The sequence below is a fragment of the Seriola dumerili genome, unplaced genomic scaffold, assembly GCF_002260705.1.
Source record: "Seriola dumerili isolate Sdu_G_001 unplaced genomic scaffold, Sdu_1.0 BDQW01000003.1, whole genome shotgun sequence".
Lineage (NCBI taxonomy): Eukaryota > Metazoa > Chordata > Actinopteri > Carangiformes > Carangidae > Seriola > Seriola dumerili.
Window position 1 is genome coordinate 15,431,400 of NW_019174258.1, and position 71,830 is coordinate 15,503,229.

The following is a 71,830-nucleotide window of genomic DNA, read 5'->3' on the forward strand; positions in this document are numbered from 1 at the left end:
CTGTTGGATGAAGTTCTTCATCCTCTTCTCATGAATGCCCAGCTGTGCACTTTAAGCCCAGTAATACTCTGAGGCAGGAGCTTGTCCACTCGCAGGACAAAACATCCAGACATAAGCAAAGAAATGTAGTGTACACAGTTCAATGTAGGAAAGCACAGACCTGTACACTGGGGAAACCAAACAACCACTTCACAAACGCATGACACAACACAGGAGAGCCAACTCAGGACTCAGCTGTCCACCTACATCATAAGGAATAGGGGCACTCATTTTAGGACAGTAATGTACGCACCAATGGTTTGAGAGAGTAAAAGAAGTCATCTATGTTAAACAGGAGCGACCATCACTAAATAGAGGGCATGGTCTACCACACCACTTATCAGCCACTCACAATGCAGTCCTGAGATACCTCTCAAGGCATCTTAACACCCAATCACACTGTGACTCATGTGATCCTAATGACTCGCATGATGACCGGATGGGTCAGCGGCTCCCATGTGACCTCAACGACTCTCGAGGTGTTAACACCCCCTTAACAAGTGAAACGCCTGGAGCAGTCAGTTAGAACAGATTAGATGTGAAATGTCTTTAAGAGCCTCAAGCAAGTCCAATTGCCTTCGTATAGCACCTAGATATGACGAGATGTGATAGTATTTGCAGCAGCAGTGGTATGGGCACTGATTGAAAGCACAATTGCTGAAGCAGAGGAAGACAGGACCACACTGGAGAGGTGAAACTCCCAACTCTGCTAGGAGTAGTTGCTCCTGCAACCACCAGGAAGAGGATGGGAAAAGGATGCCTGCTATAGTCAGGTGGCCCCGTAGCGTCCATGACATACAGTGGGTGAAAACAATTGTATTTTTTATGAATATAATTTTGTATAAGTTGTTAATTGAAATATAGTAAATTTATGTTAAATTTAACTCAGTAGTTGCAAACATTTCTCACATCTTGTGCCCACCAAGGGTAAATATCAAGCTTTGAAAGAGCTGAAGAACAAAGAAAATCTCCAGACCAAGAAAACAAACTTTCGCTCTCTGCTGGCCAACACCAGTCTTTGTCTAAATGAAACAGAGAAAAGCAAAACTAGTCACAGCAAACCAATTTAACTGAAATATAGACTGTTTCTGTTAGAATTTCTATCCTCTTCCTGTTGATCGCAACAGAGACTGAACTCATCAATTTATAGCTTCTGCTATTGACAGAAATAAAAGTATAACGTTCATGAAACCACCTCCCTCACTGCAGGCCTGTGTCCACGTGGTGGCAGTAAGCCCGTTTCCCAACAGTCAATAATCATTCACGAAGAAGACTGTTGCGGAAGTGTAACGGAAAACATGGCGGCGCCGTGGTGTGGACATACTTAGGGCAAATTCAGTTCAGTCACAGAAACTTACTTGGTGTCAGTAATGATTATTTAGACACATGGTATTTTGAAGTAAAGTAACAGTCGGTGTCAGTATGTGGACGACCAGAAGAGCAGCAGGAGCTGCTCTGAAAATCCTCCACCACCTCCACCAATGCTGTAAACCCACAGCGCTGAGGAGGGGGACTGACGGGCTCTGCAGGTTTATGTCATCATCAGGACCCCCGTGGAGGCTCCTGTTCTTCGGCACGGATAACTTTGCTGTGGAGTCTCTGAAACTCCTCACATCCAGCAGGTTTGGAACTGACACAAAACGCTACTGCACACCTTCATGTGATGACAATATTATACACACACAACACTGCAGTATATAACGGTATTGTTACCATAATCATATGTTGTGTTGCACACTTTATTAGGACACAAACACACCCACATAAAGCTCTCTGAAATCAAATTGTCAAGTCACATTTTATTTAAATAGAGCCAAATCATAACAGAAGTTATCTCAGGGCGCTTTTCACATAGAGCAGGTCTGAACCACACAGTATAATATTATGTACAAATATCCAACAATTCACACCATGAGCAAACAGACAGCAGACTTGCAAGACAATGGCAAGAAAAAAAAATTCCTTTAAAGGGGAAGAAACCAAGAGAAGAACCAGGTTTGGGCGGCCATCGGCCTCCACCAAGGTTGACAGAGAAAAAGAAAGGACATAGCACAATGCTGGTTCCATATAGATGTGTAAGGTAATAAAAATTGTGGTGGTAATAATAATGATAATAAGCAACAATAAGAACAACAATAACTTGCAATCACCGATCCAGACTCTGCAGCTTGAGGGGAGAAACAATTCCTGCAGTAGAAACTGGAGAGGAGGAGCTGATTCTGTATCTAACCTCTTCTATTTTACTGCAGAAGAATTCTTGAAAATCATGAGCCATAAAGGGTGAGCAGCTAAGGGACAGCTGTGTTTGAGTAAGTTTAGCTACAGTGCCAAAAAGAAATCCTGGATTGTGTTTATTGTTACTGATTAAGTTAGAGAAATATGCTTCTCTAACAGCGGAGGGAGCATGTTTGTATTTACCTTTGTATTTCATTACACACTCGTGCCACTGGAAGTAGAGAGCTTCTGATTTTATTCAGAGCAACTTCCTTCAGTAAACCACCTTCTCCCCAAGATCTGTACATTGATTTGGATGCAAAAAATTAGTGAAGTTCCCCTTTTAAAAAAATTGTAAAAAAAATTTGTATATGACCAAAATGTTGCATAAATAAATGATTACTTTTTATCTATATTATATTATTGAGTCTGGTCACCTCATAATACTCAATAGTAATTTTTTAGAACCATGTGGCCTCTGTATTTACTGACTACAGAGGCCAAATGGGACACTGAATAGATTGTAAACACTGAATATTATATTTTTATTACAACAAACTTCCATTCAAATTGAAACCTTTTACTGATTTGTAAGGATCATGTCATTGTCTTGAACTTGTTCTTTGGTCAAATATTTCCGGTTTTTAATCCTAATTTTTCCAATTCCAGAGTATTTAATTTTGCCAAAACTCTTGCCCACCTGCTTGTGTAAAGACAACATTTAAGATTTTTTTGGTTTCTTTTGTTATCAGTCCCATTTCCGTCAGGGGCATCATTACCCTAATATTTGGCATTAAACCGTAATCTTTGTTAAATGTGAGTTTAAATTGCCATGTCCCAGTCTTTATTTCAATTCTAAATAAACTGATGACAATGGAATTTATTGGGCGTCTTCATCTTGCAGCTCATGCTTCATCATGTTGGATAAGGGAAGTGAGAGCACGATAACTAACCTCGATCTTGTGTTTGTAGGAGCTCCAGTGAAGACATCGTGGAGTCCCTTGAAGTTGTTACTCTCTCTGGCAATGTCCCAGTGAAGACGTTTGCTGAACAGAACCACCTTCCAGTCCACAGATGGCCCCCTGACATTGTGGATGGACAGTTTGATGTCGGGGTGGTGGTGTCTTTTGGCTGTTTACTCCATGAGAGACTCATCAACAAGTTTCCATAGTGAGTATTGTTTGTCTGTCAATGATGTGTTTGGACTGTTTCTGTGATCTGGTCTCGTTGCAAAGACCACATGATCCGGAACAGGTCACTGTAATCATATCTTCCTCTGTACTAAACCTAAAACCAGTCACTGACCAGTCTGACACAAATTTCATCTCATAGAAAAATACAACAATGGTTTAATTTTGGTATTCCTGGCCATCGTTACTATCCGTTATGACAACATTGTACTCAACTAAAATAATGGCTGTGATCTCAAACTGTGTCTACATGAAGCGGATCGATGTCCACATTAGCATTTATTTTCTAGATGTTTTTGTAGAGATCTCTCTCCACACTAAAACGCGTGAACAAAATTTAAAAGGCAAAGTCTCTTCTTCACTGTTGTGGTAATAATTGAGATAAACAGCACCTCTGACCAGATCATTATTTCATTGTTGGACATTGTCAAAATTAACATTAATACAGGTTAATGACAGCAGCTGTGCTGTATCATTGCAGAAAATCATCTTAATTTGTGGGCTAGTGGAGAGAGGACAGTTGCCTCGAATGATGCCTTATTTGGTAACATTATAATCCAGAGACCCTACCATCCGAATGTCGCAGCAGAAATCGCGACTCATCAGACCAGGCAATGTTTTTCCAATTTTCTAATGTCAAATTTTGGTGAGCCCGTCCGAATTGCAGCCTCAGTTTCCTTTTCTTAGCTGACAGGAGTGGCACCCGGTGTGGTCCTCTGCTGCTGTAGCCCATCTGCTTCAACGTTCGACGTGTTGTGCGTTCAGAGATGCTCTTCTGCATACCTTGGTTGTAACGAGTGGTAATTTGAGTTACTGTTGCCTTTCTATCAGCTCGAGCCAGTCTGGCCATTCTCCTCTGACCTCTGGCATCAACAAGGCATTTTTACCCAGAGGACTGCCCCTCACTGGATATTTCCTCTTTTTTGGGCCATTCTCTGTAAAACCCTAGAGATGGTTTTACGTGAAAATCCCAGTATATCAGCAGTTTCTGAAATACTCAGAGCAGCCCGTCTGCCACCAACAACCAAGCCATGTTAAAATTCACTTAAATCACCTTTCTTCCCATTCTGATGCTGCCATGTGATTGTTCTAATAGATAATTGCTTTAACGAGCAGTTGAACAGGTGTACCTAATAAAGTGGCCGGTGAGTGTATATACATTATCCCCGGAACAACAACAACATGGTGTTTGCCTGGACCTCTGGGGACACTACATATACTAGTCTACACAGAAAGCATTAAATTGTAAACTGTATGTGTGTATGTTGTCGTGGAAATCTCTAAGATCACCAGAGAATGTATCAATAAAAATATGACAGTAAAAAGTCAGACTACTTCTTACCTTTTTAAAAGGAGCTATTTCTAAGTTTTGCTATTGCTACATAGCTAACATTAGCATTAACAGCTGTTTACTTACCAGTCTAGAAGAAAAGTTGTGAGTTCAGCATCAAACTTCATTCTTTTACTCACCAAGAGCTGTCTCCAGACGTGGAAAGCAACAGCAGTGTTAACTGTTGTCTCTATCACTTCCTTTCTTCTACTAAAACTAGCATTTTAATCAGGTAGCCCTAGCTCATCTCGTCATTTTCCGTTAGCGACTCTCTGTAGCCTCCAGTCTGCCCCTGAAGACGTACTATAACCTCTTTTCTTGTAAACACAACGATGGCTTAAGCGCTTGTGAAGCGACAATCACCAAAAACCTGCTCCTGGCAAGAAATCACGTTTGGCAGCAGAGAACACTTAGGATAGTTATAAATAATAGCAAATAGTTATAAATTAATTACTAAGTTTAAAAATGCTTTAAACAAGGAGATGTTTTAATGTCTGTCACACTGTCCATGTGCTCTTTCTTTGCAGCGGTATTTTGAATGTTCACCCCAGCCTGCTGCCGAGGTGGCGAGGTCCAGCACCCATCTTCCACACTGTTCTGCATGGTGACACTGTGACAGGAGTCACCATCATCCAGATCCGCCCTCACAGGTAAACAGAGGGAAAACCTCTTAGTGTCTGTTTTTCCTTACTGCAAACAAACTGATGAAAAATGTCTTCACATCCCAGGTTTGATGTGGGCCCTATTCTCAACCAGGAGCTCCATCAGGTCCCTGATAACTGTACTGCTGATGAGCTTGGAGCTGTCCTAGCAACTAAGGGAGGACATCTGGTGAGTTGTTGGAACATGTGGATTTGAAGATGATTACCTCATCCTCTAACAGGATGGTAACGTAGCTGCTGTATTTGTATTCTTGATTGCAGCTGATTGATACGTTAAGGACACTGTCTGAAAGATTGCCGCATAAAAGGGAGCAAGGAGAGACCGGTGCGATATTTGGTACGTCGGTCTGAACTACATAAACACAGTTATACAAACATAAATTAAGAGAAATCCTTCACGCTTACATCTTCATTTCCTCCAACAGCCCCAAAAATCAATACCTCCATGAGTTGGGTGGTGTGGGAGGAGCAAACCTGTGACCAAATTGATCGTCTATATCGTGCCATCGCATGCCGGGTAATGAGGACTGATCTGGAGCAATATTCACTACATACCTACCTACCTATCTACCTACCTACTTACTATCTACATTTCTAAATGTGTTCTTCACGTTCCTGTGTACTGATGAATATTCTACTTGATATTCACAGACACAGACTGGTCACCTGTTACAAACTAATCTCTGTGGAAACAGATCGTAGGTTGTTTTATAAAACATGATGTCCCCTCTCTTATCTCTGCCATCAGATACCTTTGAGGACGACATGGATGGGCAAGACAGTAAAACTTCTGGATTTTGTAGGAAAATGTCACATTTCATTATCAGGTAAGTTTATTAAAATCAGATCTATTTAATCCATGAATATATTTACAGTAGGTGGTACGGTGGTGTAGTGGTCAGCATTGTTGCCTCACAGCAAGATGTTTCTGGATTTGAATCTGCCGGCCAGCCGGGGCCTTTTTGTGAGGAGCTTGCTGGTTATCCCTGTGCGTGCGTGCGTTCCTGCGGGTACTCCGGCGTCCTCCCACAATCCAGGGCAGTTTTTCCTTGAGTAGCAGATGTATTTATTCTCCCAGGATCAGGTTACTGACTTGTTGAGCATTTCAAACACTTACATTCTCCTGTTTGTTGATCTAAAAGCCAAACTTCACTTCCAAAAGTAGACTGTGTTCATAACAACTTTAGGAGAGCAATCAGCTTGAGATCCATTGAGCACTGCAGTAAGAAACATCCAATAAGGAAGCCAATTTTGAGGAATGTATTTGACACGCCAGTCTGTGGGAAAGTTGAAACATACCTGGCACAACAAATCATATGGGGTTATTAAATGGTCTAGAGGACTGTGTCTGTATGTGTATTTGCTGTTGCCCTGTGCTATACCAGTAATGTGCCATATATATATATATATTATATATGTGTGTGTGTGTCACTCACATGTTCTTTGCAGATGAAACGAGGAAACCTGTCCCTGGCTCGGTGACCTATCAGAAGGAGTCCAATACTCTGGCTGTCTGCTGTAAGGTCTGTCCAACTCAGTTTAATGACAACATACTTCAACTTCAACTCTAAAAACAACTGTAAAAAACAAATAACTTTGCCATTGTGTCTGGAATCTCCTGCATTCGCTGTCCACTTCTTGCTTTCTTAGTACTGCTGCCATGTCTTGTAACAGGTGAAGCCTCCTTGGCACAGAAAAAGCAGCAAGCAAGGTGCCCATATGGTGATAGCAACACCTAGTGTTCACAACAGGAATTGTTGGAGAGTCTGAGAGTCTTCACACATAAATGGAACTGTGTTTTAATTTAGTCAGGATAAATAACATTTTCATTTTAAAATAACTTGTGGGCCATATTAAAGTGTCGAGCAGCAGTTTGGGCACCCTTATATTAAAGGGAAAATGTTACTTCTTAACCCAGTTGGCGATTTTGTCTCTTTGACTCTGTGTCATGATTCTGTTTAAGAACACAGTGCCGGAGGTTGCCATTATTACTATTAAATTACTGCGTGGTTATGAAACATTATTTGATCAAAGGATACAAAAAACATAAAGTTAATATCTAACCATAGTTCTTGAACTGTAAACAATTTGATCATTTGATGATGTCTAGAATATCCTGATGTTTAATTACATTTTGAAAAAGTATGCACAGTAATCTTGCTGGCACTGTCCTTTTAATATTTACTTTTTATTTCACATGAAATATGTTATGAAATCATGTTCAATCATTATGAATAGTTTGAAAGGAGAAAAGAAGATTTTATCTTTACTTCCAAGACATACATGTAACATATGTATAGTTTCCATTGTCTGCTTGCTTGACTCATTAAATTCACTTCATCATACTCACTACTTAATTATAAAGCACTGAGTATGCCTACAATAAAGGCATAAATTATCCCAAAATATAATAAAATAAAATCATCATAATATACATTTCCACTGTATTAATTTTATTAGCACAACAAGTCATTTTTACTAAAAATTAAAAAAAATCAAAGTAGATTGCAGTTGTTGAGCTCAAACAACTAAAACAGAATTTGTATTAACAAGAGAAAGTGTTCTCAGCAGAGTAGTGAGTATTGACATGGCTCTGTTGATGTACTGATGGAATCAGTGCTGTGGGAATATAAATTATACAAAACCTTTGAAGACAACAGGTAAACATGGAGATCATGCAGAGATTGTATGAACAGTAAGCAGCAAATTAAAACGGGAGAAAATATAAAAATGGGGATGCTTAAGAAAATAAAAGAATAAATCCCTGATCTCTTTAAAAGCCTGTTTCAAATAAAGGTACTGTATGTCAACTTGATATTTTGTGTTGATCTTTGTTCCCTGTTCCAGGATGGCTGGGTGGGATTCAAGGCAGTGCTTCTGAAAAAAAGACTGTCAGCACTTGACTTCTATAATGGCTACCTGCATCAGACAGTGAAGAAGACACCCCATGAGACAGCTGGAGGACTGTTTGTCAGTAGACAAGGAGGAACTGAAGCACATCAGAAGAGAGAAAAATTAGTGTTGTGATGTTTCAACAATAATTCTATTCCCTGATGTGAACACTGCAGACATGACATCACCCAATGGAAATGACTTTAGTTAAGTTGTTACTCTTACTACTTACTGTCTGTTTTAGGACATCTGCATCTACAGTACACTTACTATATTAATGTATTTATACTGTATACTATAAATGCTGTTGGCTGGCATGCCAGGAACAGTCATTAAAGCTTTATCTTTCCCTATTTACCCAAAAGGACTTTTCTCTATAACTTGTGAGATTTGATTATTAAGTGAGATTTGATTAACCAGTCTTCTTGAATGTAATGTCATAGGAATGTTTGATTTTACTCTTTGTCGTAAGAGTGTGTCGACCCATGGGAACATACTGCATAACAAGCTAGCTGGAGTGGAGAAAATGCACATGAGGGAGCCTGCGGAAACATGGCATATGTTTTTTGGCGTATGGGCAAACTGAGCAGTTTTCATGGGAATGAATGGGGCGCCATCTTTAAAATAAGTATCCAGTTCTCCTTAATACATCTATGATAACTTCTGGATTTAGCTCAAAGAACTGCTTAACACATCCTAGCATGGCTGCTGACTTGTAGTCTGGCTTTAAGTCTGTTTGAACTGACTGCAGAAGCTGAACTCCAGAATGCATTTTTACACAGAATAAAAACTGTAGATCTCGTCCCCAATCTCCAACAGTGAAGTTATGTTACAAAGGAATCACCACTATGGAGAGGAGGAATGATTAGTGACCAGTTAACTTCTTCAACATGTGTACAGTCTTAAAAAAAATAATAATTAAATGTTCGAACAGGTTGTTCACTGCAGGGATTGAACAAAGTGGGGCAGGTTTAATGAACTGATATGGATGTTCTATTAGTTGACTTGTATGGCACAATGTCCCTCTTAAGAGGAGGCCAAAAGTATTGATATAAAACGTGATGATATGTTTTCCTAATTCCCAAATGCCCAGTCTGCTCATGAGAACATTCAATGCCTCATTGTGATACCCAGTTGGGACGACTATTTGGATCAGCAAAGAGAGCTGCTGTTTTAATATTTGTATGACCTGTGTGATTTACTTTTCTCTTCAGTACAGGACATTCTGCTTTCTAGTGTTGCTGGGTCACCAATAGCTTTAGCAGTAGCTTTATCATCTAAAGCACAATGGTCGCCAAATTTCCCTTTATGTGATAACACATACTCATCTGCCAAACCATGAGTGACAACCTCAGATGGATGAGAATTTTTAACTTGCTCCAGCACCATCAGATCACATAGACCTGAAGGCATGTAAAGCAGAGCATCACCTGCTGAAACGTTCAGTCATCCAGGAACAAAATGATGCCAACAGGCCTCTGATACCAACTTTCACAACTGTGTCTTTAACAGTAGAATATTTTTGGCTGGCAACTGACAGACTGCAACTTCGCTACAGTCAGCCTCAGGCCAACTCTTTTGAATTGGTGACATGTTCAAGAAGGGAGGAAAATGGTGTCTGGTTTTCATTCAGTTTTGGTACCAGATGAAAGTTACTAACCACATCAAACATCTGTAAACCACGTGAAACTAATTCTACAGACTCACCTCAATACTCATCAGCATGTATCAGCATTAGCTGACATCCTAAGAGGTACAAGTTTTTGCCCCAAACCGGTCGTCCCTGACTCATTTTAGAATCAGGCAGAAATTTTTTCAGACCAGTTGTGCTTTCACATATAGTTTTGGATACCCTGTGTGTGTGTGTGTGTGTGTGTGTGTGTGTGTGTGTGTGTGTATATATAAAGTCCGGTTAGGTTTAATGCTGCATTGTTATGTATGTATGTATATATATATATATATATATGTCTTATTTTCCTATTTCTTTCTCTAAAATTCAATAGATGTAAAGTCATATTCTATTTTGTTAAAATTTGTACATATATGATGTATAATTTTGAGATATTTCCAAATCAACATTGGTATCAACCTAAAGAAATCCAGTTGGACTTTAAAGGTATTATTTTCCTCACCTTACATTTTGTGTTTTTTGGTCAAAACATTTATTATTAAAGTTATCTCGTTGCTCTGAAGGTATTAGATTTTATATTGTATTTATCAAATTGGTACATCTTTTGTTATTGTTTTGTTTTTTTCTTGTTAAATTGCGTCCATGCATAATAAGGATTAAAACAAAAACCACTTTAAGAGCTTGTAGGAAATTAGGAAATGATTGTCCATGCTAGGGTTCCTTTCTATGGACCATACCACGTTATACTTTAACCAAGGGAACTGTCACTTGCACTTTCACTACCGTCTCAAAGAGCACGAAATACGAATGGCCGCTAATGAAGACAAGATGTTCCATTTAAAAATTGCAATTCCACATACAGCCATTTAAATTTATACTGAAGCAAATATCACATATAATGTTAGCTCTTACCGCCCCCCCCCTTAGTCCCACCCCTCTTGCAGCTGTCGAGTGGTAACGGTTCAGCAGAAGAGACTGCCATTTTACACAGGGACAGCTAGCTAAACCTACAAAGTGATTGACCACAACTTATTGGCCTATAGTAGTAAACTTGTTTTTCCAGAAGTACAGCGTGAACAGCGGTAAACTGTAACCAATCATCCAACACGGCTTTTTGTTTTCAAGCACGAGTCAAATAAACAGTGGCGTAAAAAACACGGGTAAGTTGGTCAATCCCAAGTTATCAAACGCTATTCTAGCAAGCTAACGTTACCATAACATACCCACGGTGTTTTAGCTTTCTAGGCACTTGTTGGCTTGATCATTTAGCTAGTGCTACTGGTTGTGATATAGAAGATACTTTTATGGTCTGAATGGTGGTTTGATAATGTGACAGTAATATGTTGACGAAATTACGTCATGACAGAGTTGGTTTGGTTTGCATAAATGAGCTATGGTGTGTGTTTCGGGTGCTGTTAACCAATAACAGTCCCACTATGGGGTTTTGCTTAAAAGCTTTTGAAAGGTTTATAGTTAACGTATATATGTGTATGAAAGAGGATGGTCTGGGCGTGATGTCACCTAACGCGGAAGTCGCCACTGTCACTCCTCCCACAGTCAAGACCTGTCATGGATTCACATGCAGAACCATTGCTAAAATGTTCAAAGACTGTTCTGTAACTGACCACACTAAGTGATGCAAAAGACTAAACGGTAGAAGTCATTACACACTGCTCAAGTCTAAAGAGAAGTAGGCCTATAGTTAGGTGCTATTTGTACAGGATCTGTGTATGAAATGTTAACCAAGCACACATTAAAAATAATTAATGTGTGTTTTAAAAAGAAGTATTTAAACAAACCTTACAACCAGGATGCTATCTGTATGTGGCGGACAAATCCCACTATGAAATATGACCATATGGCCATACAGTAAGGACTCAACATTAAAACTTTGTCTACATTGAGTTGTATACATTTTAAAATGCTGTTTTTGTGCTATCGTTTTAGCAGAGTAAAAATAAATAACAACAAATTAGAACAACAAATAAGAACATCATAAAAATGGCCAAACCTGCCCTCTTTTGTTGGGAAACAACAAAACTGTCAACATCTGGTATGGAGTGGAACAGACAACCTAGCTGACCAAGTCTTTATTTTATGATTGCAACATTGACTGATAAAATCAGTGTAAATTAATGACAGCTGTGCTGTATAATAAGCTATTAATGTTGTAAAAAATCATGATCACAGAACTGGGTACACAACAGAAAGTTGTCTTCTTAACTTTGCTGCCACACAGACTTCGTCTCTGACTATAGGCTACAGACTCAGCTGGTTATTCTGCTGAGTGCCAGCCCATTGTTACACCTCTGTTCAGCCTCCTGCTCTCTGTGCTCACATGTGCTGTTTAATACAGCTAAATTTATGTCATGTCATGTCATTCAAAAAGCTGTTCTTGAAAGGTGGTTAAGATTAGGATTGGGTTTAGAGATAATTGCTATAAATCATATTGTTGTCAATACCATTTTATGCCACTGATATAATGATAATAGCATAATAATGCAAGTACACCCTTTCAGATAGAGCTTGTTGATTCCATGCAATGTCTGACCAGTCACTTAAACACCAAGAAGAAACACCACAGATAATCTGTGTACCAAGTCAGTAGCACTAACCTGAGTCGTTTTTCAATGCATAGTTGTGTAAATAGGAAACCGTGTGTGCTGTTATTTTACAGGGACTGCTACTGGTAGTATGGCTCTTACTATACCTTATAACCACCAGGGCTGTCAACAAATATTCTAAATTTGAATATAATCGAATTGTAAAAAAACATTCAACATTTGATTGTGAATATTAATATCTAATTGTGGAGAAAAAAAGCAGCAGGACCATGGCTGTCTGCCTCATGATTTTTGGCATGGGCCTTGGCTACTGGACTGAATGCAGTTCATGATGGACAAGAGTCACACAATGTCACTTTCCTTGATAGAAAGTGAAATGTAGCTCAACCTGAAAAGAATTGGTAAAGAGAGCAGAGAGTTCACAACCAACTGCACTGCAGAGAGAGTGAGTTGCAAATACTTAGGATTTTGTTCAGTACACAGCAAAATTGTGGAACCATGAGATAATATTGCATCATGTTAGATTAGATATTTAAATGGTTTGAACCTTTGTTGTTTCTTTAAAAGGAAGGATTGAATGCCCCTTTCGCCTTTTTTTTGACAGTGCTGCTAACCACTGCTACACCTATGTTTCAGCTTATGTTCAGTAGACTGTTGATGCTTGTACCCTCTTCCATCTTTATGAAATCTCACAAGGCAGTTCCTCACCATGTGGAACCATGTTGCATTAGAGAAAACCCAGGCCAAAACTGAGAAAGCCTTGGTGTTCGCAGGTTATTTTATAAACTTGTTTGTGCAATTAGCTTTAACTTGAAATCGGATGTGTATTCACTTTTGTTGCATTTAGGTTGTACATAGGAGCCCTTTATTTCAATATAGTCTCAGTTTTGTTGTATACTGTATTTTGGTGAAGTCACATTCTTGGATGTGGACGGTTAACTTGGTTAAATGACACGATGAATGTAATGTTAATCAGTGAAATCCACTGACACTTGATTTTGTGTAATTAATTCATGGAGAGGTCTGTGCAAAGTAATCTGATATAAACACACTCTTCTTCCTCCTGAGAAAAACATTACTCTGTGCACTGTGACAGAAATGTTACAGATGTGCTCCAGGTCTGAAGTTACAATGTTGAATATCAAAATAAACTGATGCAGAAACTGCATTGCCTGTCCAGGCTCTTAAATTAAGCCTGATGTTAGTGGAGGCACAATTTATGTTGGGACACCCTCGCTGTAATGCATTGCTTCAAACCCTGAACAGGAGAGTAGGTACAATTATTAGGATACATAGGTACAAATTACTGCACACCTGATATACTAAGAAAACTGTTTCAGGTCTGCAGCATAATCGGACATGTTGACATGTTTAGTATCGCATCATTTTTGCTCAAGACATGACTTGGTTAAGGGACATCATCATGATCTGACTTTGCTGCTCCCAAACAGACCAATAATATGTTGGGTCAGTACAGTTGACTGCTGCTTTAAGCCTGCAGTTGAAACATAGATGGTTACTGCTGGGCCCCCCTCAGTGTGGATAAAGTGTGCTCTGCTAGGCCAATGGGGAAAACCCTTAAGTGCCAACTGGAAACCCACTGAACTGTACCACTGAGAGCATGTCACATGTTCTGGGTTATTTCATGAAATAACCTAGTCCACCCCGGGTGGGCTAGAACCTGATGTTGCAGTTATGTGGCATGTGACTGACAGTGACTGGTTTGTTGAGGAAACTAGCAGGGGATGATGAAAAGCTTCATGTAGAATGATGAGAAGATAAGAGGAGATAAGAGGATATGTGTTAAGTGTTAAGAGTGAGGACAAAACAAATCAGTTTTTGTGGCAGTGACCAGAGAGCTGACCATTGCTTTACGTTGCACCTCTGTTAACAAATGTTCCTAAAATTAAATTTGGGCATGTTTTGTGTGTTTTGTCAGATGTTGTTTATGCTTTTTAAAGTATTTTTGGGGGGGGGGCTTTTTATGCCTTTATTTGATAGTACAGTAGAGAGAGACAGAAAATGGGGAGGCAGAGAGAGGGGGGAACGACATGCAGTAAAGGGCCGTCCGATGCGGGATTCGAACCGGGGCCGACTGCAGCGAGGACTGTAGCCTCTACATATGGGGCGCCTGCTCAACCTACTGCGCCACTTGATGCCCCTTGTTTATGCTTTTAAATGACATCAAACATGACATGTCTATCACAGTGGATATGAAGGTCAGACTGACCGTAGTTATTACAGCTGTAATAAATGTCAGAGATATTAAAATACAGAATCTTAGTAACATGAACATGCACAAACCATTCCAACATATAAAATTACACTATTAATATCACAGATAGGTTTTCTGATACTTCAGGTAGATTTTGTTCAATCTTTGAGGGAAACGGTCTCTGAGTCTCTGTTTTTATAGAGCTGGGGAACTCTTTTGAAGCCGGACTCTCAATGGAAGAGAGATCATCCAAAAAAATGTCAATGTGTGCTATATAAAGTATCTATCTATCTATCTATCTATCTATCTATCTATCTATCTATCTATCTATCTATCTATCTATCTATCTATCTATCTATCTATCTATCTGTCTGTCTGTCTGTCTGTCTATCTGTCTGTCTATCTGTCTATCTGTGTAACCACCTACCTACCTATCTGTATGATGTTGTCCTAACTCTTTCACTCAGTCTCATCCTGAGGATCACTCTAAATGCTCATGGAGAGTGGGAGAGGTGAAAAGTTCAGAGGTCTGGTTTAGCGGGAGCAGGGAGAAGCAAGCTGTATGTGCTGTACCTTTCCAGATGTTACTTTTTGCTGCCAAAATAACTTAATTTCCCCATGTTTATCAAACTTTCACCTTATTAAATCGTCCACTCTTGATTTGACAACACATGCACACGATGGGTTTATAATTAAGAACTTCACCTCCCATGCAGTGGTGAAACCCTTTGGAATCACCTGGTTTAGTCATTGGTCATAAGATGTGATCCAAGTCTAAGTTACAAGTACAGACAATCACAATGTGCTTAAGTGAATAACACACAATTATGAATACACCTATTAAACACTCTCAGTGCTGGTGGAACTAGTCAAACTTAACTAGTCGATTCTTCTTGAATCTTGTTCTTGTACAGTTGCATGGACGTCATGCTCCATGCACCGTCATTTGCACATTGTAGACTCATGAACATGAACTCATGAACTCTTGCTATATTGTGCTTTTGGAGTCACCTTAGCTAAGCATCATCATCATCTCCATTTGTAGACAGTTTGTCTGACTGGACTGATGAAGATCTAAAGTCTTTCAGCTTTATGCAAATCAGTTAATTAAAGGACTTCTCAGATGTTTCTTGCAGATGTTTCTTGTGAATAGCAATAGTTTGTGTGTGTGTTCTTTGTGAGAGTAGCTCTAACCCACACCTCTGATCTTGTTTCATAAACTCCAGGTCTGATAACTCCTGACTCCAGTTAGCTTTTGTTGATGTCATTAGACAAGGCGTTCATACACTTTTATCCAACCTCCACTGTGAATGTTTAAATGAGGTATTCATGGATGAGAACAATATAATGATTTGTGTGTTAGTTAAAATAGATTGTGTTTGTTCATTTTTGTAACTTAGATGAATATCGGTTCAAATTTTAGGACAAATTTATACGTAAATCCAGATAATACGTTTTCTTTCTACTTTATATGTACCTGCCCATAGCTGGATGTGACCACCTGTAGTTAACTAAGCCATTGATGAGTGGCTTTGTGACAGGGTTTATCAAGGATCATTTAAGATAGCTTAAAGGGAGTAAGACTAATAGGATGTTTCTGTGTTGGGGGGCTAGTCTGTGGTCAATCTGTGCTGGAATAGTGTGTGTCACTACACAACACTGCATGGTAGAATAAGTTGCTTATTTCATGATGTGGTTTGCAGAAAACGCATTGAGAACATTCCTCCCTGCAATATTTAAAACCTTACCTGTACTGTAGAATATGTCCATATGTTGTGTAGACCTGTTTATTGAAGAATATCACTGCTAACAAAACTCTGCAAACTCTGTGATTCTAACTCTGTAACTCTACATTTCCTATAACTTCTCCACAATTCAAGCCCACTAGTTTGCCAGTGGAAAGCCTTTAATGTGAAGCCACAACAGCAGGAAATGTTGTCTGTGTCAGAAGTAACTTTTAACAGTTCTGAGTTTTAAAAGTGATCCATAAACAGTAAAACAAGGCTTATATCTGAAAGTACAAACAACAACGTTGTAGTGAAGTGAAACTAAACCACAGACTTTGTTTGAAGCTACTGAAGAAGTGAGAGCTGAACACAGATAGACTTCAAACAGAGCTTTCTCTGTAGTCTCCAGCACAGACACACAAGTGTTGTGCAGCACAAGAGAGTTGATGGAAGGGGAGACCATCATGGCTCCTGCTACCAAGCAGGACCACAGCAAAGCATGGCTATTCCCTGCTGTGAGACAGTAGTAGAAACACATATGATCCTGGCTTTGCTAAAGAGGACCAACCTAGGCCCATGGAAAACCTCTGTCACTTGAACTTATGGTTAATGTTTATCAGACTTGGATGTCACTGCATGTTCCTGTTTTTGAAGAAAACATTACCACCCTGTCTGTGTTCCACTTTTACCTTGGTTTACTGATTCATGTCTCTGTTGAATGTGTAAATATTTGTTAAGTGTACTTTTGTGATGTATTTATTTGTAATTGTTTTTTGTGTTTGTGGTGTTTGTGTGTTGTGTGTTTGTGGGTCCTGTCCTGTGTTTGTGTTTGTTAGAGGTAGTAGTGTAAGGCCCTGGATGGATAGCCTGGACCCCGAAACCCTGTATGTGTCTCCAGAACAGACTGGACAGCCCACACTCCCCCTCCCTACCTTGGAAGTCTCCAACGTGGCACTAGTGGGGTAAGGATCCGTCAGTCTACTCCGCTCTGTTCTCTGATAGTAGTTTGGGGGACAACAGAGGGCTGTAGAAAATCTGCCAGCACCCAGTAACCCACTGCCTGCACCATGCAGCCATATAAACTCTGTCTCTCACACAGTCAGTCAGTCAGTCCATACATACAAAGCTGTAAACAAAAAAATGCAACAGTAAGTGAAATGTATATAGATTCATGGTATGCTTTATCAGACAGATGTAATGAATTTAAGGCTTTTTATACTTAATGAGACATACTCACTGCCTGTTGTTAGCATGGTCCAAGAACTGGCTTCATGTTTTAAAAACAAAGTAAAACCTGAGATTCTGAAGACGTAATTCTCTACATTGGAAATGAGAAAGCTGTTGTGTCGTCATCTGATTGCCAATATTAACAAAAACCACAGTAACAGGATTTCGCGTAGGACTGCCTAACAGCCACCATAGTTTGAAGGTGTATACATGTAAGTGTATCTGTCTCAGGTACAGTACTCAGCATACACAGGGCTCTTAGTCCTTGGGTTCTTAGTTTAGTTTAAACTCACGATCCCATATTGAAGCATGACTTGGAAGTAGATGGGAAACAGGACTGGTTGAAGTAAAGGACCTCCGTGAAAGTGTATACGAAACAAGATTTCTTATTTTTAATCATAGACACTCTGAACCACTTCGCATTATATGCACAAACTTTTTCGAGGACCTTGGTTAAGTCTCTACAAGCGTTGCACACTTGGATTTGGGCAGTTTATCCCATTCTTATTGACAGATCGTCCCAAGCTCTGCCAGATTGGGTGAGAAGTGTCTGTGAACTGCTGTCGTATCTCCACAGATGTTTTCTAGGTTTTAAGTCTGGGCCACTCAAGGGAACTCATGGACTTGTTCTGAACATTTTCTTGGCTGTGTGCTCCGGATCACTGTCGTGCCAGTCTCCGGTCACATGCACTCTGGAGCAGTTTTTCTTTAAGGACCTCTCTATTGCTCTGTTGGCTGCATTCATCCTTCCCCTAACTAGTTTCTCCTTTTTAATGTAATGTAAAAAAAAAATTTTTTAAGTTTTCACTTTGTCATTATGGGATATTGAGTGTAGATTGATGAGGAAAAAAATGGATTCAAACGTTTTTAAGGTAACACTTGCTTTTACTAACTGCAGTGTCTATATTCCTCACAATGTCTGTTATTTAAGAATTCTGCAACATTATGTCCAGAATGTGATTAAAACACTGTTTGTTTGCAAGATTTTGTCAGCCATCTCCCAGTTCTGTCACATAATGCCCACTGTAATGGTGATATACCTGTGATCAGCACCTCTAGGAAGATGCTTGTGTTTTTTTACAGACTCATGTGTGATACTGAAAATATACAGACAGGTGACAAATTAAAGGAAAAATAGGTTGACAATGCCCCCATCTATAGCGCACAAGGTGTCACTGAGTGGTTTGATGAGTATGAAAATTAGGGCTGCATGATATGCAAAAAATATCATATTGCGATTATTATGGCAGATATTGCGATTTCAGTTGGAATAATCACTTTTTCATTTAATTTTCACTGAAAAAATATAAAAATGATGTGATTTTTGTTGGTCTTGTACCTTGTAACAAACACATCTGGAGAATATGATTTGTAATTGCAGGTCCTGGGATTTGGATATTGCACTTGGCCACATTGCGACTTTGATTGTATTTCGATTTAATTGTGCAGCTCTAATGAAAACGATGTGAATCTAGACAGTCACCAGATCTCAGCCCAGCTGAACACAATTATGAGAGATTTCAAAACACAAAATAAGGGAATATCTTTCAGAAGAACGGTGTTCATCCTCCAGTAGAGTTTAGAAATTTGAAGAATCAACACCAAGGAGCACTGAAGCTCTTCTGGCGGCACATGGTGGCCCAACACCTTACTACAACACTTAGTTGGTTTTCTGTTGGTTACCCGTCTTGCACATTATTGAGAGGATCTAAATGCATGTTGCACAATAAAGAACTACCAATCCGTAGAACAAAAAAAGAGGTTGTGTTGAGTCCAGGAAACGACTACCTGAAGGCAGGTTGGCAGATACAATAGTCCAGTGTTGTATTACATACATTCCTCGAGTTTATCTCATTTGATAGGTGTTGATGTGTATGTGCGTGTGAGTTTGTGTGTGCACTGTGTGGTGCACAAAGAGCAAAGCCAGTGTCATTTGACATTGTTTTTACACACACAAGTCACACACCAACCAGTGCAGCCTGCAGGACAACAGGGCAAACACAGCCCCCCTCAGGCCGGAACCTAATTGTTAGCCCCTGTTGTGCCTAGTCCAGGGATTAGCTACTGGCTGGGGAGTACTATTCACTCCCTCTTTCATTCCCTCTGCCCACTGGGCCTTATCACCATCAATCTGACACCCTGTTTATCTGATGCTGCAGCCAGATCTGCTGGCCTTGGAGAAATGTTCACAAAGGCCGTGGATCATCAGCACTTTGATTGTGGGACCCCAAATGGCCATTACTCTCTCTGGCCCCAGTGATCCCACCAGCACTCTGTCTCTATGATCCCCATGCAGTGGTTAGTCCCAGCCGCAGAACCTGGAAAGCCAACCTGAAGGCCTGTCACTTTGTGTCTGTCATTTGTACTCCTCTTCTTCCATATCAGACAAAGGTGTTTCCTCAGGCACATTTTGTTTGTTGTATTTGTTGCTCCAGTGGACGGGTTCTCCACGTGGATTGGTTTGTCGCGGCACACTGTTTCTCTCTGCCCTCTCTGCACTGCCGGCTGCCTTACAACACCAGTCACCAGGGACTTACCAGCAAGTGTATGCTCTGGAGTTTACCACCACCGTCTGATCACTCTATCAATTTAGCTTCATTGTGTTAAAGAAGAAGAAAACAAACACATTTTCCATCATGGCTTCTTTTAAGCTGGATTTCCTCCCTGAGATGATGGTGGACCACTGCTCTTTGAATTCTAGTCCTGTGTAAGTAACTTCCTCTGGCCATCTTTGTAAGTATTATATGTTTCATAGAGTTTCTGGAAATCAGCTGGAAAGGATGGATCTGTTTTAAGGTCTTTATTGTGATTTAGTGTATAATTAGTAATAATCATGAGCAGCTGTGTTGTAGTGTGTGAGGGTGGTAACAGGCCTACGAATGAGACATGCACTTTTCTTGATCATTTGTTTTTGCTCTGATTTGCTTTGTGGTTTTGTCATGCTCAGATATTCCCGATGTATATCTAAGCTGTACATATTTAATGCTGATTTGATTCTGAGAGTTGTCGTGAAAGACTTTAGTAAATAGTTGTAACCTTCTATTAGACCGTTAAAGTCTTTAAGCCAAATCATCATGCTTTGCGTCCATGGTTGGATCCAACTTTTCAATTGAATATTGAATGTGTTGACATCAAAATAGTTTTTCTGTACAATCAGCACTGCTCACTCTTTCCAGCAATATGGGTTCCTTCTGTGTCCACGGATGTGTTAGAAAGAAATCCCTCGAAAACTAGTGAGATCCTGTAGTTGCATTTTTATCTACATAGCACTCCACTCTGCTATGAGCTGCCGTGGCTCCTTCCTGTACGCCTCTGGTTCTGTTAATCAGTTCCTTTTCTTTTGGAAGCCCATGTCTGATTCTTGGCATATTATTTGTGCACGAAACAACAAAGTGATGTGGAGATTTAGTTTCAATAGGCTGCTCTGACAAACTAAAAATAACAATGAATGCATCTCCCACTTTAGTCTTCATAACCACATTATTAATATTTTTCTTCCCCAAAATAGTCCTTTGAGCAGATTTGCTTTTGCCCTGAAGTCATGTCACAGTGTATAAGTGTATATTGATTTAGATATCAAGGTCTTTGATTACAGTTGGTGTGATATTTGATCAATTATACTTGTCCCCTGGTACAGCTAACTCTCAGGTTGTGATATACTAATACCAATATATCAGCTAATACTCATTTTTTAACAGAAACACCAGCATTTCTGGAAGTATTCCTAAATGAGAAGAACATGATGCTGTTGTAAAATAAACTAGTTTTATTGTCAAAAGCAAAACTCTAACAACTACAACCATAAACCTCACTGGCAACAGCAAGACTACACATACACAAACATTAATAATGTCACAAAAAGTTTTTTGTTAGATTGTCAGTGACTGAAGACCAAGTGTTCACTCGCTCTTTAAATCTTTTTCTTACATATGCAAACGTACGGACACACACACACACACACACACACACACACACACACACACACACACCGGACACACACACACACACACACACACACACACACACACACACAAATAGAATGACTCTACAAACACTTAGATCATTCATTATGCCTTTTCTTTATGTAACATGACTAAAATAAGACTTGTATCATGTTTTTAACAGATTTTATATTTTATTAATAAATAATGTGAGACTAAAATAAAATTTAGATATGATAGTTTTTTACTATACACTATAAATGTTAAATTTATCTTTGAATCAGCTTATGAAGTTACATCCAGACATTTCACTGTGACATCAGAGCTCACCTGAGATTCCTCAGCTCACCTGTCTGTGCTGGTCAAGCAGCTGCTGACAGGATTCACCTGACAAGAGGATTCATGTTAGACAAGCTGTGGGAAATTTACCACATGTATATGTCCATAATATACTGACCCATACAAATGTAACTCAACTTCTGATCTACTTATGAAAGAGTGGAGGGGTAGGGTTAGCATTAGTTCATTACATATTAATCCTACATTTTACTAATGTCAAAGATGATACATTTGGGTCAGCTAAGCTCTTACTTAACCACACTTTGGTTCTTCATAAAAAAGACCTAATGTCCTACACTAAAGCCCCTTTTAAACTGGTAAAAAAAACAAACAGCTAACACCCACTTACATCGGTCTTTAGTCAGCAGTGAGAAAGGGTACAGTTGGTACTCATTCCCAGGTCAAATGACTCTCAGAAGTTGTGGGTGTTCATCAGCTCCGGCTCTGATCGGCAGTGATGTAAACACAACACCCAGGTGAACATGCTAATTTTCACCCCTTTTCTGAGCTGTGACATTGCTCCCTGTAGCTGTGTATCTGTAAAAGAAATCAATCACCTATTTCAGCAAGTTTACCCGTGTTTCAAAAACTGTTTGTACCTGCTAAATTTTTTGTGGTAAGGGTATAATTCGCCATCAGTAGGTTATTAAAATTGTTTGATTAAAAATATTTTTGAGCAATGATCACAAATTAACAAAAATCTTACACTTAGAATTTAAATATGATAACTGATGGTTAACTGATGTTAGTTTTATCCAGCAAAGATTTCAATTCAGCGATGCTTGAAACATTCAGACTATACTGTAATACTAACCACTTCAAAATGGCATTCTTACATCATTGTTCCGACTCTACCACTATTGCGTGTGCTGCAGCAGCTAGTCGACAATACAAACTCATAAAAAACACAAAACAATTAAACAGTAATTGTGGCTTGTACAAAGGTTTGGAGACCATGAACAATAACAGCAGCCATGGTAGCAGCGCAAATTAATCATAATAATGATGATGATGATTAGTGCTGAGTTGTGGTGGCAGATTCAGATCCTGCAGCTCTGGAGTCAGAGAAACCTGCAGAATGAGGACACAGAGAGAAGCACACACCACAGCAGAGAGAAGACACAAAGTTAAGGACATGCAGTGTGATATTAATGCATGAGAACAGAGAGAGAGGGAGAGAAAATAAGTGCTCAGTGCATCATGGGAGTTCCAGTAACAGTTTAGGCCTATAGCAGCATAACTAAGGGATGGTTCAGGGCTTACCTTTTAACTATAAGCTTTATCAAAGAGGACAGTTTGAAGCCTAATCTTAAATGTAGAGGGAGTCTGCCTCCTGGACCCAGACTGGGAGCTGGCTCTGCAGGAGAGGAACCTGATAGCTGAAGGCTCTGCCTCCCATTCTACTCTTTGAAAACTCTAGGAACCACATGTAGACCTGCATATAGAGACCAGAGTGTTCTGTTGGGATAATAGGGAACTATGAGCTCTTTAAGATGTGATGGAGCTTGGTCATTAAGAATTACAGTCGTTTTGGAGTCAAGTACTGAGGACAGATGAAGTAAAATTGAGCAATTTAGAATCAGCAGTTAATCTAACCTGAATGTCTCTGTGGGGAGAACCCACGTGCAAACGAGCACCTTATCATGATGATGTTTAACAGACCCACAAACGTAGACTCCGGCCTGCTCTGCCAGTGCCCAAGTCAGCTGTCATATTTTCAGGCAAGTGTGGAATAGGAGCTGTGATTACATGACATTTATTTTCTGTTACTCATGAGCCACCCTACGCACCAATACAGAAATATGTGCAATAAGCTAAAGTCAGCTCATAAATGTATCAGTCAGACTCGTTTGATTAGAACTTTAGAGTTCATGTCATAATCAAGCTCCATAATTAGCACCAAAAAAATACTGTGGGAGCAGATCTGACCACTCCAGAAAAAATGTGCTTTTGTGGCTTTCTTTTCTCTGCTCTGCCCTCTGTGTCAGTGCTTGTTTGTATGAGGGCAGGGCTGAGCTCTACACACACACACACACACACACACACACACACAGAATGTGCAGCAGGTCAGAGCAGAGGCCATTGTGTGGAAAATGAAATGGACTTTAGGTGTTAGGTGTGGATAAAGACGACACTCGTCATCCACAAGCTCAACAAAAGCTGAATCAGACACCTGTTGAACAAGCACAACACTAACTAGAAATGAGATGTCTTCAACCGCTGTCAACTCTCTGTCCCTTTAATCCACAGCAGGTATATTTTAGACATAAAGTCATATGGAGCAGCTTGTGTGAAATTGCTAAGCTGAGTTCGCCACCTGTTTTTAAAGGAAGCTGAGTTCTTATAGACTCTGAGGCTGAAATCTACCAGCCCCTCCTCTCTGCCAGGACCTGCTCAGTGGTGTCTCTTCACATCAGCAGCAGAGGACAGAGGAGAGGATAAATAATGACGCAGTGTTGGCCAGTATTTTGTTAAAAGCGTACAGCCTTTCCGTACAGTGTAGTCCACAGGCTTTTGTTAAACATGAATCAGTCCAACAATATGTAAAGTTATTCTAATGTGTGTTTTGTATCCTATATATACTTGTCAAAAAGCAGATAGATGGAGTCGTTTAATCTACATATTATGAAAAAAAAAAGTTTACAATAATTAATTGTATTCTGTATTGTAGGGATGGTGAAGACTCAAAGCATTGGTGTTAAATTAAAAAAGTAAACTTGTATTGTTCTCAGCACTATTAATAATGTTGGTTATCATGTGGGTATCCACAACAGTAGATTGTAGATCATCAGTAGATCATCCCATATACTCCATATTTTACTTTAGAATAAAGGTGCAGTATCCAGTGCAAGTAGCAGTTTGGTAATTTCCTGACCTTGAAATTGGCTTTGCCCAGCTTTGTAGTATTTTTGTGCCAAGGCTCCAGGTGAGAGGTTCATCTGAACGAGGCAGCACAGAGACAGTTGTTTGTATTTTGGTGTTAAATGATTCTTAGATGTTGCACTAAAAATAGACATCTGAGAAGAACCATGTCTATTTGTGGCACGACATCATTCTGCTGCAACTTTGGCGATTTTGTAAACAAGAGCAAACTGAATGCTATTGTCAAATGCACAATAATGATGGAGTGACACTTAAAATGTCAATAAAAATTTTCCAACCAGTATATGCAGTTAAGTTTGCATCAAACATTAACATTTAAATCAGGAAAGTCTTAATGTTTCCATAAATAACATTAATCTCCTTTAGTTCATTGAATCCCTGCAAACAGATGACACAGGACCAACATGTTGATGAATCTCCAGCCTCTGATTTTATAATTGCAGCAGCTGAGTGCAGTGCAATCACATATGACTGCTCAGGCACTGACAGACACAGTAGGCTGATACAGAGTAGCACCATACAGCTGCACACACATCAGACTGGTTGGCTTTAAGTCTGCCATTAACAGGCAGACCTGTTTGTGCAGGAGATGTTGATTAACGGGCTCATTTATCCTGTGTCATGATCTTTTTTCCAGCTTTCTTTGTGTTTCATGTTTAATTTTTGAATTGCATTATGGTATCATAAAGATGTTGTATCACATTTTATGATATGATGTTACAGTTTACATAAGGCTAAAAAAAAGAACTGATACAATCAGAACAGCTTCACCACACATTCTACCATTTGGTGTGCTGACAAAGCACAAGTATTATAATCCTGCACTCTTCCTGTGCTGCCACCAAAGGTGCAGAGCTCAACTACTGTTATTCCTCATTCTTATTGTTATCTTTTTTCATATTTTCTTTGGACCATGAAACTTCTGCAGGCTACTAGTCCCACAGTTTTGTAGGTAACATACTCAAAAACTAAATCAAATCAAAGGCAGCTAACACATCACATGTGCTACTTGTCTTTGGAGTTGTGTAACTTTCCCAATATTTAACCTAGAAACATCATTCAAACCTTAAATGACACATGAGTCTTTGGACTACACACTTTGTGATATCTTGTTTTGTTTTCAAGCAACAGTGGTTTTAGTGTGGTATTCTGTGTCAGACCCTAAAAGACTTTGCAATAGGAAGCTGTAGAATAAGAGCTCAAACCGTAGTCTTTCTTCCAGCTCCAAACAGTCTGTCCTTTCTCCTCTGACCTCTCTCGCCAACACAGAGCTGCTGCTCACTGGATGCTTTTTGTCTTTGGCTCCATCCTGAGTAAAAACTCTAGAGACTGTTGTGTGTGAAAATCCAGGAGATCAGCAGTTTGACAAATACTCAAACCAGCCATCTGACACCAACAATCAGTCAACAATCAAACAATGAGTCACATTTTTCCTCATTCTGATGTTTGATGCGAACATTAACTGAAACTCCTCATCTGTATCTGTGTGATTTTATGTAATGACATGCTGCCACATGATTGGCTGATTGGATAATTGTGTGAATAAGCAAGTGTACAGGTGTTTCTAATGCAGTGCTTAGCGAGTGTGCGGTTTTGGAGAAAATGGCCTCAGTCAGCATGTTGTCTATAGTCCAGTTAGTGGTGGTGCTGGGATCACATCCCTGTGGAATGGCTACTCTGTGCCATTAATTTCAGTTCATTATAATATGTTTTTTGTGTATGTGTGTGTGTATATGTGTGCTATGATTCCATATTTTAATTCATAGTTGATTTTCATACTAAATGATCTCATCATCGGCATGTGATCGGCAAACCAGCAAACGTGAGGAGTCGTGAACCAAAAATGACATAATAAGGACAAAGGCTAGAACAGTAAGGCAGGATGGACGATTTGGCAGATGACTAGGGGGCAAAAAAGGCAGGTATATACAGTTTATTAGGAAGCTGATGAGTGAATGAGAAGTGTATAGAGTCAGAGATGGAGATGATGGTTAGAACTGAGGACAGTGAATCAGAGGCAGTGATGGAGCGACAGTGTGTTTATTATGAATTATTAGGGAATACCTTCTGTAGTTTATTTCTATCATCATTGTGCTAATTAACTGTTAAAAAAAAACATGTATGATACTGTGTCTTCATACCTTGCTGTAATATGCAAAACTTTTTCAGCTATCTTAAAAAGAAAAGTCTTTCTTTCTTTCAAGATCTCGTATTCCTTCGTCCGTCCATTGACTTTTCTGACCATTTATGACTAAAAGTAGATGGACACTTTGGACAGACAGTTAAATGATAATTGATGTTGCAGTCCTGACAGGGTGATTTTGAAGTTTTCCCTTATGGTCATGAGGTGGCTACTGGAAAAGCTGAACCTGTCTGTGAATTTGCTCCATGTAATAAACAGTAGTAGAAGTCAGATAGCTCTGCTCTGGTCTGTCTCCTCTCCCTTTGGCTCTCTGTGTCTGCTGTTGCTGTTTACTTGTGTTGCTACCACCTGACACTCAGCTTCTAACCAGACTACAAAGTCCAGAGGATTGTAAGGAGAACCAGGACGGGTGGAGCATGCATACTGAGCATGATTGGCAACTTGGTCCGAAGATGACTTGGCTTAAATGTTGTGAACATGAGAAGCTCAGGCAAACTCGGCTTTTCCCGGTGCACTGACTGAGGACTGCAACGTGTCCACTTGGGATCTGACTGTGTTGGTGAACTCCCTGAGGCCTTGTAAATCTCCTGCATGAAGAGATGGAAGATCTCACTGAGGAGTAATGCTACGTCCACACCACTACATTTTCATTTTAAAGTGGCACTTTCAAATGAAAACGGTCTCTGTCCAGACGAGCGTTTGAAGTCCCAATCGGAAATGATCTCTGTCCAGACAACCACATCTGAAAAAACATACATACCTGAGCAATCACTTACACTGGCATGCAGTTGATTAGTTGCAAAAAATATTACAAACGAGGAACATCAAAGACAGCTGCAGTGTTAAAATGCAGGATTTAACTGAACAACACCTGCTAGCAAAGACAACAAAGTCAATAACGCGTGTATTTTATTATCCATGTTGCTTTCACCACTTGTAGTTGAGGCTGATAAGACCCAATCATGGAGCGACCGTGGATGTCTATGTCATTGTTTCCAAAAGTCTCTGTTTTCACCCGTCCAGATACAACGCAACCCCAGACCAAAACGGGGTCAGCAGTGTTTCCAAAAGTCTCCGTGTTCATGGCTTGAAAACTCTGGAGTAGTGTGGACGGGAGGTGCAATCGTAGCAAAAGAGAAAAGTTTTAAAATGAAAACATAGTAGTGTGGATGTAGCCTATGTGATGTGCCTGTCCACAGCGTTGTTAAAGGGATTTAGTACATAGGTGTAAACATATTTGATATGCGCATATGAAAGAGCAAGTTGACGAGCATTTAATCTCTTTAGATGGTCAAGTAAGATGTGATACTTTGTTGGCTGAAATTCAGGAATAAAAGAGCCTTCAACAGGTGCTGCTGAAGGAGGCACAACAACTGGCTGCTGCAAATGAGGATAAGAAGTTTGAGGAGGGAGCAGGACACTAGCAGTAGCTCGTGGTTGGTTGGGGAGGGAGGACACCAACCTGGACCTGAGAGTAGAAACTCATCAGGTAAAGAATCTGGTAATTGAAGTGGTCTAAGGAAGGGGGCTGTGCTGCTAAGTTACAGTGTGTCTGGGCAGAACAGCAGCAGCAGCAGCAGTAGCAACTCCGGTGCTCTGTGTGTTGAGTTGTAGGTCATCCAGTACACAAAGCCCAGACTTGAAGTGTAAAAATGTGCTTCGGGTCAAATGTACATAACTACATATACGTAGTGCAGGTAAAATGCTAACTGTTATTTGGGCTGCGGACCTAAGAAAAGGTATTCCAGGGGGGAGGGAATACATTTTGCTGTGGTAAAGGATTTACAATAATCTCTGAGATGCATTCAGACTAACACTGTAAAATGTAGCGCTTGCTAGTACTGGACGCATATTAGGCTCACCAGGAGATGGAGGTTGGCCTGAGGCTCAGGAGTCTGTGAGGCAGAACTGGACTGGGGAAGTTGGCTCGAAAGGTCTTGTGGTTGAGGCTGAGGAGAAGGAAGCAGAAGATGAGGAAGTGTGCACAGCTCAGAAGGTGGAGACTGGAGGCTGTGCTAGAGCTGAGTCGACTCATGCGGATTTAAACATTTACAGAGTTACTACTCCAGAGCTGGGCCAAGTTTGGCAGGAATGGACAGCTTCATGGGGAGGAGGGTTATTGGCAGGTTTAGCATGGGCAGTAGACTGAGTAGAAGTAGATTAGTTATTAGTGGAGGCTGTGGCACCAGGACTATGTTCTAAAATCCACATAGTAAGTTGAATCATCATTTGTCTCGGTTCACTAATGTCACTGTTAATCATCAAACTTCATTCCTTTATTCACCAACAGCTGTCTCCAGAGGCGGCAACACCAGTGTTAATTCTTGTCTCTATCACGTCTTTTCTTCTACTGAAGTTAGCACGCTAACCAGCTAGCCCTGGCTCGTCTTGTCACTTTCTAGCGACTCACTGTAGCGTCCAATCTGCCATGATGACGTAGCGCTGCTCAGAGGACGTATTATAACCTCTATAACCTCAAACTTATCTCAGCATCTGTACACAGAATTAAGGCTGAGTGAGTTTTAGTTGTTAACTTTATATTAACAACATGTTCATGTCCTGAAATGTTACTGTATTGTTTGTGAACTATGACAGCTGACGTCTGTGTTAGGTTCACACACAATGTTCACAAAGCTGGGTGCTCACAACATTAGTAAGCTACTGTCATTACTGTTCAGTCTGTTAAAATATAACGCTGATTTTTAAACGAATATTTTCACCTGTCAGTTTAAACTACTGTTCACACAATAACTCTATGGAAGTGTGTGCATGTGGGTGTGTGTAAGCACACTGTGCATGCAGCTAGGGATGGGTATGGTTAAGATTTTAACAGTACTACTACTCTTACCGATACTGCTTATCGATCCAGTACTTGAACACTATTCTTATCGATACTTTTTTAGGGAAAAAAAAAAAACTTGAACAAACAAAACATTTGTCATACATGTGAGTAGAGCGTAGAGAGAGAGTAGAGAGTACAGTAGAACCACACTTTGGACCGTTTGGTTCTCTCCGCCATCGTTATCTATCTAACGATCTGTTTGACGGAGTCGGTGAAATAAATGTGCAAGATAACGTTTATCTAGCGGAGAGAATAAAAAAACGACTGCTCCAGTACCGATAGCAGAACCGCTAAGCTTATTGATACTGCGGTCTTTAATAATGTAGCCCCCAGGGGCCTGTTCAATACCAGGGCTCGGTACCCATCCCTACATGAAGCAGCCTCTGTTGTTTTCTGTTTTTGCTGGGGTATCAAGTTTGGTATTGAGAATCGTGGAATTTCATTGGTATTGACCGACTACCAAATTTCAGCTCAGAAGCGGTATCTGAGGGACAGGGATGATGGTGGAGGATTTGAAGCAGCACACGGCATGTCTCCAGTCAGGTGTTCAAGATGTCTGTGAACGGTGGAGTCAGCTGATCAGCACAGTGCTTCAGGGTAGATGGAGAGACAGAGTCAGGTCCAGCTGCTTTCCAGCTTTTTTGCCTCTTGAAAAGTTAATATCTCTAATAGCTAATATCTCTCCAGGATGGAGAGTCATCACTGTGGTGGAGGAGGAGGGTTGTTCCAGAGTCTGTACAGCTGAATCAGTACAATATGTGATTATTACTATATGACGTTGATAATCAGCATCATAAATAAAGAAAATAAAAGACAACCAGAGCATCTCTACTTTCCTCCATATCTACATCCGCTTCCCATGATTTTTCTCACAGAGAAATCAGGCAATTGAAGGATTTACTCAGCACGCTTTTGTTGAATTTTTGTACTTGTTTTCAACCTCCATCTAATGCACTGATATTTGTGTATCTGTAGCGGGAAGAAAATGAATGGGTCTCTGGACCATCCCGACCAACCAGACGTCGATGCCATTAAGATGTTTGTGGGACAGATTCCACGGTCCTGGTCTGAAGAGCAGCTCCGTGAGCTATTTGAGCCTTATGGAGCAGTCTATGAGATTAATGTTCTCCGAGACCGCAGCCAGAATCCACCACAGAGCAAAGGTCAGCCACACACACACACACACACACACACACACACACACACAGAAAGAGAGAAAGTGCAAGTACAGTGTAGAATTAACAAATAACAAAATAACAGATAGCAGTAACAGATTAGAGACATAAAGCCACAATAGAATTAATCTGAGCCTGCTGTAATCTATATGGGACCCTTAAATTTAGCAGTATAATATACAGTTTGATTGGGTCGTGCTTTTTGTCTTTTTTTTTTTAGTATTAAAAAATCATTGTGTGCATCATTTTGAATGCTAAAGGCCACTGTTCATCACTGTAGAGGGTTAATCATTTTCTTGAAGATCAATGATTTAAACTGGTCTACTGCCAAACTACTATGGGCCCACGCATATGTTCCATACAGTAGATGTATGGTCTTACATACCAAATGTAATAACTCAGTCAGGTGTGTAACACGGGTGTCTTTTTTCATTTTTTCATTCCCCTGCAGGCTGCTGTTTTATAACGTATTATACTCGCAAGTCAGCCTTGGAAGCACAGAACGCTCTGCACAACATGAAGATTCTGCCAGGGGTAAGTGACACCCCCTTCTTCTGACCTTTCCATGGACGTTGGTATTATTGTTATTAATTAATGTAATGTTTGTAAAAGAATAGTTTCTCAGCAACTTAAAACTCATCAAGCACATTTTTGATTTTTTACCAGCCACCGGACTTTTTTGGAAAATGTTGTATCTCATCAAAAGAAGCTCCAAATTGAGATACAGAGAGAAGGCACATCCATTATGAGCTCCACATTGTGCATGTTTAATGTTTAATTTCAAATATCCAGACGGTGGTGCTGTGGCACTTGTTTACAAACACTTGCTCCAAATGACATAATGTATCTGGACTGTGGTCTCATCATGGCGTCACACTGTTCCCCAGTGGTCCTGGAGGTAACGTAGAAATCTTGAGAGGTTTTTTCTTTGCCTCTGTGAAGGGGCTAAGAGTTTAGGACTCTCATGGTCTTCTGTGTGAAAAGAACTGGAACCATCTGGACAGACTAAAGTTGGTGTTCATTTTAAGTCGTGCAGTGCGACCTAACTAAGAGCTAGGACGTTTATACAGATATGGACGGAGCTGTCTTTCTGTATCGTGTGTTCAGTTCGTCTGTATTTGCGCATGTTTCCTGAAAGCTTACAGATACAGATGAAACGTAGTGGTACCTCCAGAAATGATAGGGGCAGTGTGGCCAGTAGTTCAAGTGAGACACAATCATAATAATATATCTCAATAATATATCTCAAAATATCTAATTTGTGATTAAACTGTAGAAGACTGAACTGAATCATCACGTGTGGATGCTTTACCACAATGTAGCCCTTCAATAGCCCCGAGTACTTTGTCCTTCTTTATCAGAATTGGAGAAGGAGCTTTGCTCCTGTAGAATTGTGGGAAGTTATATGGAGGTTTCCATTGATTTGGATTTGTCAGTACATGATTTAGATTAATATAAATTTTCATAAAAGTGTCATTGGTAGTGTTGCGGTTGGGTCGGTTTCCTTCATGATCTACAATTGACAATTGGTTTTTGAATCAGCTTTGTTTAAGTTGGACTGAAATGCAGAGATATCCTTCAGTTTGGAGGAGGAGGGGGATTTATATATTCTTTTTCAGCTATGTTCAGTTTAGCCTCTTTAGTCTCTGTCAGTTGTTTGGTCTGTTTGGTCAGATACAGAGTGGAGGCACCAGGGTGGGTTAGTCATCATTTTGCTGATCTGTACAGATGAAAGTCAGTTTGTTAATAATAATTTTGTAATTATTTTTGAAAGATTGAATGGAGTTGAGTTAATTATGATATTGGTAATTCCCTTACCAATATCGAAGTATTTCCTCTCTGACAGCCTAGATGGGTCAAAGCCTTTCCTCATTTGCTTGTTTGGGGGCTTCACTGTCCTGAGCAGCAGAGCTGCTAGCATCCTCACCACTGTCACCAGATTGTTTGCATATAAAAAACCTTGATTTTTTGGCCTGACTGTCAGACATTTGGGTTCAAAAGCTTTTATTGCACTTAATGCAAGTTGTCAACCTGCCTCTCCTCTGCTCTGCTTGGCTCCGCTCTGTGTGTGTGGGGAGGGGCTAAGACACACTGAAACTCAGTCTCTGAGACTCTCACACTGCTGGGTCTGCCCCCCAAGACAATGGTAGGGGAAACACTGATTTATATAGGGATAAAACCAGTCATTTGTCAATCCTCTAAACCATCAGCAGCGTTTGTTTTCCTGTTTTCCTCAGTGGCTGTCAGCAGCTCTAACCTTCTGTCTGTATGTATTGTTCTGTTGACATCCCAGGAAGTGGTGCCAATATTTGTTCTCGTAATACATCCATGGGCTGGCCCCATTGTTATTGGAGTCCAGAAAATAATTGAGAAGAAATTAATACCAATGTGTTTCTGATAATTCACAAACTCCACTTTGGACAGTTTTCACAGAGAGTGCTTCAGTGTAAGAAGTTAGATTGAAAAACCATCATGTCAGGGATCTTATGGTTTAAATGACAAACTTAACTCAATCGTGTAAAATCTAACAACTGATGACAAAAAAACTTTAAAGTGGAATTTACGATTGCCTGTTTCTGGTAGTGCAATTATAGCATCATGCTTTTACAATTAAATGTCAGCTTTTACGCATGTTTAGGTTTTCTAGTTTAATGTTGCCTTTACCTGACTTGCTTGAATGTATTAAAAGCACCAACATAATCATAATCAGTAATGGGTAAAAGACCAAGCAAGTGTGAGCCAACTCTCTAAACCATCTTTTAAACAGTGTCACAACCTGCCATCTTCTACCATAACTCCCCCTGCTATTCTTTTTCTAACTTCTGGAACTAGTAACATGGATATGATATCTCTGTCAACACTATTGAAATGCATCGCACAACACAGAGCTGCATATTCCAGCACTGTTAGTACTAATGTGTTATTTGTTGCCTTGTTCAGATGCACCACCCGATCCAGATGAAGCCAGCTGACAGTGAGAAAAACAATGGTAAGAATTCTTTTGCATTTCATGCGAGCAACTCTGTGTTAATTCCTTTACTAATGATAATGATAACCCTAACAAAGCTTATTGATTTAAAAAGCAATATAATAGGTAATTATATCATTTAATAAATCTATTCACCATGCTGTCTGCCATGAGGAAAAAGGAGCACTACTACCTGTAACACTGTTACCCACAGAGATGCTTCAGTCTATATATATATGTTTAATTAAAACAACTAGAAAACTTAAACTAGCACAAAGCCTGAGATGTGGATAAAACAGAAACCATCTGTCAAGTTGAGTCTTATCCACTTACTAACCAACACAACAAAGAAAAGGTTTAACTTTCTTCTTTCAGTTTTCTAAATTTCAGACATTCAGTTTTTCTCATCCATAATGTTTAAATACTTTTATTCTGCTGAGTATAGGTTCATAATTTTTCAAGTCTGTCTAAAAACTATATTCAGGTGCTTATATGAACATTGAAACTTTTTTTTAATTGTGGTAATAATTCCTCTTATTCATACCTCAAGTGCATTCATTGTTTTATGCAAAGATGTATTTGAAGCTAATGTGAGGCTTCAGCAGTCTGAGTTGATCAAATCGAGTAGATATCTTCCTGCAGAGAAGGAGACCGTGGATTTTCTCCCCCATCACTCGCACTGGAATCACATTACTGTAGGAAGGGATCTGTTAATGGCCAGTATGAACAGAAGGAATTATTACAGTAAGCAAAACCTGTTTCAATGGTTATATTTGCACCTGAGTACTGTTTGAAGATTGGCTTGAAAAATTGTGAACTTCTTTTACCTTGAAGGTTTTTTCAGGCCGTTTTTAGTCCTCGCCTTGTTTTACTCCAACAAGCTTGAAAAGAATTGTGAAACTGTTGTTAATGCGTCACAGAGCTCAGCTGTTAGAAGAGACTGTCCTAAACTTAACTCATGTCTGTTTGATGATAAGTTGCAGAAGAGCCACAAACAAATGTTTGTGTGTGTTGAATGTTGTAATTGAACCATTATCATAGAGTCTGTTTGACCTGGTCTTTTTGATGTTGTGTTGAATACAGCAGTGGAGGACAGGAAGCTGTTTATTGGAATGATCTCCAAGAAGTGTAATGAGAATGACATCAGACTGATGTTCTCCCCGTACGGACAAATAGAGGAGTGTCGGATACTTCGAGGCCCTGATGGACTCAGCCGTGGTATGGCTTATTCTGTTGATAATGTGACAGTGGTAAAAAAACAATGTGACCATTTGAATCACCTGAATCTGCAGCTCAGTCTGCAGCTTTACAGAGCTTTTTAACAAGTTTCAGCTCATTGTTTATCTGTCTGGCCTGAAACACTCTGACTGCTCCCAAAGCTTTGTTTTCAGTCACAGCACGTGACTGTTCAGTGAAAATATCTAAAAACCCAGTGAACAACACCTACTCAGCACCAAGACAGACCCACACAGTTAGCAACTAGCTGGTGAGCATAGTGGAGCCTGATATTTCCCTCAGGAGCCAAAAGAAAGTAAATATTGGACTTAAAGTCACCAGGTGGCCAGAAACACGACTTCCAGTGAATGATAATGTTGCCCCGTCACTGCTTGACATGTGTCTGAATTGAAATGGGCAGATACCACGGGGAGGGGGGGATAACATGTTTGGTTCACCAAGGCAACACAGCTTAGTAAATACTCATAAAATGTAGGTAACTCAGACGTTAACTTTTGAAAACCATGGAGCAAAACAATTTGACTGAATGTCAAATGGCCATTTGATGATGTCTGATAACTGATACCAGCTGATTGTTAATATTGGTTGGGTGTAGAAATTGCCTCAAATATTTCTCTTTGTAGTCTAGACTCTAGACTCTAGAGAATTACTCATCAAGACCCATATGCTTTTATGTTTATTGGGAGATTTAAAAGTGTGAGATGATGATATGATATTGAAGACCGTGCTCAGCTCCGACCCAATTTAACCTACATAATCACACACACACACACACACACACACACACACACACACACACACACACACACATATATACACACATATGTAGATGTATGGTGGTGGAAAGTTTATGTGAATCATGACGCACTGTGTTTCTGTCTTTCAGGTTGTGCATTCGTGACATTCACAGCCAGACAAATGGCCCAGTCAGCCATCAAGTCCATGCACCAGTCTCAGACCATGGAGGTGAACTTCAGCTCCACACTAAAAACAATATGTGATGTTGTAAAATTATGACCTTAATCTCAAAAGTGGTAGATTAAATTGTTTCCACTGTTGAAATATTACCAAAAAAAACATTTAATCATCATTCAAGGTAGAACAACTTTTAAAAAATAATATCAATTATTTTACTTGCACTTCAGTTGTAAGTTAATGCAGGTTTAATCAGTATTTATATCAGTACATGAAGCTGTCACAGTACTGAAGATTTCCTGTGTCTGTGTTCAGGGCTGTTCATCGCCCATAGTTGTGAAGTTTGCAGACACTCAGAAGGACAAGGAGCAGAAGCGCATGGCCCAACAGTTGCAGCAGCAGATGCAGCAACTTAGTGCTGCCTCCATGTGGGGAAATCTCACTGGGCTCAACAGCCTGGGGCCACAGTACCTAGCAGTGAGTGTGTGTTTATAGGGTCAACATACACTGATCGACCCCATGACGAAGCAATTTCACCAGTTAAACTTTGCTGTCACTTATCTCTAATATGTTGTTTCTCATATCTCCTCCTGGCAATAGCTCTACTTACAGTTGCTGCAGCAGTCAGCCTCCACAGGGAATGCACTCAACAACCTGCACCCTGTTTCAGGTACACACACAAACACACACACACATTGTAAGATGAAGGATTAGAGATGAGAAGTAAGATCAGGATTTGAAAATAGGAGGATGTATTGTTAAGTGAATAGTAATCTCATACAGTCAGCAAACTCATCTGTATATACTGTCTTTATATACAGTACTGGTCAGAAAACGGCGTGGGTGGAGTTTTCAACTTGAACTGAGTGTGTGTGTGTGTGTGTGTGTGTCTGTCAGGTCTTAATGCCATACAGAACCTGGCTGCTTTAGCAGCAGCAGCAACTGCCACACAGGCCACGCCCACAGGCTCCAGCGCCATGACAACATCTAGTAGCCCTCTAAGTGCACTAACAAGCTCAGGTAACAAAAATTACAACTGTAGTACTGTATTATAGTCAAGGCTTAGCGGTTTGTTGTCATCCATGTGAGTCCACATAAACACATACAGTGGCAAGAAGGAGCCAGAGATGCTGTGGAATGAGATCAAATCCAAGGGTTCGCTTACTTTTTCCACCAGAACTGTGAATGTTTATTGAAAGTGAAAATTGTTTGTGTTTGTCTACACTTGTGACTTAGATGAAGATCAGACACATTTTATGACCAGTTAATGTTAAACCAGGTATTTCTAAAGGGGTCACACACTTTTTCTTGCCACTTTATTCTCAGAAATTATACTCTCATTTTTAAACATCTGTACAGCTATTTATAATTATATATAAATACATATTAACTGTATATGAGTAAACTATATAAAAGGCTTCAGGAAACAGCAGCAACTGCTTATCAAACACTAATTCTCCTTAAGGCTTTTTTTGTCAGAATATAATAACTTGTAGTTTTTTGTGTAGTAAAAATGTTGCTCTATCTAACACACAGACTGTAGCACTGTGACTGTACCGGTTTGTCTAATATTTTCCAGTTGATCATAGCACTAACAGTACATGTTCCCCGAGCAGGCTCCTCTCCCACCTCCAGCAGCAACTCCTCAGTGAACCCTATATCTTCTTTGGGGGCTCTGCAGTCTCTAGCTGCTGGAGCTGGAGCCAGCCTCAACATGGGCTCCTTGGCAGGTACTGACCCTAAACTGGACCTGTATTTGTCATCTGCATGGGATTGAAAATTTCCACAGATAATATTACTGTGAGGCAGTGTGGTTGATGTGGATTTACAGAGCAGGGAATGTGATGGTGTATTGATTTTAGCTTCATGTATTTGCCATCGGGCACATATGTGGTTTCTCATATTTCAATGTTGCCAGTGCAACAGTTAGACTTCACACTGGAGACCACTAGTATGAAGACACATTCCCTCCAGGTGTTTATTATTTAGCTGTAAGAGATATTTATGTGGCCCCTGCTGATTTCAATTTCAATTCAATTTGGATCCCAAGGTAGCAACTACTCTTCCTGGGTACCATGCAAGTAAACATTACATCATGATGCAAAACAATAATGTAAATTAAAATCAAAGACAAAGGGGAAAAAGAAAATAATGACAAGAACAAACAACAGTAAAACTACTAAGTATCCACGCTGTATCTAAGTCAGTAAAAGATTTGATACAGCTCAAAAACAATGATAAATCCTGTGTAATCTAGCATGCAGGAACAGCAGTGTTTCCTTCAGAAGTTATACCTTGAGCCTGTATTGTTTTTTTAGTTTTCTAGGTTCTGTCATTTAATTTGTTATGTAAAGTGTCTTAGAGTATCTTCACAGGTTTATAAATAATTCATTATTATTATTCACTCTCACGACTAGTTTTCCAGACAGAAGCTTTAATTGATCTCTATAAATGAATAAACACTCTTGTTACTGCTCTACTTCTGACTGTTATCATGTTGAGGTCAACATTTCTTTGAATGATGAGACCTGATCTTTTCACTCATGTCATTTCTGTTTTTCTGTATCTCTGACGCAGGCATGGCAGCACTGAACGGCAGCCTTAGCTCTGGAGGCCTGTCTAACGGCTCAGGAAACACCATGGAGGCCCTGAGCCAGGCCTACTCAGGCATCCAGCAGTATGCTGCTGCTGCCGCCATCCCCAGTCTGTACAACCAGAGTCTGCTGCCCCAGCAGAGCGTGTCAGCTGCAGGCAGCCAAAAAGAAGGTGGGTCCCGAGGGAGTGGAAAAAGGGAGCAAGTGTAAAGGGAGCAGAGAGAGCTGCGGGGTATTTATCATAACCAGTGTCAGAAATGGACACGTTTCTTGAGAAAAACTTAACTGTATGAGTGTGGAAAACCAGAATCCCAAACTACTGTACAAAAACAACAACAAAAAAGAGCTATAGATTAAAAAACATATGAGCTAAAGTGTAGATTACTTCTCTTAATGTGCATATTTTCTTAAAAACTGACCTGTTAAATGGGCTGCCACCTCCTCTGCAGGTAAATGAAAGACGGCTAAGAGGGGCAGACTGACCTCTAATGGTTTTTGAATGAGGGGAAATTCCACAGTTGTTTGATACCAGGTTTAAGATAGTGTTGCAGGCAGGTTGGAAGAAATGTGTGTGTGCCGTGTGTTGCTCTCACCTTCTGCTAAGGATTCTGTCTTGTTTTAAATATGCTGCGTCAGCCAGCAACAGTCACAGCACCGGTAAGACGTCCCCACTTTCTCTCTGACATGGCCTCAGATCATTATGTCAACAGCTCCGCTTTAAAACAAGTTCAAGTCCATAACAGAAGGCTTGTCCTTGTGTTTATGTTACTCCCACTTCTCACACATTCTCACTCAACTTGTTTTATTTTATATTTATTTCTTTTTAGTCAGTGTCTTATATGACATCACAGCCGCTACAGGGTCATGTGGTAGAAGAAAAAATTAATGTGGAAATCTGGATTGGTAAACTTTGTGACCTATATTTTAATGGAGCAGACATCACAATCTAGATTTTCTCACTTAGATATTTTTGTAAATATTCATGTTGTGTTCTCAGACAACAAATAAAGAATGAAATTTGATGGCTCATAAATACCGTGATGACCAGCTTTTATAGCCAGGCTCATTTTTATGTGCTTTATAGATTGGCTGTAGAGATATTTAAGAGGAGTGATCAGAGAAAGTTAGAAGAAACAAATGGTTGCCATCTTCAGGTAAAGCTATCACATCAGCCACCACATCTAAATGAGTGTGTGTCTGCAAAACAAGTCTAAAATATATTTACTGTCAATGTGGCTGTAGACAGAGACTCCTCTTCTGAAACGGTTTAGCAGCACATGCTCTCAGTTTACCAGTCTGCTTACATGGGTTAAACAGTTTGTTTAGTCTCCTGGGTATTGATTTTCCACATCAGTTGTTTTTTCTATCACATGGGCTCTGGGGAGTTCCACATGATACAGCTGTTACAGCATTTGTTTGAAACATAATTTGATCAGGACCATAACTGGAAGAATTAGATGAATTTATTGAGTCAAAAATTGTTATAGTTGTTAAAATATCCCTGTGTTTAATGTTTGTATGACTGGTAAAACAGACTTGTTGATTGACAGGTCCAGAAGGTGCCAACTTGTTCATTTACCACCTGCCCCAGGAGTTCGGGGACCAGGATTTGCTCCAGATGTTTATGCCCTTTGGAAATGTCATCTCTGCTAAAGTCTTCATTGACAAACAGACAAACCTCAGCAAGTGCTTTGGTGAGTTGACATCGACTACTGTTAATAATCCCTCTTATGATCAATAAATGATATGAATCAGTCGCTACAGGATCTTGTAACAACCAGCACAAGCAGTACGCCCATAGTTGTTTTCCTGACCTTTAAATTGGTCTGTGTGGTATTTTGGTGCAGCGTGCATGGTGCACAGGTGGGCAGAGAGGTGCAAACAGGAGGCAGGTTTATTCGGGTTCATTCAGAGTGCCAAGTGAGTTGTTAGTATTTTGGTGGAAATGACCTTGCACTGAAAATAGACGCCTCAGAACTGCGTCTGTTTCAGGAGCAAAATCACTGCTGCCATTTCTATGATTTTAACAACAACTATACTTTTGCAGTCAACGGACCATTTAAGGTGTCATACATGTTCTTATTTCTTCTGTGGTGTTATTGTTCAAAAATCACTTTTAAAAGATCATAATGGTGATGACTTTTAGAACAGTTAAATTGAGCTCTTACAAGCCACTACCCCTGCCTGCACCTCTACACACCTCGTCACTGTTGCACAGCTGCCTGTTTTTCTGCTGTTGTTATTCTACTCCCAGCCCACTTTGGTGGTTTTGGTGTGGCTGTGTCTGTTAAATCGGTAAACCGTTAACACCCTCAGCAAAATAAAAGCGCTCCACCGAAGGGGCGGAGTTGTTTTCATGAAGACCTTTGAAAAATATTGAAATAATGGTAATGAGGACAATAGAAATTATTGACAGCGTTGTGACATCAGTAAGCACACTTTTCCAGTAGTGTGCTCTACCAACAAGCATATTTCAAATGGTTAGCAAGTTGTGTACAAAGGGTTGTTCACGTTTGATTTGTTGAAGCTTGTTGGAGCAAAACAAGTCTGGGAGTAGAAACTGCCTAAAACCTGGTTTAGTATTTGTAGTTTGATTATTCATGGAGACATTTTCAGAAACAATCTTCAAAAAGCAGTCACGTATGTACACTGAAACAATTTTCGTTTGAGGTTATTTCTCCCGTTCTAACTAGACATTAAAAAACCCTTGCCTAATGCACTTTCAATATAAATGATGGGGACAAAATCCTCATTCTATGCAATGGTATATTCCAAAATTGAGTATCATTTATATGGATATCAGCCTCACATTGCAGCTTAAGCTTAAGTTCAGAATGTATTTTTCCACAAAATAAGGACTCTGAAACCCCATCATTTACACTGATACTGCTGTAAAGAAACAATTTGTAAGTGTTGTTATTGCTACATAGCTAACGTTAGCATTAACAGCTTTTTACTGACCAGTCTAGAAGAAACATTGTGAGTACAGCAACAAACTTCATTCCTTTACTCACCAACAGCTGTCTCCAGAGGTGGAAAGCAACACCAATGTTAACTCTTGTCTTTATCACTTCATTGCTTCTGCTGAAGTTAGCATGCTAACCAGCTAGCCTTGGCCCGTCCATCATCGCTTTCAGATAGCAACTCACTGTAGGTTCCTATCTGCCCTGAAGATGTAGCGCTGTTGAAAGGGCATATTATAACTTCTTGTCTTGTAAACGCAATAATGGCTGAAGCTCTTGTGAAATGACAATCACCACCACCTGCTCCTGATAAGAAACTATGTTTAGCAGCAGAGAAATACAAATAGCTCCTGTAAGACAAGAACTCTTTAGGGCCTGTGTGGACGAGAGAAATGAGTAAAGCAATCAAAACATGTTTCATGTACATATAGACACCTGACTGATTGTTTAAAGACAGGCAGAAAAAATGTGAATCTGTCCTTAAATGCGGGAGCTAGTGGCGTTTGGTTACTTTCATCTTTTTTTGCTTTGACCATTTTCATAGTTCAAACTCTGGTGGATAAAGATTTGTTTCATTTGCAATAATCTTCCCTGAGGCACTATTTGAATCCATCTCAAAATATTGTGAATGTTTGTATTTCTCCCTCAGGCTTTGTGAGCTATGACAACCCCGTGTCATCACAAGCAGCCATCCAGTCAATGAATGGTTTCCAGATCGGTATGAAGAGGTTGAAGGTGCAGCTGAAGCGCTCAAAGAATGACAGCAAGCCCTACTGAAGGTGCTGAGGCACTGCAGACTTAGCTAGGCAGGGTGGTGTTATGGTAAGTGGAGTATGAATAACCAAGACTGGTCCACAGAAACTTGTCTGTGCATTACAGGGTGATGTCTGCTGCGCTGCCTCTCCTGGTCACTGTAACATGTCCAGGCAAAGAGACACATGAAGCTACATGCAAGAGTTTTTGGGCTAGACTGGATTCTTCCTGTGTTCTGTTGTGGTTTATGCACTTTGTTTTCATTTTAACAAATAAGACAAACAGGTGTATTTTAATTTAAGTTGAAATGTTATCAGTTTGCTGTGGTACATAATAAACATATGAGTTAATTGTTAGGATATGTTGCACTTTGACAGTCAGGTGCCAAATCCATCAGTTTTTACTTCCTGTTCCCCACCACCGCCCAGACTCAGCTAAAGCTCCTGGCAGCAGGAAGCAGCTGCAAAAGACAGCTGCATTTGATTAGAAAACAGAAATCGTCACTTTTCTTTTTACATTTTCACAAACCAAATGTGTGGTTTCCCCGACTTTTGTATCAGTTATCTGTATTATCTCTTGAAATGGAAACCGTGTATGTCAGATACACCAAAATTAGTTGTTAAAGTAACGTTCAGAAGCTCAGATTGTTTTAAGGAGGAGCTCCACCAAAACATGCAACTATATTGACATAACTGTCCTCATACTGAGTGTGTGCGTGGCTGTGTTTGTAAGTGTTAGTGTTGTGAGGGCACAGTGTTAATCAGTGACTGCTTGTTCCTGTTCTCTGCTGTTTCAACTCTGAGCTAAAGTCACTGAAGTCAGATTTAACCTCCAACCCACAAACTCCCATAACCCTCCTGCTGATAGAACCTGGTGTCCTCTGAGCTCTGTGGTCTGACAGGACCCCCACCTGTGTGTGAGTTACACCTAAACACAATGACACATTAATGCTTGTTTATATCCAACTGGTCATCATTAAATGGATGGATACACATCTGCACATTGGTTGGGTTGTACATAAACATCGGCTGGAACTGATTTTTGTCTGTTAAGCAGTTTCCTCATTGCATTTATTGTATTTTTTTATCTGGAGGTTAGTAAAACAAATTTCTAATACTGTTAAAATTGCATGTAAGTATAGACTAAACTGAATACAGCATGTTTTGGTGGTGCTCCTCCTGTGCTGCTGCACTCTGAGCGACAGGTTAAAGGTCAGCCTGATGTGGCTGTGAAGCCTAAATGCCAGTTGTAACTAGCAACGCAGTGAAGTTTGGCATAAAAAAGCCCAGACATCATAGATTTGATTTTAGAGTCTGTCTAACGGAGATTTAATGCCTCACTGAAATACACATTTTATGGTTTTAGTTAGTTTCGACTTTGAATCCAGGTGATTTGTAAAAATTTATCACAACCCTCAGCTACTGTCCTGCTAGTTAGCGGCTAGCTAATCTACAGAGGGCTACACCACTATGTCTCTCACTGAATATCTTCTGTGATTGGAGAATTCATATAAATGTCAAATTTGCTCAAGACAAACGCGTTAGTTGCTTAGACTACCAGAAAATCGTGTGTATGTGTGTGTGTGCGTGTGTGTGTGCGTGTTTTTTAATAGAACTAGGAAGCAAGACAATTGTTGAGATGTATATTTAAACTTATGCCTTTTCTATTTTTATATAGGTTTTATACTTCCCCTGTGTGTTGGGGAACTATTTATTGCCTAAATTATTTATCTGAAATTATTGAAATTATTTTGAAAGACAAATGTGAAGTCCAACAACTCCATTTGATCTCCTGGTGTGTGTCCTCTCTTTGCCTGTTAAGCGTTGTTTCCTTTTTGGTGATGTGTACTATGTGTCAGTGTGGCATGGACTGTGTGTGTAGGATCCATCAGTGCTGCTACAGAACCCCTCTCTGTCATACATGCCTCCATCTGAATAAATCATTTTCCAAAAACACAGGGAGCATAGTTTATTCTATAAGTCCATTTTAACGTGTGCCTGTGGGTCCTGTCTCTCTGTATGAATAAATAGCCATCCTATATGTGCTGTCAGCAGCTTTGCACCAGGTGAAGTCCTGGGTGTATTTCTGGTAGTATTAAAAGGGATTCCAGATCCTAGTCCATAGACTGAGTCGTCTGTAGTGGGACGGTCAGACAGATTCTCTCCCTGTTGCTGGGTCACCCATGTCACAGCAGCTGACAGTCACTGTGTCTTGTGTGATGTTGTCCCACTTACTTAATGTTATGTTGTTGCTGGAAGTTTCTTGGTATGTTGTATACTGTACAAAAATCATTCTCACTATTGCACAAAAACCATGATCATGTATCAGGGACTTTGTCGTCATAGCTGATCCAGCTGTGTTGTGCTTTAACACCGCTGTTCCATTCTGTCTCTATATATCTATAAGACAAAATACAAGCTTTATGGTTTGCACAGTGAAAATTAAACAAGTCTTTAATGATGAGTAATAGTGGTGAGGTCATGAACTGGGTGACTGAAAAAATGCTGCAGGATGGAAGCAAAGCATAAACTCCACTGTCAGGATACAGTTTACCACGTTACACAGTGTTACAGATAAACAGGTGTTATACTGATACAGTTACCACTAAGCTCATACGTGTTTGTTATGAAGTGAAACATTACAGCAGCTTTTGCTTTTTCAAGTTCACCACTGCTATTAACACATCAGCCATTTAAGGGCAACTTCCTGGTGATATGTTTTATAAGTTAACAAGGATCCCCTCAGTTCACCTCCACTTTTTGTCTCTATAGTTCTTTTGTCGCATACAGCCACTGAACTGGGACATTTCTGCCTTAATGTTTTCTGCACGAGAGGTGCCCAGAAAATACCTTGTTTAAGTTTTACTGTGGAACACTGGCTAAAAGTCTTGAACTGAAAGAGACATAAAGTAAAAAAAAAAAATATCTGTTAAAAGACCAAAACCCTTAATGTGTGTCAGTCCATCTCTCAATACTTTGTGACTTCCCTACTGTCTGTGGTTCTCAGCCCCAAGCCCATTGATTCCTACTGAAGATGTAAATCTTATACAAACCTCACAAATGTTTAAAACAGGCTCAGCAATTTCGTGACTAGATTTTGGCAGATGTTACTCAAACAGGAGGAAATAGTTTTTGTTCAGGACTATTTTCAGCTGTGGATTAATCCACATTTGTTGCTGTAGTGAGTGTTTTAGGCAGCAGCGCAGTGTGTATGTGGGAATTAGTCATAATAAACTACAGGGTGTGTGTTCATGGTGATGAACAAATCTCTCACCCAGTGCAACAGTGTGTCTCACTGATGAGTTCACTGTTGGTTCAGGTCTGTGTGGGATTTGTTAATTATATAAAGAACGTCACCAGAATTCTGCTTTGGATTGTGGGTAAAATTAAGCTTTCAGATATAAATCAGGAGACATACCAAATGCCAGTTGGAATATGATAAGAACAGCTATGTGTAAATTAAAAGAGAAAGTTAACATCTCTTAAGTACAAATCATGTATACTTCCAATTGCATGCTGGGTAGTTTCAGATGTATTTTTGCTTCAGTTCTAGACGGACTTTGGTTTTCATTCATTTATTTATAGCAATCAAATCACAAACTATAGAAATTGCCCATATGGTTTAATCCAACAGAATGACCATCAAGTCCGCTTTAAAGGAGCTATTTCTAAGTTTTGCTATTGCTACATAGCTAATGTTAGCATTAGCAGCTGTTTATTTACCAGTCTAGAAAAAAAACATTGTGAGTTCAGAATCAAACTTCATACCTTTGCTCACCAACAGCTGTCTCCAGAGGTGGAAACAAACACCAATGTTAATTCTTGTTTTTATCACGTCTTTTCTTCTACTGAAGTTAGCATGCTAACCAGCTAGCCCGGGCCCATCTCGTCACTTTCCAAGAGCGACTCACTGTAGCCTCCAATCTGGCCTGAAGAGAAATCTCCCATCAAGAGACAACTTACAAGTAGCCCCTATAATCTTTGTCAAAGTTGCATTTTTTTGAGTCAATCAATGTAGACTATCGATATTAATCTGTGATAAAACTGTGTTACTAAGCAACAAAAATGTAACTGTGACAAAAATCAATCAGTTGATGCTCACAGGGATTCGACTGCACAATTCACAGATTTCAAGAGCCTACTAATATATTTTCGTATCTTCAAAGAAATGAATGGTAACTAGTGACTAAGTGCTTTATTGATAGATGAATTACATCCAGAAACCTAAGATGAATTAATGTCATTTGCACAATAGTTAAATTAAAACTTGTTGTATGGGACTCAAAATACATTTTTGAAAATCAAATTTGAAAACGGATGAAGTCGCATGTTGAATGAAACATTTTACTCTTTTATAGCTTTTTTAATTGCATCATTTACATGCCGTAAACAGTTAATGATAACTGATTATGACAGATTAGTTTTGGTCCTCTGGAGCCTCTGTATGTGATGAGCTGTTTTTTGTGCTAGACTGTAGCTGCTGATCCAGATCTCTGTGACCTGCATGTTGTCACTGACTCTGCGCTGCCATTTTATTTAGGCTGTCTTATGTGTGTGTGTTTTGCCTTTGTTGTCATCCACCTTCAGTTTGTGGTAACACTCGTCCTCACTCTGTCCCTGTTGACACTGTTGACTGTTGAGTGTTTAGACTGTAATTCAACCCCACACAAAGATAATCATTCTTGGTTTCTTTTCTCTTCTCCTGTCTGTGTTCCATTGCTGTTTAACCTAGGTTTGTCTCCCTGTTGTGTTTTTCTTTTTGTTTTTTCTAGATCTCTTCCTGTTTGCCCTAGCATGTTGATGTGGCGTCACAGTTCATCGTCCAGTCCTTGTGTTTCCTGCGCTTCTCTGATGCTTCCAATTTCACCTTTGACCTTGTGTTTGACATTGATGAAGTTTTGTTTTGTTGTTTCCTGTATGTCCTCTGTGTTGTCAGCAGGGGCACTAGAAAGACTGCCACTGAATATGTTTGAAAGTCACATTAGACTTATTACAAGCAAATAAGAGAATCTATTTTTCTAGAACTGACTCACATAACCACTAGATTTTTTGCGAAATCAGTTTGAGTCTGAGCTTTAACTTTGTTTTTATCTCCTGTGTTGTGGAGCAGTCCTCCCAGTGCCCCCCATCCTCTGGTTTTGTTGTGGTTTTTTTGTGTGTGACAGCAGCTAATCTGTCTCCAGACGATGTTGTGCGTGAGTTCATCTTTGGGAGTTCACATTTTGAGTGATGTTATGAGGAGGAAGCATTTAATGTCAGTGTAAAAAAAAAAAAAATTCAGTTTCTAATTTCAGCCTGTCAACTCACCACCACAATCTGCTCTATCTCCTGTGTGGAAAATTAGACATAAAATCCACAGGGGAAAGACTTTTGTCACGGTATATTTAGCCTCTATGTTTTTTTTTTTCTTTTAATATATCCACAGTGAAATTCTTGGTAAACTGTGATCTAGTTTGTGTTAACTTAAAAACAAATAAACTGGTGCCAAATGTTTTGCACAATCAGTATTTTCCCCTTTTCTTGGACTTGCTTCATTTGTAAGAGCAGGTGTAGGCGTGGCAGGTGGCGTTGTGTACAGCAGCTTTAATATGTCGAGTCGACTGGCTGCAACATTACATTAGTTTTGTGTGGACCCAGAGTGCTCACACACCAATATGAAACTCAACACAAGTGACCTGTTAAATCAGTAGTGTGTATACTGTCTGTTTGTGAGTATAATCCCTAGAGACCCACACTCATGTAGGCTGCAGTCGGCCTGTTTTCCTGAGCAGTGGACCAACGTTGTGGCTTGTACCGAGTGTAATCGATCATTCACCCACGTTCTCATCCTGCTTGAATATTTGAAAAATCTTTATTTTACAAGTCCCACAGTTTCCTACACTGTCAGAGACTGAAACTGAAACGTAACTCTAAATCCATAGCAGGGCTCCTCGTCAGAACCTTGTAACTTGGTACAAGTTAGGGGGAAAATGGGAAGACAAGTTCAGTTGGTACAATTTAAATCAGTTATTTCCTTCCTTTTCAGGGCAGCTTAGCTAAAATGTAAAATTTGTTTATAGGGAACAAAACAATTCAACATGGAGAATAAAATCCCCAATAATAATTTGTGACCATAGAATTACATGGTGCTATTCACATGCAGTGTATAAGTTATTAACATTTTGTGTAGGTTTATTTTGACTTTGGTGCATTTATGGCCCTGAAATCTGAAAAAAAAAGAAAAAGGTCTGTCGCAGAAATCAATCTTTAACTTAACCTGTGAAGCACCAATCAGTATCCCAAATCAAGTATAAGCTGATTTTTGGGGCAGAAAAGAAAGCAGCAGAGGGACAGTAGCAAACAGAACAACAAGAGAAAATATCAGAAATAGAAGAGGAGGAATAGAGGATTTACATATTTTATATTGTTCTAAATTATACTGTTAGTACAACTTTATGAATTATATTACTGGTCCATATCTGTGAGTGAAAATATATGATGTGAACAAATGTTCTCATGTTTACTTCTAAATTGTTCTGTGCCTAAATATCTATTATAACAAACTTCAGGAAGTAATATTTTGATTTAGTGCAGTAAAACAAAGTAACACAAACTGTCAGCATTGTTTAACACAATTGTAGCTTTCTGTAGCAGATAAAGTCTCCTAATTCCAAAAGGAAAATTTAATTCATCTGATCTTAAAAAACACATTTAAAAAAGATGATTTTCTCAGATGTGAAAACTTTGAGCCACTCAGATCCTCTCAGATCACAGACAGAACCTTATAATCCAAAGGTCATGAAATTAATACTGCATAAATATTTACTAACTAAACTTGAACTCAAATAACAGTCTAAGATCTACTGTAAATCTCCCCAGAAATCTTATTAGGAAATGTAGTTTTATTTTTAAGAAAAAAAGTGTTGCAGAATAATCTCCAAACAAATATATCATAACAGTGTTTCTAGTAATTAATAAAATGACTATATACTCTCACCAGTTCCTCACTTAGAAGAACATAAACATGTTTTCCTACTAATCATTTCTTAAATACAAAAATTGTCAGCAGTCTGTGTTATGATCAAAATAAATATATAAAAATGAATAAATATAATAAACAAGCAGACTGATGCAACTAGTAGTACCAGCCTCAGTTTTTGCCAGTTTACTCTAAATCATGTGTTCAATCACTATGGATTTTGTAAAGTGTATCATCAGCTCATCCATCACATCTGTTTTAATGGTTGTGTGAGTTCTGATGTTCAGTAATGTAGAGAAACCATGTTTCTCTCACAACACAGTGTTAAAACCATGTCAGCGACAATAGATGAAGCTAGAACGTCCAGTCATTGATCGCATAACTCAAGAGTGTCAGATGTCTCAATACATTAACTTTACCTGTTACCTGAAACATGGAAAAACTACAGAGGCCTGGAAGGGCCACACAGGTAAATATTACAGATGAGAAAGGAAAAAGAAACTTTTGTGCTCTGGTGAGCGTTTGTTTCTCAAGACATATATTACTCTTGTTCTACCAGCAGCAAGAAAAAACATGAAAACTAAAAAAAACAATTCAGGAAAAGAAGTGCACTAATTATATATCAAAATTATATTCATGCACTTTATCCTCACAACCATTAGACCTATGATACACTGTCCACTGCAAAACTCCTCTTTCCAAATAATACATACTAACGCACGATACTTTTGACTTGCACGATGTCCTGACATTGACATTTCATCTGTACCTGTTTTAGATGGACAGGTCCTTCATATCAGCTGTACACTGTAAGGAGTACTTCCAGTATTTGTTACTGCAAATATTAAGATGCAAACTCGAGTCCAACCAATATATGTGCTAGTTTTAGTTTTTAGTTGTATTTTTAACACTGTGAATGTTCCACTCGGTACATGATTTGGTCACAATTGTTTCATGACCAAATTTAAAGGATCTTTTTTTATCAAAAATGTTTGTTTATTTTATGGAATTATATTAAAAAATGCAGTTTAGTTATATATAAACATAGTTAGGAGTTAGATTTGACTGATGTGGCCCTTTGATTCAGTCATTAAAGATAAATAGTTTACACCTTAAATGAGTCAAGTTGGCGAGGTAAATGAATGATGGGTTTTTGTGAGTGAGTGAAGTCTGTGTTGTGCGCTGTGCTCCCACTGCTTCTGCTTCATTTCAGTGGGTCTTCCTCTCATGTAACAGGGTTGGATTCAGTATTATACAGTGTTCACTTTTGGATAATCAACAGCGAGCGTGTTCCTGCACACTGAGACTGAAACTGTTTTAAGGTAAAACCTCTGACCAAACTCCTGATGAAGCCTTTTGAAGTATTTCTGTGAAGTTGCCTTTTGCTCCATTGCACTGAAGTAAATGCAGTTTGTTTTTGTTCTTGTTTAGTTTTTTTGTTTTTTTGAGTTTCCCATTGTTGCGATTGTAATATGAGACACTGCTGAAACTAACCCCCTGTTAGTTTTTTTTTCTTTAGGTTGGATCTATGTCTCCACTGTGTGGGTTGTTTTTAAGGTTTGGATCTTTGCTTTCTGTGCCACATGAAGCTGCAGTGAATCCAGCTGTCATGTCTGTGAGCCAGCTATGTGACCCCTGTTGATTGGTTGGTTTGGTTTCTGTCCAAATAAAACGTTTGAGAAACATTCATATTTGCTGTGTTTTCTGTTTGCATTGTATTTCTGTATGATAGGCACTGTCGGTGTCTTCACTATACAGTAATCCACAACACTCATACTTTGTTTTATAGCCAATAAAATACAAGAGGACTGGATCTTAGATATATGATGTACATAATTATATATCGAGTGATGTTGCCGTATATGTCACCTATAAAGGGTTTTTTATATATATGTACATATATATATATATATATATATATATATATATTATCACATACAAACATACTCTGTATATATGACATATGAAATCCCCATAACTAAAATTTATATATATACATATATTAAAACTATCTATATAATGAATTTCTATATAGTATAACATTTTTTATGACCATATATGTTAACAATATATATTTAATGTATATATGCAAGTTTATTTAACAATATACATATATACATTATTAATATGTTTCTTGTTCATTTTAAACATGTCTATTTTCTCATTCTGGGAAAGTGGTCTAAGACTTTTGGACCTATATTTATATCCTAATATTTATGTAACATATTTCTACAATATAAGCATACATACACAAACATACCTCTTTGTATGGGCTAGATCTATATGTCAAAATATGAAATTGTTCCAATTTCTAATAGGTTTTATATATAATTTTTACATTCTTATTTTATATGTACATATAATTCATAAATAGAAATTCAATACATGCAGATATATTGAATATATTGAATATATTGAAGATTATTTAAATCTGTTCTTCATAAATTTGATATTTCACATTAAGATTCAGTTATTGGAATATTTTTTATTTTTTAGATTCCTCTTGTTGGATTAGGCTCAGAAACTCTCCAAGGGAATTTAAGGAGAAGTGACATTGTGAAACTTGCTGAGGAAGGAGGTCTAAATGCTATTGACTTTGATCCAATGAATGGTACCATTAAATTAAAATGGTTACAAAATTACATGGGACAAGGTGAGAGTTTCTGGTTTGATTTCCCTTCAAAAATCTTCAGGAAATTTGGTGGTATAGATTTCTTATTAAGATGCGACTTTGATATTCCTAAACTACCTGTCAAACTATCAGCTTTTCATCAACAGGTTCTCCAATACTGGAAACTTATTTTCAAGCACAACTTTACCCCACACCCAGTCCCAGTTTGGAATAGTAGAAATGTATGAATCAAAAGAAAATCTTTTTTATTCAAAGAATGGATGGAGAGGGGTATTTGGTCGATTATACATTTATTGGATAGTTGCTGTAATTTCTTAACATATGATAATTTTATCTGTAAATATAATCTGATATGTACTAACAGGCAATATAATACAGTAATTAAAGCAATCCCTCATGATTTTATTCTTTTAATTAAAGGCATGTTGATGTATTCTGCGGTTATTACACAAGAGCCTTTGTAAGTCATAATTTTTTTAAATTGTAATTTAACCAGGACATTTTGGGAAGCTTTCCAGTATTGGATAACATGTAATAATCACATTATTTTAACTCTAACATAAAAATATAAAATTTGGTCTTAATTGGAAAACAAAAAAATTGAGTTTGGAAATGAAAATTTAATACTTTTAGCAAAATATTTTATACATAAATGCCGTTTCTTAAAAACAACACCAATATTTGATGCCTATTTAAATGAAATAATATTATATAAAAAATATGTACACTTTAATACCTGACTGATCTCTATTTTGTCCCTTTTATAATTTTATATTTTTATAATTTTATAATATATATATTTTTTCTCTTAAATATATAATTGTTTATTACGTTTATTATTTATTATTTATTTTTTAGTTATTCCTCAAAAAAAAAAAAAAAAAAAAAAAACTCTCCAAGGGAACTTCCGTTTGCATTTGTTCTGAAAATAAAGATAAAAAAAAAAAAAAAAAATTGAAACTTCCGGGTCAACACTAATCCGAGCACTTGTGTGTTGTTATTTAATTTGCTAGAGGTACATTTGTGATTAAAGAAGACTCGAGAATCCAGCCCCGCAGACGTTGAAGGGACAACATGGCGACCACCATCAGCACTCAGCGGGGACAGGTACGTGACGGGCTTTGTGTCAGTTCGGTTTGTTGACAGACAGCTAAAGGCGGAACTAGCTGAATGTAGTTTAACAACATCTCTGATAGTTAACTAACTTCAGTCATTAAACAGCAACGTAGAGTTATCACAGCGGCCTACATCAATGACATTACTACCTTCCGTTAGCGAGGACATTTACAGTAATGACATTTAAATATAACAAGCTAATGTTAGATGGTGTTAGCTAGTAGTCTGCGGATTTAACATCTATAAACCGTTACAGCTGCTCGTGCTCGGATTAAGCTGCTGTAGCGGTTTATTGACATTAGATAACGGCTCTGATTCAGAGTAATGGTTGTAAATTCAACAACCACCACGTTATCTTGTTATAAAAATTAAATATACGGCCTGTCAGTTTAGGAGTAGGTAGGCAGTCTTCAGAGGTGGGTGGAGTACTTTAATTGAGCATTACCAAATACTTTAGAAGAAACCGTAGTCATTGAGTTAGAGCAGTGGTTCAAAATATCTCACATCAACGACCCCTAAACTGACACAAATTAGACGATGGATCTCATCCCTCATCTGATAAGATTTTTGCTTTTAGATGTTTTATTACGGAAAGTATTTGAAACCCAAAACCAAAATAGTCATACATTCTGTCATGTGTGTTACTTATGGATGGAATTATAAGTCCCTTTGAGACCTGGTATTAACATCCGTCTCAGGTGATCAGATCACAAACAGTCATCGGTAGAGGCCTGAACGTACCCAAGACTGAGGACGTGTTTGAGATCCGAGTAGATTAGAGTACAGGGGTACATACTGAGTAAATGGCTTGATGAGTGATTAACCGAATAAGTACAAGACACCACTGTCTTTTCCCTTCTGCTTTTACTGTCATTTCAAATACAGATCAGAACATACACCTGAATTTGTGATCCCTGTGTGATAACATGTCATGTTATCATTGATTAATGCTACTACATTACACCAAGAAAATATTCCCAATCTGGATCTATGAAATATAATTCCAAAATTCCCATGTGACTGTTAATGTGACTTTAATATTATACCTTATCATGTAAACCAAGACATTTTGAATATTACATTCTTAGTTTTTTGCTTCCTATAATATTTTATCATTTGGCAAATACATCAGCCAATCAGATACATGGACCATGTCTTTATATATCAAAAAGTAAACAGAGGGGCTCTCACCTGGTAGAGCACGTTCCATTAAAGCTTAGTCCTAACCGCAGCGGCCAGGGTTAGAGTCCGGCCTGCGGCCCTTTGTCATTCCCTCTCCCTCCCCCCAACTTTCCTGTCTCTCTCAATAAATACAATAAAGGCATAAAAAAGCCCGAAAATGTAACTTTTAGAAAAAGCCCCAAAAAAGAACTTATTCGTTATAGTGTCCTAAGCTTCATCACAGACACCAACAGATCAGGTGTGAACCCACCACATCCATGTCTCTTAAATCAAGTGAAGACTGAATTCAGTGGCCAAATAGATAATGATGTGTTTCATCATGAATTACCTATTAAATACAAGTTGCATGTTCACTTTGTACTTTTCCCTGCAGTTTCAACACATTTGAAAAAAAGTAAATGAAAACTCTGTCTATAAAATGTGTCCAAATAATGTTTATATTTATACATTTAAGCCTCTTCGCTAGTATCTGTATCTTTTTCTTTTCTGTACAGAATGATCATGCAGCCTTGCATAAATTTGTGCTTGGTGCTTGGTGGTATTGCCACTGAAAAAATATGCAACAACTTAGAGCTAATAAGAATAATAAGAAATGCATATAACTTGACATCAGCTATCTGTCACCATCTGCCTCTGACCCTGTGTTTGCAGGCCTTACTCTGAGCTGAGGTTTGCATCTTTATATCCCAACCACATCCTGACATTGGACATTTATTCATTTGATGAAATAATCCTAACTCAAATAATCTAGAGTTTCTGATCACATCACATGTATTATGTTTATGATCAATTCTGTGTCACTGTGTTTTGTGTTCCACTTGGCTGCAAGACATTTTTTTCCTTGGGAACAATGACATTTCAGTTGATGTCACAGTTGTCATCAGTGGATGGAGTTTACTCAGTTAGTTGTAAACTGATTTGGCTTCAGTCATGTGATTACAGGTTATTGTATGTGGGGGGAGATTGTAACTCCTGTCTCTGTTCAAAAATGGTCTTTGTTGGCTCGATTATTCTCCAGCTTTCCACTAACTCCTGGTCGATGACCTTTGACCTCATGCCATTGCTCTGTGAGCAGTGTTGGTTTGGTGTTCACAGACAGTGGATTCTGGTGTTCATTCAGTCTCTTGTTCAGGGTCCTTACTGATGTGGTGTTTACCACAGCTGTCACATGTCCTGTCTTTAGAAGAAGAGATCTTCATGTGTTGAGTGGTTTGAATTAACTGTTGACCCCTTGTGGATACTCAGGCTAGATGTTCTGACAGTGCAGCCATGTAACAGCTGAGCTATACCTGAAAAGAACTAGCTTATATGACGTGTCATCTGACCATGTCATTTTCGACAACCAAATTTGATGTGGAGTGAAAAGCAGCTGTCATAGAGAGGAGCAAGGAGCTATAATTGTTTTAATATGGGGCTGTTGATTTACATTTCTGGACCATGACATTCATAGTGATGAATTGTTTGTACACATGTGACAGAAATAGTTGTGAAATGAATGAAACGAGAGCTTGACAGAGAATTTCAAACCTTGCTGACTCTCTTCTCTCCACACACCTGGCCAGTCACTGTGTGAAGTGGGTGTGCATGTTGGATTGTTGCTTTACGAAAATTGTTGAATGCAGACCCTAATTTGAACTTCAGAAACATGAGTGGAGCGGCTTTCTGAGGCTGTTTGTTGAACAGTTCATTGAGGGGCCTCGGGTGGTCCACAGTGAGTTAAAGTGTCTGTGCTGGTCTTCAGTCAGGGTAGTACAGTCATCATCTGCTCTCATTGGATCTGAGTGTTCCTGAGTGCAGCACCTCCCTGTCCTGGTCCTCCTCCTCACTGATACTGACTGTGTGAGTGGATTTCCTGTGCAGTGTGGACTTTATGCTCCTGTTAGCCTTCACATGATCACTAGTGTCTTCAAATGGCACTTAACCATACACATATGTTTTGCACTAGTCAACAGTTTCTGACAGTTTCTGAATATTAGCCTGTTTATTCAATCTGTTCTAGACCAAATTAGTTTACAGTCTTGAGTTTCATATGAGGAGGTTGTGAACAGATTTATTAGAGCATCTAGTGATTCTGTAAAAGTCTATGATACTAAAATCAGTCTACAATCTACATACTGTTGATCACATGCTGAGGACTTGGTCTTATCATTAGGATAATGATAAAGGATTTTAGACTCACATGATTCATGTGAGGGTTGTTTTTGACAGCCAATTGTCCTATGGCCATTTTATGTTTAATTTTATTTTTTTTCGTATACTTACACAAAGACATAAACATACACATAAAAAACCGAATAATAACCATAATAGTAAAATAATGTACTCATCATTCCTCCGTTCAGCTAGTTTATACATCTCGACAATTAAGGTATTGAAGACATTTGATCAAATTCTTTATCAAATTCTTTCTTAAAACCATCAAAATGTTTACTTTTAGTTGAAACTGTCAGTTTCAGTGTGATATATCAAGGTGTATTAACTTTGTTCTACTGTCTCATCTGTCTCAGGTGTGCTTCCTCTTTATATTGTCAGTCTGAATCCCTGTATGTACTGTGTGTATGTATGTGTGTGTTCAGGTGTATATTGGGGAGCTTCCCCAGGACTTCCTGCGGATCACTCCCACCCAGCAGCAGCAGCAGGTGCAGCTGGACGCCCAGGCAGCCAGGCAACTGCAGTATGGAGGCTCAATAGGCACTGTGGGGCGGCTCAGCATCACGGTGGTCCAGGTAAACAGCTCAGTTTTGCTACTAGAAATCCAACTGGATCTCATCTGAATATTTGAATCAATATGGATGATATGATTTTTGTACTTCTTTTAAGGTATATTATGAATGACAGTACTTTATATTTTTTTAGATGTTCTGCTAGTTACCAGCATTCATCCATTTTTTGTCTCATCAATCTACAGTCAATATCCCATAACGACAAAGCAAAACTGAATTTTAGGAATTTTTGAAAATTTATTAAAAAGGAAAAACTGAAATATCAGATTGACATAAGTATTCAGACACTTTGCGTTGACACTTGAAATTTAGGTCAGGCTCCTCCCATTTCTCTTGATCATCTCTGACATGTTTCTACACGTTGACTGGAATCCACCTGTGGTAAACTCAGCTGACTGGACATGATTTGGAAAGACACATACACCTGTCTATGTGAGGCTGCAACATAACAAAATGTCAAAAAAGTAAAGTCTGAATACTGAGCAGTAACTGTGATAGGGCTGCTCATGTTTTCCCCTACAAGACTCACTACTCTACTCCTTTTCGGTAACAAACATCTAACAAAGCGATTATACTGCTAAACCTCTGTGCACTGTGATTCCATGGCAGTAGTCTCTGCCATGGAATGAGAAGCTATTGGTGACAGAGGTTACACGAATAACACTAGTTCCATGATCTTTAGTTGAGTCTCAATGTTTTCAGTCTTACAGGTAGTCTAATACTGGTACATTTATGTTTATACTTGCAAACAAACACCTATCTTGCATAACCATGACCTGGATGAGAATCTTCAGACATGTGTCCAGTCAATAAAAGTTGATCCACTGTTTTCATCCAATCAGAATGAGGAATTTTCAGTGGAAATGGTTTAAGCCTATTTAAAAAAAAAAGAAAAAGAAAAAAGAAAGAATCCCCATTAAAATGTTTTTATTGTCTACATGTGACCATGTACCACCATTCACTGAAAACATGAGAATACACAGATTAATTGACAGCGGCCAACACGAATGCATCACCTCACTGAAGTCACCTTGCGTGTTTTGCTGTACAGGCCAAGCTGGCTAAAAACTATGGCATGACACGGATGGATCCGTACTGTAGGATCCGACTGGGCTACGCAGTCTACGAGACGCCGACCGCTCACAACGGAGCCAAGAACCCACGGTGGAACAAGGTGATCCAGTGCACAGTGCCTCCTGGGGTGGACTCCTTCTATCTGGAGATCTTCGATGAGGTGAGGAGGTGGAGGAGGAGATAAAAACAGCACACAGCAACACTGAGTACAGTTTTGTTTCTTCCTTTTTACATGTGTATGTACAGTGATCTGATGAGCGTGTAGTTACTTGTCTGTTTAACTGTGTCGTTGCTGATGTGTCGTCTAGAGAGCGTTTTCCATGGACGACAGGATAGCATGGACACATGTGACCATCCCTGAAGGCCTGAGGGAGGGCAGCGTGGTGGATGAGTGGTTCAGCCTCAGTGGCAGGCAGGGCGATGACAAGGAGGGCATGATCAACCTGGTCATGTCTTTTGCTGTGAGTACACTGACACACACCTGATCAAACAGACTGAAAAGGGTTTGATATGATAATGATTTAGGTTTGTTTCTGTTTACTGCACGTTCACTGGTAAAAATAAAACTATTCATGGCATTATTTTAAAGAATCCTCACTTTACTTTTAGTGCATAAAACTTTTGCACAGCACTGTACACAGTTACTCCTGGGGTTAAAGATGTTAATGAGGAAGTCCACTCTGGATCTGGTTTGAGACCAGAGCTGGTTGTGGTGAGGTTAATAAGAGGTCAGATTCAACTTTTTGTTAAACAAAACTGTTTATCTTCTGCTGCCTTCCTGTTTGTTCCATTTCTGGTTTTGTGTCCTACCTTCTGACCACAGTAAACACAGACTGGAGTAAACACAAGTGAAAAGACACATTTATGAAGAAGTCATGAGACGTGACCACATCACAGTCTTTGCAGATGTTAGATTAATAAAACATAATTGCTTAAAGTTATGTACAATATTAACCAGCAGATAGTTTACTTGCTGTTGTAGCAGTAGGCAGCTGTGGTTCAGAGGCAGAGTGGGTCGTCCAACCAGCTCCTCCAGTCCACATGTTGAAATGTCCTTAAACAGACACTGAACCCCGAATGCTTTCCAACTGACCAGCCAGCACCTGTCATGGCTGCTCTGCCATTAGTGTGTTAGTGTTTGTGTGAAATGATTGGGAGGCAAATTGTAAAGCACTTTGTTAAGGTAGAGAAGTAACATATAAGTGCAGTCCATTTTAATTTGCAGTGCAGGCTGATGCAAGTTAATTTTATTTGTAGTCGGGTGCACTGGTATCTCATCTGATTAAGTCTATACCATTTATTATAACATTTATCAAGGCTGATGTCTTACTGCAGTGCTCCCAGTTTGAATCAGGCCCCTTGCTGTATATCATCCTCTCTCTCCCCTGTCTTTCCTTTCGCTGTCAAAAATAAAATAAAGGTAGAAATGCCTACAATATATGTGTGTGTGTGTGTATATATACACACACACATGATTAATTTTTTTAATTAATCTTATCTTGAACGAATTCTTCATGTTGAAAATCTTTACTGATGTACATTGTATAATTTGTTGAGAACAAAATGACGTAACAACGGTCAGTGGAAACCAAATTCATCAACCCACTGAGGGCTGGATTCCCAATCACAGCGAAAATTAAAGTGAAAATTTTAAATCACAGGTTGATCCAACTTGTGTGAACTTTATCCCGGCATCTCATAATGTGACTCAGTAGTGTGTATGGTGCTCAATTGGATTTAGGTCAGAGGGCCAGTTAATGGCATTAATGCCTTCGTCATCCAGGAACTGCCTACACACTCTGGCCGGGCGTTGTCCTCCACCAGGACCCAGTCAGGGTACCGTTGGCTATGACGAAGGTCTGTGAGACCCTCCAAGGAAACCCCAAACCGCTCATGCTGGATGATGTTACAGGCAGCATAACGTTCACCACGGTGTCTCCAGACTCTTTCACACCTGTCACATGTGCTCAGTGTGAATAGGGCTGCTCAATTATGGCGATCATGAGATCATGATTAATCATCACAATTTCTTATTGACTTTGGAAAATATCAAAGAAAAAAAGAAAAATTGTTTGAAGCCAGGACCCATTGAGGGCTTTAAAAACAAACAATAGAACCTTCAAATCTATTCGACAGTGAATTGGGAGCTAATGGAGAGCGGCCAGGACAGGGATCATGTGAAGTTCACCTGATGTTGAACTAAAAGCTGATTTATAAACATGAATTAAAATGCAACAGCTCACCCAACTAATGAAAACACAGATTTTATTGCTGATATAAGTTTTGATAATCAACTTGTTACACAATAAGTTGATAGAAAACTGGACTATTGTTGTTTGTACAGGATATATCGAACCTCATTCAGATGTATGAGATGGTACATCCCTAAAATGATATTTCACCATGTTCCTCACACAACTATCAACTGTCCTGTGGAACAGCCCAGAATCAATCACACTGTGTGTAGCAGGGTCATGACCCCTTCAGTGCACACTTTTTCCTTTGCTGCCCTCTGCTGGTGGGTGGATGTTACCTCCAAAGACTTCAGGTTGTAGAGTGCAAAGGCTGCAGGGATTGTTAGAAATCAAATGGTAAAACTCATTGAGTAGAAGGAGCGAAGCTCTTAATCTCATCTCTGTGTCTTTGTGCCAGTCGTTACCAGCAGGGATGATGACTCAGCCTGTCGTCCTAATGCCCTCTGTGTATCAGCAAGGAGTCGGATATGTGCCCATTGCAGGTTAGACACATACATACACACACACACGCATATACAACAAACCTTTCATCTGCTACATTAAAACTGACTCTGCAGTTTGTGTCCTGTGCCGTTAGGAGTGCCTACAGTCTACAACCAGGGCATGGTGCCCATGGCAATGCCAGCAGCCATGCCAGCTGTTGGGGTCCAGGGGCCGGTGTGCAGCGAGGAGGACCTGAAGGCTCTGCAGGAAATGTTCCCCAACGTGGACAAGGAAGTGGTTCGCACTGTGCTGGATGCACAGCAGGGCAACAAGGACGCTGCCATCAATTCTCTGCTGCAAATGGCTGAGGAGCTCTAACTGCAAAACACAAGCTCACAGTGGACATCCCAACACACACACACGCACACATGTATGCATGCAGCCCTCCCACACACACACACACACACACACAAAGTCCCACAGTGTGGCTGTGACTGCAGCCACACCTGAGCTCCCTCCAGCTCCAGCAGCTGGTAGCAACAGAGATCAGCATCCTCTCCCTTTATTGACTTTGGCCTAACAGTACATGAAGCCTGGCCTTTCTCTGCTAACACACAGCTGTCTGTCACTGGATCCTCAGAGCATCGCAACAACTGTCTCCACCTTTGGTTTTAACTGTCACTGTTTAAGATCAACAACAGATTTACTTTAAATCAGGATTATTAAGTAGAGGCTCAAACAAACCATTCAATTGGCAGGAGTGTGACTTGATGGGTAAAAATCATTTTTTATTTCTCAATTGTTTCAGTATCACAATCTCTCACTGTACCCCCCACCCCCCCACTTCCACTGATTCCACACTGATTTGATTTGCACAGTTTGAGCTGCAGAGTCACGTTCAGAGTCCATCCTGTTTATGTTGTTGTTGCTAGTGTGTGGAGAACCTGTCGTGTGTAGTAACCTGCAGTGATCTTCTTCTGTTTCATATGTAGCTGTAAAATGTAAAGTGCATTTGAAATCTGATAAATTATTATGGAAGTATTTAATTATATAGAAATCTACATGGCGACAAGAGAATTGAGAACAAATGACCAGAGGGGTTTGAGGTTTAGAGGAAAATAAACACTGAACTGTTAAGTCATCTGTCACAGTGAGAACACAGTTTTGATGTAACTCATTTGTAAAGTGCAGTGAGGATGTGAAGAGTTGATGTTATAAAGAAAAATCCCGTGGAGTCACTTTTTTAATCAAGTGTAAAGATGCAGTGTGAAATCCAGATGTTCTGAAACTCAGCAGGATGTCGTGTAGCTTTTGAGACCAAAACACTTCTATCCAGGTGAAGTGAAGAGCCTGAACAGAGTAATTCAATCCATTTTTAATGAGCTACATATCTACGGCTGTTTTCAGAAATATTTTCCCCTCTGAGCAGTCAGGCCTAATATGACAGTGACCAGACTTTCATGAAGTGTTTCCTGAATGTTGATGGTCCCCAGAAGCCGACTCCTACCTTCACTTTAGTGCCACCATCATGTTGAAACTTGTACATGAAGATAAAGAAAACAGATGTGCTTTCTAGTTGTCTGTCTGTGCTGTACAGCAGCTTGTAACACCACAAGCTTTAAGTGTTGTTTTTCAGCCACAGTTTTTGTGTGTGTTGTAGTTAAAGCTTTCTATTGACACTTGAAGGTTTCAAGATCTTGTTGTTAATGTGCTTTCTGCCAAAGGTTCATTTTAGATTTGTTGTCTCCTTTGTGACTTTTCACTTCTGGTTCCAAAACTATCGCTGTAGAGATTCTTAAAATGTCAGTCATTTTACTGTGTCATGTGATTCTGTTATTTTCAACTCAACTCACTTTGGTCTTAGATTTGGTTACCATATTTTGAAATGTTAATTTATTACATTTCAGACATGAAGTACAGAATTTAAATCCAGAGAACATGTAGTTCAGGTGTTTAGCTGAAATAGTTTTGGGAACAGTGTGAACCCAGTGTCAGGTATTTAACTGTGGGAATGGAAAGACTTTCTGAGGCGACATACCTCATGTTGACTGACAGTCCCATCGCACGACTTCTCAGACACCAGTGTTAGACAGACATTAGTTTGTGTCCTCCATCCACACAGATGTACTTCAAAGAGTTATATTTTGTGTTCTGTGTTAATATTCATCATTCAACAGGGATCAATAAGAAACTTGAGTCAAGTGTTCATGTTGCAGAAGTATAATTTTAATAATTATCATCCAAGAAATCCTAAAATGAAGAAAGTTTACAACACAGTAACATGTTGTGACAGTGAAGAAGAAGAGCACATGTTGGGCTATAAATAATAAAACCTGACACAAAGAAGAAGAAGCTGGAAGGTTAAGTCATAGTGTTTATGAGGCTTAAATCAGTCCAGGTTCAATCGGTCAGTGACTGATCAGCGTCTCCTGCGGCGTTGTGGTTTGGACGTCACACACTCTGATTTGCTGCAGCTGCACGCATTCACCACCATGTAGCTGTGCTGCTCCTTGGAGCCGTCGGCGCAGACCAGCTCCACCTGCTTCTGACTGGTGGAGGTCTCCTGGCAACACTCACACTGGTGCATGAACTTGTTAGCTGCTGCTGAATATCTGCATGAATACACAGACAACAGCTCAGTCAGCAGTCAGGAAGTTGAACATAAACAATTCTGCATTATAATTTTAAGATCATTAATACAGTTGATTTTGTTCTAACATGGTGTTTATTACTAATCCCATTAGGGGCTGTTTGTAGCAGCTTGTTGCAAACACAACACAACACAATAACAAACAAACAAACAAACCAATTATACATAAATCTGCTGAAAACTCTCTAAGTGTGTTTGCAGATTAAACAGAAAATAAATCGACTCACATGGACGAGCTTCCACAGTGTCCGGAGCAGGACGTCATGTTGACCGGCTGCGCGCTCTTACAGCCGTTCACCTCGATGACTGTCGGCTCGTTCTGGACCTCACACACACTCCGGATCTTACCTGGAACACACAGCAGCTGTTAGACTCCAACACTAACACACGACACACAGCTCCGTCCTTTAAAACATGCTGATGATTTTAAGTTTAGTCCTTGTTGTTCAAATACTGTGACTCCACCAACTTACAGGATTTGCAACATCCGTTAGCGTCGGTTGTCTCGGTGCCCTAGAGGAAGAAGAAGACACGTTATGTTGTGTGTTAGATGCAGACAGTTCATGTGAGGGGGTGGGACAGTAGACGGGGGGTAAAATCAGCAGGTTAGATAAACTCACAGGTTCGCAGTCCAAGGGGTTAAAGTGAGGACAATTGCTCTTGGTTTCCTTGGTAACAGGCTGTCCATTGATATTCTCACAGGTATATACCACACACTTGTCATCAGAGGGTACAAAAGTGTTGTTGACCTATACCAACAGGAAGAACAGAAGCTACAGTAAGTCACATGGTCACAACACAGAGATCATCTTTTATTCTCTTTGGCTCATCTACAAACACAACAACATTTCGGAAGGAGAAACTGACAAGAACTGACACCGGCAAATGTGATGAAGCTGATATTAAAAGGCTCTGATATTAAATAGTTGTCATGTTTTTTAACAAGGCGAGTCTTATTTTTAACTTTAAGAATTAAATTAATCTAAGAATTCAATTAAATTATCTGTATCTCTTTGTCTTACTTTCATTTACAAATACCTACATTTTTAATTGGTAAAAGGAGCTAACATCCCTTCTCTCATATCCTTGGCTGGTAGAAATGTGAGGTAGCCCACACACAGTTTACTGACCTCAATGACTTGCGTGGTGTTGTCAGGTGTGGTGAAAATACAGCTCTTCTGAACACAGGTCCCGCAGCACTTGTCATGTGAAGTCTGATATTCATAACCCTGAAGACGGAGAGAGAGAAGGAGAGAAGGCAGAGAGAAAAGAAGAAGAAATAAACTCTTTTGGCTGCATAAGAAAATGTTAGTGTCTTCTTAAAACCATGTTTAACTCATTTTAATGTAACCTCTTCAGATTCTGCCACTGGAACATTGGAAAATCTTTATTCCTCATTATTCTTTGGTTCCCAAATATGGAACTTTCTGAAAAGCTGGAACATGATTCTGGGATTTTCTTGCTACAGTATTCTGAGGTAGATGAGTTTACGTCACTGCTGGACAGTGCATTCTAACACCTTACTATTTGGGCTGCAAGCCAGGAGTTTGCGGGCTACCTGAATGTTGGATTTCTCTTCATTATTTATTTATTTCTGATTTATGTCACTAAAATGCCACTGTATATTTATATTTTTTCATGTCTGTGTCATATTCAGATTCAGCCTCAACACTGAAACTATAGTGAAGCGTGTCAGTTGTCATGTAATGTTACAGGTATGATGTCAATATAACATCAACAGGTCTTTTCTCTGTCTATTTTTGCTGGGTGCCGCACGTCATGAAAAATAGGCAAGACGCTGAATCTCGAGATCATGCGAGGAAATTCCAAACTGCTACAACCACAATTTTTGAAATGGGAAGGTCACTGAAAATGCCATGTCAGTTCCCGGATGAGCATAATGTCGTAAACAGTCAGGATGAGAACGCACAAGTTAATGACCCTGGCAAACCCTGAAAAGTGACTGCTGGGTAGAAAGAGTCACCCTGCCATGCTTATAGAGGTGTGCTTGAAGGAAATCTTCACACTAGATTGATTGATCTACCAAATAAAGTGTCCACCTCGTGTGAGTGAAGCTTCTGTGTCAGAATGAACTTACTTTTGAGCAGGTTGTGTTGCAGACAAGAGGTTTGCAGTTAATGATGTTCAGCTTTGTGGTGGGATCCACCTTGGGGCCACAGTAACAGTCCTGGCAGGGCCCGGGGTCAGACGACCCTTCTGATGTAGTTTCCTGTTTGGCTTCCTTTCCTGATGATGCTGCTGTTGTTCCTGATGATTGTCCTGTTCCTGATGATGCCTCTGATGGTGATGCTGATGGTGATCCTGATGATGCTTCTGATGGTGATCCTGATGATGCCTCTGATGGTGATCCTGATGGTGATCCTGATGATGCCTCTGATGGTGATCCTGATGGTGATCCTGATGATGCCTCTGATGGTGATCCTGATGATGCCTCTGATGGTGATCCTGATGATGCTTCTGATGGTGATCCTGATGGTGATCCTGATGATGCTTCTGATGGTGATCGTGATGGTGATGCCAGTGGAGGTTCTGATGTTGTTTGTGGTGTTGGTATCTTGGCACCAGGCTGTAAATGATCAAAAGATCAATGCTTCACTCTCAAACATCAGTTAAGTCTTGAATCAATACAAATTAAACATCAAGTGTAATGTTTTGTTGGCTGTATTGTTTTGTCGAGCCAGTGGTTTCTTCTGGTGACTGACAGCTGGTCATGTTGCACTTTACTGCACCTTATCTGTTTATTTAGTTTTGTTGGGGCCACAAACAGCTGATGAAGAAATGTTGTTGGTTATGAGTGCTGAGAGCAACAACTGGATAAACAGCTGGAAAAAAGACTCTACTTCAAGGTAAGTATCAGGGAAAATCATGACACACATACAGGTTACCATGGTCACCAAATGATCTTGGATAATGGGTCGTGTAAATTTAGAGTTTACTCAGAAACCACCTTTAGTAGTTGTCTTGGTGTGCTTGTTTACTCCACGCCAGAGGTTAAACAGGAAAACAAACAAACAAAACCAACATACCAGAGTTAGTTTGAACCTGACCAAATATTTAAAACCCCCTAAAGCTGCACCGGGGGCTGTTTGTGTTATTATTCACACCTACGACACCTTCATCCTGTTCAGATGGACAAATACAGACCCACACTCCAGGTAAACCCAGCACTGTGATATAGGAAGTGACATGTATCAATCGATCAATCTACTCATCATAGCAACTGTCAAGAAAACCATCTCCTCTATCATTTTGTAACCATGGTAACACATATGCATGTCAACGTGCTTCTGAAGGATTTTGGGATGTTATTTGACAGTAGCTATCATTCTTCTCCCGTTTCTTCCTGTTTGTTGTAATTCATGACAGATAAGGTCCAGTTTCAGTCTTTTGGATTTATCCGCTCTGTCTTTCAGCATTTTCTGGACACTTTTCAGACCCTGTGTGTCCTCATCTGTCCACCAGAGGTCCCTCTTGAGTTCCAGTCTGTTACCAGACCCTTCTCCTACCAGCACAACTGTCACCTGTTCCCTCATTTAGCCCCACAGTATGAATAGTAGTCATTCCCTCCCTCTGCCCTGCCTGCCTGTGTCTGTATTTGGACCCTCCTCCCTGTTGTACCTGAAGTTGACAGATATGTTGATGAGTTTGGACTGTGTGCTTACCTTGTATTCCTTCATGTCATAGACACACACACCTTTAGGAACTGTAGGGACAAATAAAGAGACACTAGTTTATTAGATTTAGTGACTGAGATGTGTTGTTAATCGACCTCTGTAAACAATCGATATAAAATGTAATTCTGTGGTGAGACAATAAACAGCATTTCCCCCCAAATTGTTGCTCTGAACATGTGTGACAATGATTTAACTCTAACAATAAAAGGTGAGGAGTTATTAACTCCTACAAATCGGCACTAGATAACTGGACTGATACGTGTTTCCTTTTATTGATGCTTTCTCTCCTTAAACAGAAAATGCATCAGAATCAGCTACATGCTTCTGATATTGGAAATGTTTCCTGAACATCTAAGACTGTCTTTTTCAGACAAAGGGAATCAAACCTACATATGCAAAACCTCGATGAGAAATGTGCAGACTACAGTACGTGCTTTTGTGTTTTAAAATAACTAGAACACACAGGACGGAAACTGTGTTGTAAATATTTTACCCTGAGAAATCAGAATAAGATTAAATTTCTGTTTATGTCTCTGTGTTTCAGCTCGTACAGGCTCTCTGTGGCATGTGTCTTTAGGACCATACATATTGTACACTAGCAGACAACATCATGTTGATAGATAGAGTCACGTACCGCACTCATAGGACTGGCAGCAAGTGCCTTTGGTGGCGTTGACTCTGAAGCCCAGCGGGCAGGTGATGACAGCAGGGCACAGGTTCACGTTACATTCTGTTGAGACAGAAGAAGAAGATTTATAACTCAAACTTCAATCTAAAACATGTGCTTTTCCTTTGGAGAGCAGCCAGCTGCTCTGTGGTAGGTTCTTGGTTAAGAAATGAGTGAAAACAAGTAACAAGTAAAGCAAGACCTAATCTCCACCTGGTATTAACATGCAGTATGTAATTCAATATCACCTGAATAATGGCATCTGATCACAGGTCTTTGCAATGACATCTGGTATTGATAAGAGTTCTCATTATATCTGCCCTGCCTACACTGTGATTGGATTTCAAAATGATAATTAGTTAGGACTGTCAACAAAAATGGTGGGTGTCAGGTGAGGTGAAGCCTCTGTGTTGACTTTTGCTTTTTTCCCCCTTAGCACAGGAAGAGCTGCAGGTCGGTCACCTTTCAACCTGTTGGGAGGACTTTTAGGAATCAATCAGCATTTTGGGAAACACACTAGAGGCAGAAAGTACAAATCCCATTGCTGACTGTTTTGTTCCGTTCAAAGATTTGTTGACACTGACTGTGAAGCTCACTCATTTTTTCTGAGCTAAGCAAACGCATCTGTTTACATACACTTCATGTGGCAGTAAGTTCAGTCTGCCGCTGCTCCAAACTATTGTGTCCAATTCATGTCTGTGTGTTAAGTACAGAGCTGGAGTCAGGATATGGTTACCTCTACCTTAGCATAAAGACTGGAAACAGCTGACCTGAGTGTCCTAGGCTCACTCATTAACATGCTCTATCTCATGTTTAATCCTACACAAACAGAAAATGTTAAACAATTACTTGAGATGAGATGAGACCATCTCTAGATGTGGTCTGGCAAATCCAGCTGATGGAGTTTACATATGCAGATGCAGACCACATGTTACTATCAGGTGTAGAGTGGGTATAAGATAAGATAAGTAATTAAAAGAAATCCTGTGTGTTAATCAGATGCAGATGTTACTGCATTCATCTTTCACTTTGTTGAAGGCACAAATCATCCATTTCTGAGGCACTACAACTGACCGCATGACTGTGTTGTGCAGCAGCCGTCTGTCTTGTTGACCAGCTGCTGGCCAGGCTCGCTGCAGCTGGGGCTCTGTGCCGTGGAGCACTTGATGGGCTCACACTGGATGCTCATGGAGTCCTTGTCACACACACAGTTGTTGCAGCCACTTTTCCACGTCTCATTAGGCTGGTTAAGAGACAGGAACCGGTTCAGACACACAGCTTGAGCTTTGCTAGTGAACATGAATGTATGTTTTAGTCAGAGTTCTCACCTGTTTTGGTTTTCCATCAGGTCCAACACAATCTGAAATTCACAAAAAAGTGTTTGTAGATTTGTATGTGACAGCTGATACTTTTGTGAAAAATATTCACAGTTGACATTTAAAAAAAAAAAAAAAAAAAGGATCTCTTACCGCAGGAGGTAACACATTCGTCATAGACAGTGTTGAATAAGGTGGTGCCATGAGGACAGAAGCAGCCCTCCTTAGTGTAGTTAGTGGATGTGTTGCCATCAGCCTGGAACTTCTTGTTGTATCTGATGTCAGAAATAAAACGACTTGTTGTTACAGTGGTGAGGAGCCTTGAAATGTTTTGAAAGATTGTCACATGATGAAGAATTCTCCGAACTGTTACACCTAAATATGGTAATACTTTTTTGTAGTGTGTCTTTAAGAGCATAATCAAGTCTCTGTCTCTGATAGTTTTTCATTAAATTAAATATCACGTCTAATTCAATGCTTCAATAACAACCTCAATGTGAGCACATGAATAAGGGAAATGGTGCGTAAATGTTACGATCTAAAAAAACACAGTCTACTTTACCCGTTGTTGCATGTAGGCTCCACAGTGGGGCCACAGACCATGTACACTTTGTTGCTCGGACACTTGTGCTCTGCAAGATGGAGACATGTTTAAACACACATTCTTCAGAACTCCACACAACTGTGGTATTGAACACTATTGATTATTTCTCTCACCACACTGTCCATTAGTAGCGTTCCTCCAGTCGATACAGACTCCTCCATTAGCGCACTCAGTGGCATAGGCCTCCAGGCTGGAGCAGCTGTTATTGTCACTTTTGCAAATGTCGTAAACACAAGATCTCACAAATGGTCCTGGTGATATGACTTTGTGGCACGGTTCAAATACACTGGAGAGGACATACACAAACCAAGAGAGTGTATCAGGAAAAATGATCAGATGACTTACACCAACTGACCTAATCCATCAGAATTTCGGGAGCGATCTCTGTGTGCTGCTGTTGCATATAGAGACAGGCAACCATTCACACTCACATTCTCACCTCCTGGCAATTTAGAGTTGCCAATTAACCTGCATGTCTTTGGACTGTGGGAGGAAGCCAGAAAACCTGGAGAACATGCAAACCCCAGACAGTTATTTCTGATGACAGATTTGATCCTCCTTCCACTTTAAAATACTCCTAAGGTGTTGTACTGGATTCATTTCAGGGGACAGACTTGGCCAGGTCATAGTTTTCACTTTTTTCTTCTGCAGTGTGTTTGGGATCATTTTTGTGTTGCATTATGTTGGAAAATTCCTCTCCCGTCAAGTGTCTTGGGAATGGCAGTCGCCTTTTCATTCAGTACCACCTATAAATGTCATCTCCCCTACACCTCTTGCACTAAAGCAGCCCCATATCAACACACCACCATGCACCACACTGTGGTAGTCCTGGCCTGGTCCACACCAAACATGCTGGACCCCATGTGATCCACACAAATTCATTTGCTGCCAATACATGTCAGGTTTGACTTGCAACATTGGTTTCCCTCACCTGCTGGTTAGAAGATCGCAGATGGCAGGTTTGCAAAAAGATGTTGTTGTTTGTTTTGTGGTGGTCTCGCTGGTTGATGTAGTCATAGTTGGTGGAGTTGTGGGGGTGACACAGGATGTACCTGGGACATGCCACTGGCCTGCAGAGTCTGAGCAGCTTTCCACCTGGCCATTGGGAGAACGGCAGTCGTTGTTCTTCGAGTTGTCACAGGTTCCTGGAAAAGGAGAGGCAGCAGGATGAAGGCAGCGCACTCAGCCTCATGCATGAATGAGCCACATCAACACATTTGTTCACAAGAAAAATCAGTTTAAGAGAATCTGTGGCATTCACCAGTTTTCTTGTATTTAACTTTCTCTAAGTAATGACCTAAATTTGTGAATAATCTAGACCTCATTTACCAACTCTCAAAATGAATATTCCAATATACAGATTATCATCATCATGGAAATATACTTTAATTACATATTTTGACACAGCAACTAATACAGTTCAGAAATTCTACCTCAGGATCTTTCTGCAGGTCTCTGCACAATATCACCTTCTGTTGCACTCAACAGTGCGACAACATTTCTTTCTACAGGCTTCAGTTTTCTCTCTAATATCACTGTGACTGTCGAGCCCTTCACAGACTCGTACGAGTCATAGACCACTTTGCTTTAGAAAGATGTTTTTTAGCATCTAATGTGATGTGGCTTAAACCATTCCCTCTTTATGTCTGGCACAGTGCCACGCAGAGCAGTGCAACAAGGTACTACGACCACATTGTTGCAAAACTTGCCATTTTTTTCTGATTTCCAACAACATGATCTGAAGTGCCATGCTATGAAATTCATCTTTTTAACTTTTACAAGCAGCCTGATGTGGCAATTCTTGGAGTGTTGATTATGCTAATGACCAAATTGCTCATTAGGCTGAAAGAAGTAATTTTGTGCAATTAAGAAAACCCTTAAACCCACCATTTTGCAAACATTTGCATAGTCCAATGAAAAAGCTTAGAACAGACGAATTGTAAAGCCAAAATCCATGTATGAGGCATCATTTGAAAGGTAGCATCTTCTAGTTTCTGAAAATTTGTTTAGAATGGGACTAAAGCCCAACCTAAACTACACCAATTCATACATGGTATTTCTTTGTCCCCACCCATCCCTTCTACATCTTTTCAG

The 71,830-nt window shown here is 39.6% G+C and overlaps 4 protein-coding genes across 5 annotated transcripts in view; 3 read left to right on the forward strand and 1 right to left on the reverse strand.

Moving 5' to 3' along the window:
• The first annotated feature begins 1,323 nt into the window (after positions 1–1,323).
• Positions 1,324–8,680, forward strand: mtfmt (mitochondrial methionyl-tRNA formyltransferase). The gene is made up of 9 exons (XM_022743321.1): positions 1,324–1,661; positions 3,226–3,423; positions 5,301–5,423; positions 5,502–5,604; positions 5,697–5,772; positions 5,861–5,952; positions 6,184–6,262; positions 6,885–6,958; positions 8,283–8,680. Exons 1-9 carry the CDS (start codon positions 1,462–1,464, stop codon positions 8,460–8,462), a joined length of 1,125 nt encoding a protein of 374 aa, XP_022599042.1. The 5' UTR covers positions 1,324–1,461; the 3' UTR covers positions 8,463–8,680.
• Positions 8,681–10,923: 2,243 nt separating this feature from the next.
• Positions 10,924–47,953, forward strand: celf1 (CUGBP Elav-like family member 1). Of its 2 annotated transcripts, XM_022739972.1 has the most exons (15): positions 10,924–11,117; positions 17,300–17,425; positions 30,814–31,001; positions 31,465–31,547; positions 33,954–34,002; positions 35,065–35,199; positions 36,104–36,183; positions 36,448–36,609; positions 36,733–36,802; positions 37,030–37,152; positions 37,749–37,862; positions 38,710–38,898; positions 40,277–40,420; positions 42,339–42,511; positions 47,214–47,953. In XM_022739972.1, exons 2-14 carry the CDS (start codon positions 17,322–17,324, stop codon positions 42,464–42,466), a joined length of 1,569 nt encoding a protein of 522 aa, XP_022595693.1. In that variant the 5' UTR covers positions 10,924–11,117; positions 17,300–17,321; the 3' UTR covers positions 42,467–42,511; positions 47,214–47,953. The 2 variants fall into 2 exon arrangements, with proteins under 2 accessions (XP_022595693.1, XP_022595702.1); XM_022739981.1 differs by lacking the exon at positions 17,300–17,425.
• Positions 47,954–52,994: 5,041 nt separating this feature from the next.
• Positions 52,995–62,617, forward strand: tollip (toll interacting protein). The gene is made up of 6 exons (XM_022739993.1): positions 52,995–53,138; positions 56,906–57,055; positions 58,104–58,286; positions 58,435–58,587; positions 60,779–60,863; positions 60,959–62,617. The coding sequence occupies exons 1-6, from the start codon at positions 53,106–53,108 to the stop codon at positions 61,180–61,182; spliced, it is 828 nt and encodes a 275-aa protein (XP_022595714.1). The 5' UTR covers positions 52,995–53,105; the 3' UTR covers positions 61,183–62,617.
• A 406-nt stretch (positions 62,618–63,023) lies between these two features.
• LOC111219400 (mucin-5AC-like) overlaps positions 63,024–71,830 on the reverse strand; it is a 36,147-nt gene continuing 27,340 nt past the window's right edge. The window contains exons 32-45 of the mRNA XM_022742065.1: positions 70,668–70,881; positions 69,850–70,022; positions 69,695–69,764; positions 69,286–69,407; positions 69,145–69,176; positions 68,891–69,059; positions 67,784–67,879; positions 67,138–67,178; positions 65,553–66,041; positions 64,585–64,683; positions 64,075–64,203; positions 63,928–63,967; positions 63,682–63,802; positions 63,024–63,416 (exon numbers count right to left, since the gene is read on the reverse strand). Of these exons, the coding sequence (XP_022597786.1) occupies positions 63,224–63,416; positions 63,682–63,802; positions 63,928–63,967; positions 64,075–64,203; positions 64,585–64,683; positions 65,553–66,041; positions 67,138–67,178; positions 67,784–67,879; positions 68,891–69,059; positions 69,145–69,176; positions 69,286–69,407; positions 69,695–69,764; positions 69,850–70,022; positions 70,668–70,881 (1,988 nt within the window). The 3' untranslated portion in view covers positions 63,024–63,223. The remainder of the gene's footprint in view (positions 63,417–63,681; positions 63,803–63,927; positions 63,968–64,074; positions 64,204–64,584; positions 64,684–65,552; positions 66,042–67,137; positions 67,179–67,783; positions 67,880–68,890; positions 69,060–69,144; positions 69,177–69,285; positions 69,408–69,694; positions 69,765–69,849; positions 70,023–70,667; positions 70,882–71,830) is intronic.

Excerpts from the sequence above, each read along its gene's own strand:
- mtfmt (XM_022743321.1), top strand. The coding sequence starts at position 1,462 with ATGTGGACGACCAGAAGAGCAGCAGGAGCTGCTCTGAAAATCCTCCAC. Across the intron at positions 5,424-5,501 it reads ATCCAGATCCGCCCTCACAG|GTTTGATGTGGGCCCTATTC; the intron begins GTAAACAGAGGG and ends TTCACATCCCAG. Across the intron at positions 5,605-5,696 it reads CAACTAAGGGAGGACATCTG|CTGATTGATACGTTAAGGAC; the intron begins GTGAGTTGTTGG and ends TCTTGATTGCAG.
- celf1 (XM_022739972.1), top strand. The coding sequence starts at position 17,322 with ATGGATAGCCTGGACCCCGAAACCCTGTATGTGTCTCCAGAACAGACT. Across the intron at positions 31,002-31,464 it reads GAATCCACCACAGAGCAAAG|GCTGCTGTTTTATAACGTAT; the intron begins GTCAGCCACACA and ends ATTCCCCTGCAG. Across the intron at positions 31,548-33,953 it reads ACATGAAGATTCTGCCAGGG|ATGCACCACCCGATCCAGAT; the intron begins GTAAGTGACACC and ends TGCCTTGTTCAG.
- tollip (XM_022739993.1), top strand. The coding sequence starts at position 53,106 with ATGGCGACCACCATCAGCACTCAGCGGGGACAG. Across the intron at positions 58,287-58,434 it reads ATCTGGAGATCTTCGATGAG|AGAGCGTTTTCCATGGACGA; the intron begins GTGAGGAGGTGG and ends TGTGTCGTCTAG. Across the intron at positions 58,588-60,778 it reads ACCTGGTCATGTCTTTTGCT|TCGTTACCAGCAGGGATGAT; the intron begins GTGAGTACACTG and ends TCTTTGTGCCAG.